Here is a 72089-nt window from a genome sequence, read left to right as displayed (position 1 = left end):
AGTTGGCATGCAGCTGGGCACACACTGGCGCTCGGTCCCCGCGGCGGGCTGTGTGCCTCAGAGCAGGGGTCGGAGGGAAATGTGTGCCTTCAGTATGTCTGCGTATGGACTCGGTCCTGTTGTTGCACCATTGGCAGCCCCGCTTGCATAATGATGATAATAGGGTGACTTGGAATCTGTTAATCTTCATCAGACACATACCTCCACCCTGCATGCTTCTAGCGGGCACCCACCGCAAGGAGGCCCGGGTGGCAGCGCCCAAAACCGCCGAGGCGACGCCCACAAAAGGTGACAATTTCATCACCTCCGACTTTCTCTCTACCAACCCATCATTAGTTCACAGGCCACCGCAGTGAGTGTGCTCTTTTTTTCCCCCCTTCCCGATTTCTAATTTTACTTGCCTGGGATCATTTTGCACCCGGCGAGTGTTTTTACTGCAGAGCGGTTTGGGACTGTAAAGTAATTCCTGGGAGGGGAAAGAGAGAAAGAGAAGAAGGTCCTCCTGCTGCAGGGAAATGAGGAGTATTAGGGACATGCGCTGAAAAAGTAAAGTAGGAAGAAAGTAACATCTTAAATTATGCAATAATAATGATGTATGGTTTTATAAAGTACAAACCCCAAAAGCAGGGAAGTTGGCACGTTGTGTAATTCGTAAATAAAAACAGAATACGATGATTTGCAAATCCTTTTCAACTTATATTCAATTGAATAGACTGCAAAGACAAGATACTTAATGCTCCAACTGGAAAACGTTGTCATTTTTTGCAAATATTAGCTCATTTGGAATTTGATGCTTGCGACATGTTTCAACAAAGCTGGCACAAGTGGCAAAAAAGACTGAGAAAGTCGAGGATTGCTCGTCAAACACTTATTTGGAACATCCCACAGGTGAACGGGCTAATTGGGAACAGGTGGGTGCCATGATTGGGTATAAAAAGCAGCTTCCGTGAAATGCTCAGTCATTCACAAGCAAGGATGGGGCGAGGGTCACCACTTTGTCAACAAATGCCTGAGCAAAATTGTCCAACAGTTTAAGAACAACATTTCTCAACCAGCTATTGCAAGGAATTTAGGGATGTCACCATCTACGCTCTGTAATATCATCAAAAGGTTCAGAGAATCTGTAGAAATCACGTCAAGTAAGCGATGATATTACAGACCGTGGATCCTTTAGGTGGTACTGCATCAAAAAGCGACTTCCGTGTGTAAAGGATATCACCACCTGGGCTCAGGAACACTTCAGAAAACCACTGTCAGTAACTACAGTTGGTCGCTACATCTGTAAGTGCAAGTTCAAACTCTACTATGCAAAGCGAAAGCCATTTATCAACAACACCCAGAAACGCCGTTGGCTTCGCTGGGCCCGAGCTCATCTAAGATGGACTGATGCAATGTGGAAAAGTGTTCTGTTGTCTGACGAGTCCACATTTAATTATTTGTTTGGAAACTGTGGACGTCGTGTCCTCCGGACCAAAGAGGAAAAGAACCATCCGGATTGTTATAGGCGCAAAGTTGAAAAGCCAGCATGTGTGATGGTATGGGGGTGTATTAGTGACCAAGGCACGGGTAACTTACACATCTGTCAAGGCACCATTAATGCTGAAAGGTACATGCAGGTTTTGGAGCAACATATGTTGCCCTCCAAGCAATCATGGACGCCCCTGCTTATTTCAGCAAGACAATGCTAAGCCACGTGTTACAACAGCGTGGCTTCGTAGTAAAAGAGTGCGGGTACTAGACTGGCCTGCCTGTAGTCCAGACCTGTCTCCCATTGAAAATGTGTGGCGCATTATGTAAAATAGTGCGCATTAAACATACAAGTATTATTATGGTGTGTGCATAAGGACCGCACAATGGCACCTATTAACAGACATATTACCTGGCGTTTTGTTTCGCAATATTATGCGAAAGCAACTTTTCTTACCTTCTGGTACCTGCTGATGTGAATTTCAGATCTGCATAGGTCCTGGAAAATGCGCGCTTCCGCCATTGTAGTCCGTGTCGACACCATGGTCATAAGCTTCTTCTTTTCCTCTATCTTCTTGTTATGGAACATTCATCCTCCGCTGTTGCCATTTCTAATATAAAGTAGTGTAAAGTTCTTACTTATATCTGTCAGTACACTCGCCATGAAAGCACTAAAACATACCGGGGTAGTGAGTTTACATCAGGGGTCAGCAACCTTTTTGAAAGCAAGAGCTACTTCTTGGGTAGTGATTAATGCGAAGGGCTACCAGTTTGATACACACTTCAATAAATTGCCAGAAATAGCCAATTTGCTCAATTTACCTTTAACTCTATGTTATTATTAATAATTAATGATATTTACACTTAATTGAACGGTTTAAAAGAGGAGAAAACACGAAAAAAATGACAATTACATTTTGAAACATAGTTTATCTTCAATTTCGACTCTTTAAAATTCAAAATTCAACCGAAAAAAAGAAGAGAAAAACTAGCTAATTCGAATCTTTTTGAAAAAATTAAAAAAAGAATTTATGGAACATCATTAGTAATTTTTCTTGATTAAGATTAATTTTAGAATTTTGATGACATGTTTTAAATAGGTTAAAATCCAATCTGCACTTTGTTAGAATATATAACAAATTGGACCAAGCTATATTTCTAATAAAGACAAATCATTATTTCTTCTAGATTTTCCAGAACAAAATTTTTAAAAGAAACTCAAAAGACTTTGAAATAAGATTTAAATTTGATTCTACTAATTTTCTAGATTTGCCAGAATAATTTTTTTGAATTTTAATCATAATAAGTTTTGAAGAAATATTTCACAAATATTCTTCGTAGAAAAAACAGAAGCTAAAATGAAGAATTAAATTAAAATGTATTTATTATTCTTTACAATAAAAAAAAAAAAAATTACTTGAACATTGATTTAAATTGTCAGGAAAGAAGAGGAAGGAATTTAAAAGGTAAAAAGGTATATGTGTTTAAAAATCCTAAAATCATTTTTAAGGTTGTATTTTTTCTCTAAAATTGTCTTTCTGAAAGTTATAAGAAGCAAAGTAAAAAAATTAATGAATTTATTTAAACAAGTGAAGACCAAGTCTTTAAAATATTTTCTTGGATTTTCAAATTCTATTTGAGTTTTGTCTCTCTTAGAATTAAAAATGTCGGGCAAAGCGAGACCAGCTTGCTAGTAAATAAATAACATTTAAAAAATAGAGGCAGCTCACTGGCAAGTGCTGCTATTTGAGCTATTTTTAGAACAGGCCGGCGGGCTACTCATCTGGTCCTTACGGGCTACCTGGTGCCCGCGGGCACCGCGTTGGTGACCCCTGCTTTACATTATTCACCCAAGGTACTTCAGTTATTAGAGAGTTCCGGTCGGACGTTTTTTCACGGGACACATTTCGGGCGTTGTTGTTGCACTAGTGAGCCACGGATGAGGAGATGCTGCTCTGTTATTGATTGAAGTCAAGTCTGAATGTCATTAAAACAGTTAGCGCCATCTTTTGACACGTTTTTTTTTGTCATAAAAAAATACAATCATGTGTGCTTACGGACTGTATCCCTTGCAGACTGTATTGATATATATTGATATATAATGTAGGAAGCAGAATATTAATAACAGAAAGAAACAACCCTTTTGTGTGAATGAGTGTAAATGGGGGAGGGAGGTTTTTTGGCTTGGTGCACTAATTGTAAGTGTATCTTGTGTTTTTTATGTGGATTTAATAAAAACTAAAAATATTGTTTTAATTTCTTGTGCGGCCGGGTACCAATCGATCCAGGCCGTAAGGGTTGGGGACCACTGATGTAGACCACAAGGAAGTCTTTTACATTTAGAAAAAAATCATAATGTGACCCCCTTTAGTGCCCCTTTTGTATAAAAATAGACCTGAATAGAGCCGCTCATCGGCAGTGCGCCTTATAATCCGGTGCGCCCTATGGGCCGGAAAATACGGTAGTAGTACGCTGAAATAAAGGTGTCCAATATTACAAGAATAAAGCTGCATAATTTGGAATTTGGAATAAGTTGGAATTCAACAAAAGCGTACATTTTATTTTTTTTTCAAAAAAAGATACAATTGTCGCCTGTTTCTCCTATTTATTTGTAAATGTGTTATGCATTTTTCTAAACTTAGGAGAAAAACTCCTCACACTGCAAAAAGTGAAATCTAAATAAGATGAAATATCTCAAATAAGGGTGATATTTGCTCATTTTCTGTCTGATAAGATCATTCTTCTCACTAGAGATGTCCGATAGTATCGGTCTGCCGATAGTATCGGTCTGCCGATAGTATCGGTCTGCCGATATCATCGGCCGATAAATGCGTTAAAATGTAATATCGGAAATTATCGGTATCGTTTTTTTTATTATCAGTATCTTTTTATTTATTTTTTATTTTTTATTTTTTATTATTTCCACATAAAAAACACAAGATACACTTACAATTAGTGCACCAACCCAAAAAACCTCCCTCCTCCATTTACACTCATTCACACAAAAGGGTTGTTTCTTTATGTTATTAATATTCTGCTTCCTACATTATATATCAATATATATCAATACAGTCTGCAAGGGATACAGTCCGTAAGCACACATGATTGTGCGTGCTGCTGCTCCACTAATAGTACTAAACTTTAACACTTCATTTTACTCATTTTCATTCATTACTAGTTTCTATGTAACTGTTTTTATATTGTTTTACTTTCTTTTTTATTCAAGAATATGTTTTTAATTTATTTATCTTATTTTATTTGATTAATTATTTTAAAAAGTACCTTATCTTCACCTTACCTGGTTGTCCAAATTAGGCATAATAATGTGTTAATTCCACGACTGTATATATCGGTTGATATCGGTATCGGTAATTAAAGAGTTGGACAATATCGGCATATCGGATATTGGCAAAAAGCCATTATCGGACATCCCTACTTCTCACTAAGCAGATTTTATGTTAGAGTGTTTTACTTGTTTTAAGTGTTTTGGTCCTAAATGATGTCAGTAAGATATTACAGCTTGTTGCTGAGATTTGATGAGCTATATTGAGTAAAACATGCTTGAAACTAGAACATCAACTGTTGTGTCATCAACACTCACAAGTAGAAAACTACTTTTGTAAAGTAATCATTTCTTATTTCAAGCATGAACAAAAAAAATCATGACTTTGACACAATTGTGTCTCATAATTAAAACAGATGACAGCCAAATGGACTTTGCTGTTTTATTTTCAATGAAACAATAGAAAATACGTACTCATATAGTAGTACACTTGTTATTAGTGAGAATATACTTATTTTAAGGTATTTTTGGGTTCATTAGCTAATTTGACTTGTTTTGGAAAGTCTTGACAAGCCCAATTTTCTTGTTCTATTGGCAGATAATTTTGCTTAGTTCAAATAAAATACCCCTCATTTTTGTATTTTTTTTTAACTTGTTTTTGAACACTGACTTTTTGCACTGCAATCACCAAATAACTTGGAGCCATTTTCACAAACGAACCTGGCCCAGCCGCCTGGATTTGAATCGATGATTAATAGCTACGCAAATGAGGAACTCGGTTCGAAATAACGAGAATTAAGGAGAGCCGGAGTGGAAGCCCGGAAAAATCCATTTCCCTGAATGATGAGGTGCTTCCACTAAACACAGGACAGTTACTAAAAAGGCAATCAGCTTCATCGCATTAAACACAGCAGGTGCGACTTGGCTTTCTAAACACTGCTCACGTTGCCTTAACATGACCCCCTTCCTGTGCGCACATACACTATATTGACAAAAGTATTTGGCCACCTGCATTGACTCTCATATGAACTTGAAGTGCCATCCCTTCCATACCCATAGGGTTCAATATGACGTCGGTCCACCTTTTGCAGCTATTACAGCTTCAACTCTTCTGGGAAGGCTGTCCACAAAGTTGCGGAGTGTGTTTATAGGAATTTTCTTATGGTTGGAGGGAGTTGACGGCACAGACACAAGGGGGCTGTATAGTTCTATGATTTATTATATATATAAACAATATATATATATACCGTATTTCCTTGAATTGGCGCCGGGAATATGGTATTCGCATGCCTAGAATTACAGCCGGGTCAAACTCGTTTCGCAAAATAATTAGCGCATGCTTGGCACTGCAAATTGTTGAACAGTTTAAGAAAAACCTTTCTCAACCAGCTATTGCAAGGAATTTAGGGATTTCACCATCTACGCTCCGTAATATCATCAAAGGGTTCAGAGAATGTGGAGAAATCACTGCACGTAAGCAGCTAAGCACATGAGCTTCCATCCCTCAGGCTGTACTGCATCAACAAGCGACATCAGTGTGTAAAGGATATCACCCCATGGGCTCAGGAACACTTCAGAAACCCACTGTCAGTAACTACAGTTGGTCACTACATCTGTAAGTGCAAGTTAAAACTCTCCTATGCAAGGCGAAAACCGTTTATCAACAACACCCAGAAATGCCGTCGGCTTCGCTGGGCCTGAGCTCATCTAAGATGGACTGATACAAAGTGGAAAAGTGTTCTGTGGTCTGACGAGTCCACATTTCAAATCGTTTTTTTGGAAACTGTGGACGTCGCCAAAGAGGAAAAGAACCATCTGGATTGTTGTAGGCCCAAAGTGTAAAAGCCAGCATGTGTGATGGTATGGGGGTGTATTAGTGCCCAAGACATGGGTAACTTAGACATCTGTGAAGGCACCATTAATGCTGAAAGGTACATACAGCTTTTGGAGCAACATATGTTGTTACCATGGACGCCCCTGCTTATTTCAGCAAGACAATGCCAAGCCACGTGTTACATCAACGTGGCTTCATAGTAAAAGAGTGCGGGTACTAGACTGGCCTGCCTGTAGTCCAGACATTGAAAATGTGTGGCACCTGCAATGTGAGAAGGGAGACCCCCGGACTGTTGAACAACTTAAGCTGTACATCAAGCAAGAATGGGAAAGAATTCCACTTCAAAAATGTGTCTCCTCACTTCCCAAACCAAAACTGAGTGTTGTTAAAAGGAAAGGCCATGTAACACAGTGGTGAACATGCCCTTTCCCAACTACTTTGACACGTGTTGCAGCCATGAAATTCTAAGTTAATGATTATTTGCAAAAAAAAAAATGTAAGTTTATGAGTTTGAACATGAAATATGTTGTCTTTGTAGCATATTCAACTGAATATGGCTTGAAAAGGATTTGCAAATCATTGTATTCCGTTTATATTTACATCTAACACCATTTACCAACTCATATGGAAACGGGGTTTGTATTTAGGAGCGAGGAAATTTCACGACTGGATTTGTTGCACAGGTGGCATCCTATGACAGTTCCACGCTGGAAATCACTGAAAGCGGCCCATTCTTTTATAAATGTTTGTAGAAACAGTCTCCACGTCTAAGTGCTTGATTTGATACACCGGGCCAAGTGATTAGGACACCTGATTCTCATCATTTGGATGGGTGGCCTAATACTTTTGGCAACACGGTGTATGCGCTCCGCAGCCCCCACAAACATGCGCCGTGCCACGTTCCTGCCGTCCGACCCGCCGCATTCTTGCCATAGCTGCGCAATTAAGAGCCTTTTACCTCGAAATATCCCAGCGCCGTGTGAACTAAGAGCAGAGAAAGCCCATTAAAATGGGGAGTGCGTGCCAGCTTCTTAATGGAAACACATGTAAGCCGTTAGGGCCACACTTTGAACATCTCGTCTCTTGTTAAGTAAAACAGGGAGAACGCGCGGCGGGGGACAGAATTCGGGATTTCTCTTATGCAAATGAAAAGTCATCAGAAAGAGAGCCGTGAAGACAAAAGACGGAATGTGGGGAGAAACTCGGGAGATACGGACCATTCCGCATTCTTCTTGCTCTTCCTCACATCCCGTCCCCGCACATACTTCACATGCTTGCTGCTTTGAATCGGGTCCCTATGGCGACAACCCGGCTGGCGGACAGAGCGCCGCTTCTTCCTGATGCTGTTTGGAAGGAGTGGCGGCGACCACAAGGAGGCCACTTCTGAGCACTGGCGCTCGGCGGGGGCTTCCCGGCTGCGTGTTGCGCTTCCACTCACTTAACTCCGCCCACGTCTTTGGATTTTTGGGGTTAAAAAAACTAATAATACAGGACGCATCGCTATGTGATTGTGATGGAGTGGCTGAGGTCGCCGAGTTCCACGTTGAGGTTTACACCTGACAACCTGGCATACACACTGCAAAAACTGAAATCTAAGTATGATGAAATATCTCAAATAAGGGTGATATTTGCTTATTTTATGTCTGATAAGATCATTCTTCTCACTAAGCAGATTTTATGTTAGAGTGTTTTACTTGTTTTAAGTGTTTTGCTCCTAAATGATGTCAGTAAGATACCATATTTCCTTGAATAGCCGCAGGGGCGCTAATTAATTTAAAACCTCCTGTCACTCCGGCGTTTACCGGAAGCCTGCGGGATGGCCGTGCATGCGCTAATTATTTTAAAACCTCTTCTCACTCCGTTTACCAAAAGGAATGCGGTAAATTTAGGCGTACGCTTTGAGTGTGATGTAAGCATACCATCATGAAAAGCACATTTAATTAAAAAAAACGTTATTATGGTCTTACCTGTACTTATAAATGGAGTCCATTTGCAGCTCCTTCTGACCAAAAGCATCGATAACTTGTTTATAGAAGTCTTCATTATTTTCTTTCTTCAGTTTTAAAAGTCTCTCTGTCTCGATGGAGATATTCCTTTAATTATTACCTCCTGCTTCCATTGAAAGTCCAGTTTAGAAAACTGTTTTATTTTAGATAGCGGTATGTAATCCTCCATGTTAAAAGTTCAGGCGAGAGAAAAAAAAAAGACGATCTGTTGCTGCGTGTTGTCACTTCTTCTGCAGTACCGGAAGTCGCAAGAAGGATCACTAGCGCCCTCTACCACCAGGAGGCGGGAGTCATTTAATGACTCATACAGTATTTGACACACGCAGCTACGGTATATTAATAAAACATAGCTGCTTACTGTTCTTTTTTGCATACTGTACCGGTATTCAATAGCTTGGACCTTAAATCCTACTGAATAACTCTTTATCTTTTTTCCTTTGTGCGATTGCAAACTACTGAAATCAGCTTCCTCCATTTTGAAAATGAGGACAGGTAAATCGTCACTCGTGACGTAATGAATTTGACCCGGCGGAAGTTCTAGACATATGCTAAATATTTTGCGAAACGAGTTTGACCCGGCGAAAATTATAGACATGCGATAATAAAATTAATATTTTGCGAAACAAATTTGATCCGGCGTTAATAATGAACCAGATAATAATGAGCCAAGCATGCGTTAATTATTTTGAGAAACAAGTTTGACCCGGCAGTAATTCTAGACGTGCGAATACTATATACCCTGCGCCAATTCAAGGAAATACGATATTACAGCTTGTTGCTGAGATTTGATGAGCTATATTGAGTAAAACATGCTTGAAACTAGAATATCAACTGTTGCAAAGCTGTGTCATCAACACTCACAAACTACTTTTTCAAAGTAATAATTTCTTATTTCAAGCATTGAAATTAAAAAAAATTGTGACTTTGACATAATTGTGTCTCATAATTAAAACAGATGACATGTGACATTTCAAACAATTTTGAACAGAGATAGTTCATGCACATTCAGATAAAGTCTTCAAAATTACAATAAAAAAAAAATTGGCCTGGGGCCGGGCTGTATATATATATATATACACTACCATTCAAAAGTTTGGGGTCACCCAAACAATTTAGTGGAATAGCCTTCATTTCTAAGAACAAGAATAGACTGTCGAGTTTCAGATGAAAGTTCTCTTTTTCTGGCCATTTTGAGCGTTTAATTGACCCCACAAATGTGATGCTCCAGAAACTCAATCTGCTCAAAGGAAGGTCAGTTTTGTAGCTTCTGTAACGAGCTAAAGTGTTTTCAGATGTGTGAACATGATTGCACAAGGGTTTTCTAATCATCAATTAGCCTTCTGAGCCAATGAGCAAACACATTGTACCATTAGAACACTGGAGTGATAGTTTCTAGAAATGGGCCTCTATACACCTATGTAGATATTGCACCAAAAAGCAGACATTTGCAGCTAGAATAGTCATTTAGCACATTAGCAATGTATAGAGTGTATTTCTTTCAAGTTAAGACTAGTTTAAAGTTATCTTCATTGAAAAGTACAGTGCTTTTCCTTCAAAAATAAGGACATTTACATGTGACCCCAAACTTTTGAACGCTAGTGTATATATATATATATATATATATATATATATATATATATATATATATATATATATATATATATATATATATATATATATATATATATATATATATATATATATAAAAGTAAAAAGAAAAAAATAATAATTAAATTGTTATATGTATCCAGTGATAATACTAAAGTTATTTTCCATTTAACTTCACCAGTTTTAGATTATTTTTATTTTTATTTTCACATTTGCCGTTCAAATACTGAGAAGAGACGGTGCGGTGATCAGCAGCCAGTTGAGGCACGTCACTGCATTGTGCCTCACCACGGATTGTGCACAATGACTCGGCTAACTGCTGGCCTGCTGTGCAGTGAGAGCGTATTGCTATATAATTATATTATACATGTCCATAGTTGAGTTAGCTGAGGTATATAAAGTACAGTGTATACAGTCAACATCTGTATGTGTGTCACGTATTTCTTGTGCTGAGCGATCATAAAACTGGAGGCTCGTCTCATAACCCCGCCTCCTGGTGCCGAGCACCTCCGCCGCAGAATGCACCCCCGACGGGAGCGCCGCGGCCACACCAACCAAAGCCCACACCCAAACCCTCCACGTGCAAGACCGAATCCACCCAAAAAAAGTCACTTGACAAGAAGCCAAAAAGTGCAAAAACAACAATGCTCGCGCTGCAGGAGCCGCGAACGACCGCAGGGACACAACATTAGGTACACCTGCTCTGCAGGTTCATATGTTTGTAACTCTGACTGTGATGAAGTCAGTGCCTCACCTGACATGAACCTCACCGCACGCCACTGACATATATATATATATATATACATATATATTCCTTGTGCACTAATTGACTGAAAGAGCACGCACTTGGCGCGATGATGTCATGTTATCGATGGAGAAATGCATTTTTAGACAATATGATTTGCCTGAGCGGCTAGGAGACCCCGAGAGTAACAAGCGGTTGCCTTGTTGCTAGGGATTTATCGGACGATAATATCGGCAGGCCGATATTATCGGCCGATAAATGCGTTAAAATGTAATATCGGAAATTATCTGTATCATTTTTTTCATTATCTGTATCGTTTTGTTTTTGTTTTTTTTTTTTGTTTTTTTTATTAAATCCACATAAAAAACACAAGATACACCAACCCAAAAAACCTCCCTCCCCCCATTTCTTTCTGTTATTAATATTCTGCTTCCTACATTATATATCAATATATATCAATACAGTCTGCAAGGGATACAGTCCGTAAGCACACATGATTGTGCGTGTGTCATGTCTGTGTTCATGTTTTTGTTTGGCCATGTGCTGTTTTGTTTTTTGGACACTTCCTTAGTTCCTGGTTTCACTTCCTGGTTTTGTTTGTCACCATAGCAACCATTAGTTTCACCTGTTCCACGTTTGGACTCACACACACCTGTCTCACGTTTTCACAGTCATGTCATGCACCTGTTCACAGTTAGTCACGCACCTGTTTTCACTTTTCATGTCACTATATAGGCTTTTCTGTTTCTGTTGTTCGTCCTGGCGACATCACCCATTCATGCCATGTCCACAGTTCCTTGTCACGTTAGTTCTTGTTTCATCTCTTGTCACGTAAGTTTTTGTTTGTTTAATGTTCATAGTTCTCCGCCATTGTGCGCGCCTTTTGTTTTCTAGTCAAGTTTTTTACCTCCGCTGTGAGCGCCTTTTGTTTGTACCTTTTGTTTGAGTTTATAGTAATAATTAAATATGTCTTTACCTGCACGCCACGTCCGTTCCAATTCTTTTGCACCACGGGAGAGCAAACCACGCCAAAGACCAAGTCTTGACAGCGTGCTGCTGCTCCACTAATAGTACTAACCTTTAACACTTCATTTTACTCATTTTCATTAATTACTAGTTTCTATGTAACTGTTTTTATATTGTTTTACTTTTTTTATTCAAGAAAATGTTTTTAATTTATTTATCTTATTTTACTAATTTTTTTTAAAAAGTACCTTATCTTCACCATACCTGGTTGTCCAAATTAGGCATAATAATGTGTTAATTCCACGACTGTATATATCGGTTGATATCGGTATCGGTTGATATCGGTATCGGTAATTAAAGAGTTGGACAATATCGGAATATCGGATATCGGCAAAAAGCCATTATCGGACATCCCTACTTGTTGCCTTTCCATTAAGAACAATAAATGAGTTTTTAGTATAAGTTTGCTGGTTTCAAGAAATGTAATGCCGAGCGCATATCATTATGTCAAGATAATGGCACTAGCATTTACTTCATTTAAGAATGTTTTTCAACATATTGAGAAAAAAGGTCTCATATTAGTTTTTTCTACCAAGAAAAGTGCACTTGTTATTAGTGAGAATATACTTATTTTAAGCTGTTTTGGGGTTCATTGAGGTTAGTTAATTTGACTTGTTTTGGAAAGTCTTGACAAGCCAAACTTTCTCGTTCTATTGGCAGATAATTTTGCTTAGTTCAAGTAAAATACCCCTCATTTTTGTATTTTTTTCCCTTCTTTTCGAACACTGACTTTTTGCAGTGCAGTCGTGGTCAAAAGTTTACATACACTTGTACTGCAAAAAGTCAGTGTTCAAAAAGAAGAAGAATACAAAAATGAGGGGTATTTTACTTGAACTAAGCAAAATTATCTGCCAATAGAACAAGAAAATTCGGCTTGTCAAGACTTTCCAAAACAAGTCAAATTAGCTAACCTCAATGAACCCAAAAATACCTTCAAATAAATATATTCTCACTAATAACAAGTGCACTTTTCTGCACCTTTTTGCTCAATATGTTAAAAAATATTCTTAAATGAAGTAAATGCTAGTGCCATTATTTTGACATAATGATATGCGCTCGGCATTACATTTCTTGAAACCAGCAAACTTATACTAAAAACTAATTTATTGTTCTTAATGGAAAGGCAACAAGGCAAGCGCTTGTTACTCTCGGGGTCTCCTAGCCGCTCAGGCAAATCATATTGTCTAAAAATGCATTTTTCCATGGATAACATGACATCATCGCGTCAAGTGCGTGCTCTTTCAGTCAATTAGTGCGCATATAAACAGCCCGGCCCCCGGACAAAACATTTTTAATTGTAATTTTGAAGAATTCATCTAAATTTGCATGAACTATTTCTGTTCAAAATTGTTAGTTAATATTTAAACATTTAACATGTGAAATTTCTGTCAGTTTACTGTACTGTGCCAACTGTACTACTATATGAGTACGTATTTTCTATTGTTTCATTGAAAATAAAACAGCAAAGTCCATTTGGCTGTCATCTGTTTTAATTATGACACACAATTGTGTCAAAGTCATGATTTTTTTTTCATGCTTGAAGTAAGAAATGATGACTTTAAAAAAGTAGTTTTCTACTTGTGAGTGTTGATGACACAACAGTTGATATTCTAGTTTCAAGCATGTTTTACTCAATATAGCTCATCAAATCTCAGCAACAAGCTGTAATATCTTACTGACATCATTTAGGAGCAAAACACTTAAAAGAAGTAAAACACTCTAACATAAAATCTACTTAGTGAGAATATGTATCTTATCAGACAGAAAATAGAGAATATTGAGATATTTCATCTTACTTACATTTCAGTTTTTGCAGTGTGTGTGGAGGTTGCCCTCCAGGGGGTTCTTTGGACCACCAATCAATGCCATGAGAGCCCGGTTAAAGGTCACAATACAGTTTTATCGGCTTCTTTTCACAGGTTGCTTTTCAGCAATTGTCTTTTCTGCCCGTCTTTGTCACTCTCTCGCTCTCACTCCAGCTTCCTTCCAGCTCCAACACCTCTCTAGTCCCGGCTGATGCCTTTTAACAGAGCGGCAGGTGATTAGATAACCAGGCCCAGTTGGGCCATCTACGCACCTGTCGCTGATCTCGAAGCTGGTCCTGGCACACCCTGCTTCGCTGCAGGTCCACAGGCCACGCCCTCCTCCACAACTTGTAAAGAACATGTCATGGCTGTCTTGAGTTTCCAATACTTTCTACAACTCTTATTTTTTTGTGATGTAGTGATTGGAACAAATACTTGTTTGTCACAAAAAACATTCATGAAGTTTGGTTCTTTTATGAATTTATTATGGGTCTACTGAAAATGTGACTATATCTGCTAAGTACAGCAATGTTAATATTTGCTTACATGTCCCTTGGCAAGTTGACCTGCAATAAGACGCTTTTGGTAGCCACCCACAAGCTTCTGCTTGACCACTTGACCACTCCTCTTGACAAAATTGGTGCAGTTCAGCTAAATGTGTTGGTTTTCTGACATGGACTTGTTTCTTCAGCATTGTCCACACGTTTAAGTCAGGACTTTGGGAAGGCCATTCTAAAACCTTAATTCTAGCCTGATTTAGCCATTCCTTTACCACTTTTGACGTGTGTTTGGGGTCATTGTCCTGTTGGAACACCCAACTGCGCCCAAGACCCAACCTCCGGTCTGATGATTTTAGCTTGTCCTGAAGAATTTGTCCCATTTACTCTCTGTAAAGCACCAGTTCCATTGGCAGTTGACCACAGAACTTTCCTCCAGAAGGTCTTATTTTTGTCCACGTGATGTCAGATGAAACAAAAATTGAGCTGTATGGCCACAATACCCAGCAATTGGTTTGGAGGAGAAAATCCCAGGAACACCAACCCTACCGTCAAGCATGTTGGTGGTAGTATTATGCTCTGGGCCTGTTTTGCTGCCAATGGAACTGGTGCTTTACAGAGAGTAAATGGGACAATGAAAAAGGAGGATTACAAAAATAACAGTCCAGTGCAACACAAAAGTAAAGATAGGAAAAGACAAAGCAAGATCAACAACAATAAAGAGCCTAAATGGATTAATCTGCTTTGGAACTTTATTAGACGTCTTGGATTGTTTGTTACCTGTCTGCCTGTGCGTGTAGTTAGTATGTTCCAATAGCAGCAGAAGTGCACTTTTTGGAGAGCTGTATCATTTTCAGTTTTGTGCCCATAAACACAAGACATTACAAAACTATCAGTAAGTGCTGAGATATACGGATGAAAGGAAGGATTACCGTATTTTCCGGACTATAGGGCGCACCGGATTATAAAGCGCACTGCAGATGAATGGTCTATTTTTTATCTGTTTTCATATATAAGGCGCACCGGATTATAAGGCGCATTAAGGGAGTCATATTATTATTATTATTTTGTAAATTGAAAACACTTCCTTGAGGTCTACATAACATGTGATGGTGGTTCTGGCAATTGTTCAGGACTTATGCAGATCCCAAATACAGATCAGCAGGTACCAGAAGGTAAGAACAGTTAAAAGTATGTTTTAGTGCTTTCATGCGACCGGATCTCTAATAAGTAAAGTTCCTTGGGTGAATAATGTGAATAATAATACCGGTATGTTTTAGCACTTTCATGGCGAGTTTACTGACAGATATAAGTAACAACTTTACACTACTTTATATCAGAAATGGCAACAGCGGAGGATGAATGTCCCATAACAAGAAGATAGAGAAAAATAAGAAGACTACAAAGGCGGATGCGCGCAAATTTTCAGGACTTATGCAGATCCCAAATACGGATCAGCAGGTACCAGAAGGTAAGAAAAGTTGCTTTTGCATAAAATTGCGAAACAAAACACCAGATAATATGTCTTACCTTATACACACACCATAATAATACTCCTATGTTGAAGCACAGTACAATCCATCAAGCGGTGCGGCTTCATAGCTTACCAAATTCGTACTAAAACATTTTGATAGATTTTTGAGCGCCGTGTGTAATGTTCCATATTTTTAACATAAAATGTTGGTGTTGTTTACTTGAGTCATATTGCAGTCTGCACCTATCTCTTATGTATGACTGCCATCTACTGGTCACACTTATCATTACACCACGTGCCACATAAAATAGCTTCCAGGTCGGTAGGCAAAACCAGAGTTATTCCGCACATCAGGCGCACCGGGTTATAAGGCGCACTGTCGAGTTTTGAGAAAGAAAAAGTAGATTTGAAGTGCGCCTTATAGTCCGGAAAATACGGTAATACGTTCTGCTTCTACCCCTTCCTTTTCGGACACGAATGGTATGAGTGGGATCATGTGATGTCCTTCAATGTAACTTGTTCGGCTTGTCCCAAAAACTAAAAGAGTGACTATGAAACAACCTAATAAACTTAGGTTGGGAGTGTCTTCTAGAAGGGCTTGTGTTTGAGGTTCTACATCACATCCAATTGACCTAAAACGCTCCAAAAAGGTCAACTTTGAGATAAAGGGCGAGAAGGACCCGTTGAAGGGTTTTCAGTGTCCCCTAGACGTGTTTGACATACTGTGGAGGCACAAGAACACACTTTTTTTATGGCTTCTCTCCAAAGTCTTCCTGCATGCTTCTTCTCTTCATCTGTCCCTCTGCCTTCCTTTTTTCCTTGCTTTTGTTGTTTTGGTGCCACTGATGTTTTTTTTGTGTTTGTTTTATTATATATATATATATATATATATTTCCTCAGTCTTTCTTATTGTCAAATCCCTCACGCGCTGGCTTTGAACGTGCGGACGCGCTCATTTTCATGAGCTCACCCCCCCAGCGCTCCTTTCCATTTGGACTCTCTCATGTGTCCCTCACATTCCTCTGTCCCTCCTCTTTGTACGCTCACCTTCCCAATTCTTTGTCATGCTGCCTTTATTCTCTCTTTGTCTTTCTCGCCGTCCATTACTAGTAAACCAGTACTTGCCCGTCTCATTAAAACTTACACTTCTTCAGACAGGGGAGGGGGTCGTACGTATACAAACTAGAGACGTCCGATAATATCGGCCTGCCGATATAATCGGCCGATAAATGCTTTAAAATGTAATATCGGAAAATATCGGTATCGTTTTTTTATTATTGGTATCGCTTTTTTTTAAAAAAAATTATTTTTTTTTTATTTATTAAATCAACATAAAAAAACACAAGATACACTTACAATTAGTGCGTCGTACGTATACAAACTAGAGATGTCTGATAATATCGGCCTGCCGATATAATCGGCCGATAAATACTTTAAAATGTAATATCGGAAATTATCGGTATCGTTTTTTTATTATTGGTATCGCTTTTTTAAAAAAAAAATTATTTATTTTTTATTTATTAAATCAACATAAAAAAACACAAGATACACTTACAATTAGTGCGTCGTACGTATACAAACTAGAGACGTCCGATAATATCGGCCTGCCGATATAATCGGCCGATAAATGCTTTAAAATGTAATATCGGAAATTATCGGTATCGGTTTTTTATTATTGGTATCGCTTTTTTTTTCTTTCTTTTTTTATTTATTTTGTATTTATTAAATCAACATAAAAAACACAAGATACACTTACAATTAGTGCGTCGTACGTATACAAACTAGAGATGTCTGATAATATCGGCCTGCCGATATAATCGGCCGATAAATGCTTTAAAATGTAATATCGGAAATAATCGGTATCGTTTTTTTATTATTGGTATCGCTTTTTTTTTTTTTTTTTTTTTATTTTTAATTTATTAAATCAACATAAAAACACAAGATACACTTACAATTAGTGCGTCGTACGTATACAAACTAGAGATGTCCGATAATATCGGCCTGCCGATATAATCGGCCGATAAATGCTTTAAAATGTAATATCGGAAAATATCGGTATCGTTTTTTTATTATTGGTATCGCTTTTTTTAAAAAATGTTTATTTCTTTTTTATTTATTAAATCAACATAAAAAACACAAGATACACTTACAATTAGTGCGTCATACGCATACAAACTAGAGATGTCCGATAATATCGGCCTGCCGATATAATCGGCCGATAAATGCTTTAAATGTAATATCGAAAATTATCGGTATCGTTTTTTTATTATTGGTATCGCTTTTTTTTTCTTTTTTTAATTTATTTTTAATGTATTAAATCAACATAAAAAACACAAGATACACTTACATTTAGTGCGTCGTACGTATACTAACTAGAGACGTCCGATAAATGCTTTAAAATGTAATATCGGAAAATATCGGTATCGTTTTTTTATTATTGGTATCGCTTTTTTTTTCTTTTTTTTATTTATTTTTAATTTATTAAATCAACATAAAAACACAAGATACACTTACAATTAGTGCGTCGTACGTATACAAACTAGAGATGTCCGATAATATCGGCCTGCCGATATAATCGGCCGAATACTGCTTTAAAATGTAATATCGGAAATTATCGGTATCGGTTTTTTATTATTGGAATCGCTTTTTTTTTCTTTTTTTAATTTATTTTTAATTTATTAAATGAACATAAAAAACACAAGATACACTTACAATTAGTGCGTCGTACGTATACAAACTAGAGACGTCCGATAATATCGGCCTGCCGATATAATCGGCCGATAAATGCTTTAAAATGTAATATCGGAAAATATCGGTATCGTTTTTTTATTATTGGTATCGCTTTTTTTTAAAAAAAATTATTTATTTTTTATTTATTAAATCAACACAAAAAAACACAAGATACACTTACAATTAGTGCGTCGTACGTATACAAACTAGAGATGTCTGATAATATCGGCCTGCCGATATAATCGGCCGATAAATACTTTAAAATGTAATATCGGAAATTATCGGTATCGTTTTTTATTATTGGTATCGCTTTTTAAAAAAAAAAATTATTTATTTTTTATTTATTAAATCAACATAAAAAAACACAAGATACACTTACAATTAGTGCGTCGTACGTATACAAACTAGAGACGTCCGATAATATCGGCCTGCCGATATAATCGGCCGATAAATGCTTTAAAATGTAATATCGGAAATTATCGGTATCGGTTTTTTATTATTGGTATCGCTTTTTTTTTCTTTCTTTTTTTATTTATTTTGTATTTATTAAATCAACATAAAAAACACAAGATACACTTACAATTAGTGCGTCGTACGTATACAAACTAGAGATGTCTGATAATATCGGCCTGCCGATATAATCGGCCGATAAATGCTTTAAAATGTAATATCGGAAATAATCGGTATCGTTTTTTTATTATTGGTATCGCTTTTTTTTTTTTTTTTAATTTATTTTTAATTTATTAAATCAACATAAAAACACAAGATACACTTACAATTAGTGCGTCGTACGTATACAAACTAGAGATGTCCGATAATATCGGCCTGCCGATATAATCGGCCGATAAATGCTTTAAAATGTAATATCGGAAAATATCGGTATCGTTTTTTTATTATTGGTATCGCTTTTTTAAAAAAATGTTTATTTCTTTTTTATTTATTAAATCAACATAAAAAACACAAGATACACTTACAATTAGTGCGTCATACGCATACAAACTAGAGATGTCCGATAATATCGGCCTGCCGATATAATCGGCCGATAAATGCTTTAAATGTAATATCGAAAATTATCGGTATCGTTTTTTTATTATTGGTATCGCTTTTTTTTTCTTTTTTTAATTTATTTTTAATGTATTAAATCAACATAAAAAACACAAGATACACTTACATTTAGTGCGTCGTACGTATACTAACTAGAGACGTCCGATAAATGCTTTAAAATGTAATATCGGAAAATATCGGTATCGTTTTTTTATTATTGGTATCGCTTTTTTTTTCTTTTTTTTATTTATTTTTAATTTATTAAATCAACATAAAAACACAAGATACACTTACAATTAGTGCGTCGTACGTATACAAACTAGAGATGTCCGATAATATCGGCCTGCCGATATAATCGGCCGAATACTGCTTTAAAATGTAATATCGGAAATTATCGGTATCGGTTTTTTATTATTGGAATCGCTTTTTTTTTCTTTTTTTAATTTATTTTTAATTTATTAAATGAACATAAAAAACACAAGATACACTTACAATTAGTGCGTCGTACGTATACAAACTAGAGACGTCCGATAATATCGGCCTGCCGATATAATCGGCCGATAAATGCTTTAAAATGTAATATCGGAAATTATCGGTATCAGTTTGTTATTATTGGTATCGCTTTTTTTTTCTTTTTTTAATTTATTTTTAATTTATTAAATCAACATAAAAAACACAAGATACACTTACAATTAGTGCGTCGTACGTATACAAACTAGAGATGTCCGATAATTTCGGCCTGCCGATATAATCGGCCGATAAATGCTTTAAAATGTAATATCGGAAAATATCGGTATCGTTTTTTTTATTATTGGTATCGCTTTTTTTTTTTTTAATTGTATTTATTTTTTATTTATTAAATCAACATAAAAACACAAGATACACTTACAATTAGTGCGTCGTACGTATACAAACTAGAGATGTCCGATAATATCGGCCTGCCGATATAATCGGCCGATAAATGCTTTAAAATGTAATATCGGAAATTATCGGTATCGGTTTTTTATTATTGGTATCACTTTTTTTTTCTTTTTTTTATTTTTTTTTTATTTATTAAATCAACATAAAAAACACAAGATACACTTACAATTAGTGCGTCGTACGTATACAAACTAGAGATGTCCGATAATATCGGCCTGCCGATATAATCGGCCGATAAATGCTTTAAAATGTAATATAGAAATATCGTTTTTTTATTATTGGTATCGCCTTTTTTTTCTTTTTTTTCTTTCTTTTTTATTTATTAAATCAACATAAAAAACACAAGATACACTTACAATTAGTGTGTCGTACGTATAGAAACTAGAGATGTCCGATAATATCGGCCTGCCGATATAATCGGCCGATAAATGCTTTAAAATGTAATATAGAAATATCGTTTTTTTATTATTGGTATCGCCTTTTTTTCTTTCTTTTTTATTTATTAAATCAACATAAAAAACACAAGATACACTTACAATTAGTGCGTTGTACGTATACAAACTAGAGATGTCCGATAATATCGGCCTGCCGATATAATCGGCCGATAAATGCTTTAAAATGTAATATCGGAAATTATCGGTATCGTTTTTTTATTATTGGTATCACTTTTTTTTCCTTTTTTAAATTTATTTTTAATTTATTAAATCAACTTAAAAAACACAAGATACACTTACAATTAGTGCGTCGTACGTATACAAACTAGAGACGTCCGATAATATCGGCCTGCCGAAATAATCGGCCGATAAATGCTTTAAAATGTAATATCGGAAATTATCGGTATCGTTTTTTTATTATTGGTATCGCTTTTTTTTCTTTTTTTTTTAATTTATTTTTTATTTATTAAATCAACATAAAAACACAAGATACACTTACAATTAGTGCGTCGTACGTATACAAACTAGAGACGTCCGATAATATCAGCCTGCTGATATAATCGGCCGATAAATGCTTTAAAATGTAATATCGGAAATTATCGGTATCGGTTTTTTATTATTGGTATCGCTTTTTTTTTCTTGCTTTTTTTCTTTATTTTTTATTTATTAAATCAACATAAAAAACACAAGATACACTTACAATTAGTGCGTCGTATGTATACAAACTAGAGATGTCCGATAATATCGGCCTGCCGATATAATCGGCCGATAAATGCTTTAAAATGTAATATCGGAAATTATCGGTATCGTTTTTTTATTATTGGTATCGTGTTTTTTTTTCTTTCTTTTTTTATTCATTTTTTATTTATTAAATCCACATAAAAAACCCAAGATACACTTACAATTAGTGCACCAACCCAAAAAACCTCCCTCCCCCATTTACACTCATTCACACAAAAGGGTTGTTTCTTTCTGTTATTAATATTCTGCTTCCTACATTATATATCAATATATATCAATACAGTCTGCAAGGGATACAGTCCGTAAGCACACATGATTGTGCGTGCTGCTGCTCCACTAATAGTACTAACCTTTAACAGTTTTTTTTACTCATTTTCATTAAATACTAGTTTCTATGTAACTGTTTTTATATTGTTTTACTTTCTTTTCTAATCAAGAATTTTTTTTTAATTTATTTATCTTATTTTATCTAATTTTTTTTTTTTTTTAAAGTACCTTATCTTCACCATACCTGGTTGTCCAAATTAGGCATAATAATGTGTTAATTCCACGACTGTATATATCGGTTGATATCGGTATCGGTTGATATCGGTATCGGTAGTTAAAGAGTTGGACAATATCGGAATATCGGATATCGGCAAAAAGCCATTATCGGACATCCCTAATACAAACGTATAAGTCCGGTCATGTCGCACTGAACCGAGTGATGGCGATGTAATACTTCAATGCAAATTCCAAAAATGTCCCTAAAAAGCTCGTAAGATGTCAGCTCAGGACGCACAAGGTTAGTTTTTGTTCAATTACTTTCGTCGCAATTCCGCATTGCAGCGAAAGTTGTAATAATTAGGGGTGTGGGAAAAAATCGATTCGAATTCGAATCGCGATTCTCACGTTGTGCGATTCAGAATCGGTTCTCATTTTTTAAAAATTGTATTTTATTTTTTTTTAATTTATAAAAAATGTGTATTTTAATTTTTTCAATTTTTTTTTAATTAATCAATCCAACAAAACAATACACAGCAATACCATAACAATGCAATCCAATTCCAAAACCAAACCCGAGCCAGCAACACTCAGAAGTGCAATAAACAGAGCAATTGAGAGGAGACACAAACACCACACAGAACAAAACAAAAGTAGTGAAACAAAAATGAATATTATCAACAACAGTATCAATATTAGTTACAATTTCAACATAGCAGTGATTAAAAATCCCTCATTGACATTATCATTAGACATTTATAAAAAAATTAACAATAGTGTGACAGTGGCTTACACTTGCATCGCATCTCATAAGCTTGACAACACACTGTGTCCAATATTTTCACACAGATAAAATAAGTCATATTTTTGGTTCATTTAATGGTTAAAACAAATTTACATTATTGCAATCAGTTGATAAAACATTGTCCTTACAATTATAAAAGCTTTTTAGAAAAATCTACTACTCGGCTTGCATGTCAGCAGACTGAAGTGAAGTGAAGTGAAGTGAATTACATTTATATAGCGCTTTTTTCTTAAGTGACTCAAAGCGCTTTACATAGTGAAACCCAATATCTAAGTTACATTTAAACCAGTGTGGGTGGCACTGGGAGCAGGTGGGTAAAGTGTCTTGCCCAAGGACACAACGGCAGTGACTAGGATGGCGGAAGCGGGGATCGAACCTGCAACCCTCAAGTTGCTGGCACGGCCGCTCTACCAACCGAGCTATACCGTCGACTGGGGTAGATCCTGCTGAAATCTATGTATTCCATGAATACTATGTAAAAAAAAATTCTGTGAAAAAACGGACATCTACTGGCAGCTACGGCTGCCAAACGAAAACCATAAAATGAAAGTAAAAAATGGTAAACCAAATAATGATCAAAAACATTATATTTACAGAAATTTTCATGAAACGTTTTGCGGAAAAATATCGTAATTTTACAGATTTTTACTAAATGATTACGATCAAACACCTTTAATGAAGTGACATTGCTGGCAGTTCCACAGAAAAATATCATAATTTTACAGATTTTTTCTGAATTGTTAAGATCACCCACTTTAATAAAGTGACGATGCAAACAGTTCTGCAGAAAAATACCTTGATTCTACAGTTTGTTAGTATGGACATAGACTTTTATATAGCAAGCTACATATTTAATGAAAGATAATTACTGTAACTGTACATGAATTTGAAAGTAATTTAAGAAAACAGAAAATGCTATGTATAATGAATTTGGTATTTTTCTGTAAAAGAAATAGAAATATACATAGTTTGTCATTACTGGCACATTACTTAAAATAACAGGTGGATTGTTTATTTACAGATAATGTCTTCAATTCTATAGTTTTATAAACTATTAAAAAAAAATTGAAAAATGACAGTAGAAATTTAGAGTAAATTAACCATAAAAATAGGATTTTTTTTTACAGTGTAGAGAATCGTTTTGAATCGGGAAAAAAATCATTTTTGAATCGAGAATCGTGTTGAATTGGAAAAAAAATTGATTTTGAAGCGAATCGTGACCCCAAGAATCGATATTGAATGGAATCGTGGGACACCCAAAGATTCACAGCCCAAGTAATAATAATAATAATAGATTTTATTTGTGAAAAGCACCTTACATTGAGTAAACAACCTCAAAGTGCTACAGTGTATTCAAAAAATTAAAATAAAAAGATAATAAAAATAAATAAAAATAAAAACTAGAACAGCCTAATAGCTAGAACAGTGGTTCTTAACCTTGTTGGAGGTACCGAACCCACCAGTTTCATATGCGCATTCACCCAACCCTTCTTTAGTGAAAAATAAAATGTTATTTTTTTCAAATCCAAGACAAAGTTACAGTATATGTGTGGAGGGGGGCGTGGTCGGCGCGCTTGCTGCAGGAGCTGGGTGTGCCAGGGCCAACTTTGGAACACAGCTAGTTGTCTAATCACCTGTTATTCTTATCAGTAGCGGCCGGGAGCAGGAGGAAGAGGAGGGCTTGGAGAGACGGAAGCACGCGGAACACGGAGGAGTGGACTGAAAAGTGGAATGTCGTGCTAGATCTTTAATGAGAAATAAAACTTTGTTAAACCCGGAACGGCGGTTTCCAGCTCACGTGTGTGATCAGCAAGAACCCACTGGGAGGCAACCTCCACAATATGTTTTTTGTCTGGTGCACTTGGTGAAGCGTGCATGAACATCACCTTGTTCAAACAACAAAACCAACACAGTGCATGAACTCTCAACAAATGACACACCTGCAAATCAGATGGAAAATTAGAGGGAACATCCTTTGGGGGGTATTCATAATACGCCGATAGGGAGAAGTTTTTATATACACGATGAGTCGGGTGCGTCTTGACCTCCGTAGCGGAGGCTCCGCCCCGCCGAACCCCTGAGGCCGACTCACAGAACCCCTAGGGTTCAATCGAACCCAGGTTAAGAACCACTGAGCTAGAACTAGTATGCATATATCTAAAAAAAAAAAGGCTTTTTTTTAAAAGAAGGGTTTTTAAGCCTTTTTTAAAAGCATCCACAGTCTGTGGTGCCCTCAGGTGGTCAGGGAGACTTTTCTTACCTTGTAGTACCTGCTGATGTGTATTTTGGATCTGCATAAGTCCTGAACATTTCCGCCAGTCCGCCACTGTAGTCCGTGCCGACACCGTAGTCAACAAGCGTCTTCTTTTTCTTTTCTTTCTTTTCTTCCACTGTTGCCATTTCTAATATGACATGACGTGAATTTTAATACTGGTTTTTACTAGCTTTTTATCGTATGTTGTATTTTTCCATTGTATAATGTCTGGTAATGCATGTATTCTTTGTATTTAAATTTTGTATGCTCCTATATGGACCCCAGGAAGACTAGCAGTCGCCTTGGCGTCAGCTAATGGGGATCCATTCAATAAACAATAAACAATATAAAGTAGCGTAAAGTTCTAACTTATATTTCGCTATGGAAGCGCTGAAAATTATCGGTCTAATGAGTTTACATAATTCACCCACGGAAATGTAGTTATTAGAGAGTTCCGGTCGGAAGGTTTTTCAGTCTTTACTACAACCAACAATATTAACAATCATATTTCATAGAATATTTATTAACTGCAAAAAGACCTAAAAAAAAGACCACTGGGTGAAAGTAGACTTTACTTTGTTTGAGTTGCATTTCGCTGTATTGTTTTGGCTTGACCTTGGCTTTGCACCTGTAGGTCGACGATACACGTGACGTGCACCAGGACAGGTTAAACAGGTTTTCACGACGTTCACGTTGGAGTCTGGAAATGGTTAAAATTCCTCTTTCATTATTTCTTACGGAATTAGGACGACTTTGAAGTCGACCGGCAACTTAGAACAGACTGTGCGGCACTTTGGACGTCACATGGAAATAAATCAAGCACAGATTCGTCACCTCGCCGCCACGTTTCTAATCATGTGGCTACCACTCTTCCTTCCCGGGTCCTGTTATTATCCTGACCAAGCCACACTGTTCCCCCAAAGCCCGAAATCCCTTTTCTTTTGGTGTCTTCCCGTCAACTCAACCAGGGAATCCTACCACCGTGGTCGCTGTCATGACACATTCATTGGGGAGAAAAAAAAGGAATCACCAGCCACAAACATGACAAAACATAGAAGCTGCACTCCATCATTTTGATCATATGATGTATCTTATTTAGCCACACGACTACTTCCAATGGAACTGCAAAGCACAATGATAGCATACAAACTGACTTTATTCATACATATTTTGGCTTGGAATCATACACATTTAATAATGTGTATGATTATGTGTGATGCATTTACTCAAATCTTTCTTTCCTTAGTTTATTTCGAACATGAACACACGTACAGTGTAATACATCACACAGTTTCGTGTCATTTCACTTTACATCATGTCCGAAAAGGAGTAGGAAGAAGCAAAACTTATTTAAAGGCTTACTGAAATGACATTTTTTTATTTAAACGGGGATAGCGGATCCATTCTATGTGCCATACTTGATCATTTCGCGATATTGCCATATTTTTGCTGAAAGGATTTAGTAGAGAAAATCGACGATAAAGTTCGCAACTTTTGGTCGCTGATAAAAAAAAAAGCCTTGCCTGTAGCGGAAGTAGCGTGACGTCACAGGAGCTAGTATTCCTCACAATTCCCCGTTGTTTACAATGGAGCGAGAGAGATTCGGACGATTACCCCATTAATTTGAGCGAGGATGAAAGATTCGTGGATGAGGAACGTTAGAGTGAAGAACTAGAGAGGCAGTGCAGGGTGTATCTTTTTTCGCTCTGACCGTAACTTAGCTACAAGGGCTCATTGGATTCCACACACTCTCCTTTTTCTATTGTGGATCACGGATTTGTATTTTAAACCACCTGGGATACTATATCCTCTTGAAAATGAGAGTCGAGAACGCGAAATGGACATTCACAGTGACTTTTATCTCCACGACAATACATCAGCGAAGCTCTTTACCTACTGAGCTAACGTGATAGCTCCTGGCTCCAATGCAGATAGAAACAAAATAAATAAACCCCTGACTGGAAGGATAGACAGAAGATCAACAATACTATTAAACCATGGACATGTAACTACACGGTTAATAATTCTCAGCCTGGCAAAGCTTAACAATGCTGTTGCTAACGACGCCGAAGCTAACTTAGCAACTTAGCAACCGGACCTCACAGAGCTATGATAAAAACATTAGCGCTCCACCTACGCCAGCCAGCCCTCATCTGCTCATCAACACCCGTGCTCACCTGCGTTCCAGCGATCGACGGCGCGACGAAGGACTTCACCCGATCACAGATGCGTTGGCGGCTAGCGTCGGATAGCGCGTCTGCTATCCAAGTAAGTAGTCCTTGTTGTGTTGCTACAGCCAGCCGCTAATACACCGATCCCACCTACAACTTTCTTCTTTGCAGCCTCCATTGTTCATTAAACAAATTACAAAAGATTCACCAACACAGATGTCCAGAATACTGTGGAATTTTGAGATGAAAACAGACCTTTTTGTATTGGATTCAATGGGGTCCGAATTCTTCCGTTTCAACGATTGACGTCACGCACATACGTCATCATACATAGACGTTTTCAAGCGGAAGTTTAGCGGGAAGTTTAAAATGTCACTTTATAAGTTAACCCGGCCGTATTGGCATGTGTTGCAATGTTAAGATGTCATCATTGATATATAAACTATCAGACTGCGTGGTCGCTAGTAGTGGCTTTCAGTAGGCCTTTAATTCTACTTCTTTCCAACTTCAGAGCATTTACAAATATATAGAATCATTTACTGACCTTTTTATAGTAAAATAACATCTGTGAATTAGTATACACAACAGTTTCGTAATATATAATTAATTAATTCAGTCATTATTAATATACTGAGATGAAGAATATCTTATTTTCAATAAGGTTGAAAGTATTTCTCACAATTCTTCTTCTTTGTACTTTGTAAGCACTATTATTTTGAACAACCTCTTAAACTGGATCATATGAGTACAATGTTTAAAGGCCTACTGAAATGCAATTTTTTTATTTAAACAGGGATAGCAGATCTGTTCTATGTGTCATACTTGATCATTTTGCAATATTGCCATATTTTTGCTGAAAGGATTTAGTATAGAACAACGACGATGAAGATCGCAACTTTTGGTATCTGATAAAAAAAAGGCTTGCCCCTACCGGAAGTAGCGTGACGTAGTCAGTTGAACATATACGCAAAGTTCCCTATTGTTTACAATGATGACCGCCAGAAGTGAGAGCGATTCGGACCAAGAAAGCGACGATTTCTCCATTAATTTGAGCGAGGATGAAGAAAGATTTGTGGATGAGGAAAATGCAAGTGAAGGACTAGTGGGGAGTTGAAGCGATTCAGATAGGGAAGATGCTGTGAGAGGCGGGTGGGACCTGATATTCAGCTGGGAATGACTACAACAGTAAATAAACACAAGACATATATATACTCTAGTTATAGCTCGAGCGGGTTATATGGACGGGATCCCGTATATATAACCAGCCAATACAATTCAAACACCTGCACAACACACACACTCACTCAGCCCAAAGAACCGTTCACCTAACCCAAGGTTTATAAATCTTATATATTTAACCAAAGTTACATACGTGACACGCACGTACGGGCAAGCAATCAAATGTTTGGAAGCGCAGCTGCGTACTCACGGTGTCGCATCTACGTCTGTGTATCCAAATACAAGTAATCCTGGTAAGAGTCTGTGTTGTCCCAGTTCTCTACAGGCGTCTGTGTATCCAAATACAAGTAATCCTGGTAAGAGTGTGTCGTCCCAGTTCTCTACAGGCGTCTGTGTATCCAAATCAAAATCCTCCTGGTAAGAGTCTCTGTTGTCCGAGTTTCGATCTTGACTGCATCTTTCGGGAATGTAAACAATGAAACACCGACTGTGTTGTGTTGCTGACTTCCCTCGCAAAATACTCCGCTTCGCACCGACAACTTTCTTCTTTGCTTGCTCAGCTTCTTTCTCCATAATGCAATGAACAAATTGCAACAGATTCACCAACACAGATGTCCACAATACTGTGGAATAATGATGAAAACAGCTATTTCGTATTGGCTTCAATAGGGAGCCGTACCTCTGTTTCACTGGCTACGTCACGCGCATACGTTATCCTCCAAAGGCGTTTTCAACCGGAAGTTCAGCGGGAAATTTAAAATGTCACTTTATAAGTTAACCCGGCCGTATTGGCATGTGTTGCAATGTTAAGATTTCATCATTGATATATAAACTATCAGACTGCGTGGTCGCTAGTAGTGGCTTTCAGTAGGCCTTTAACTTCATTACTTAATCCATTCCATAATCAAATCAATACAATGTACCGTATATTTCTAACTAAAATCCTTTCATTTTCTCAAAAATAAACAGTGTATGAAATATAGGTCTAAGTGAAACCTACATAGAGGGTTTTGTTTCATGTCTCTACGACATCCCTACTGGGAGTTAGAGGCAGTTTTGTCTGTGTTTTCTTCCTAGGGGGCGCTAGAGCGCAATTTTGAGTTTCAGGGTTGTTGTTTTTTTTATTAGATCGCAATTTTCGCCAATCCTGATGTGTGTGTCCAATTTGGTGAGTTTTGAAACATGTTAAGGGGGTCAAATTCCAGCTCAAAGAGGCGGCGGTATAATAATAAAACGCTAGAAATACAATAAGGTCCTCTGTCCCAAAGGGACGTCGGTCCCTAATTACCGTATTTTCCGGACTATAAGGGGCACTTAAAATCTTTTTTTTTTCTTCTCAAAACTCGACAGTGCGCCTTATACCGCCTAATGTATGGAATAATTCTGGTTGTGCTTACCGACCTCGAAGCAATTTTATTTGGTACATGGTGTAATGGTAAGTGTGACCAGTAGATGGCAGTTACACGTAAGAGATACGTGTCGACTGCAATATGACTCAAGTAAACAACGCCAACATTGTATATGTTGCATTGAAAATATAGAACATTACAAACGGCGCTCCAAAATGGATCAAAAATGTTTTGGTTCGACTTTGGTAAGCTATGAAGCCTCACCGCTTGATGGATTGTACTGTGCTTCAACGTAAGAGTATTATTATGGTGTGTGTATAAGGTAAGACATATTACCTGGCGTTTTGTTTCGCAATATTATGCAAAAGCAGCTTTTCTTACCTTCTGATACCTGCTGATCCGTATTTGGGATCTGCATAAATCCTGAAAATCTGCGCATATCCGCCTTTGTAGTCTTCTTCTTTTTCTATATCTTCTTGTTATGGGACATTCATCCTCCGCTGTTTGCCATTTCTAATGTAAAATAGTGTAAAGTTCTTACTTATATCCGTCAGTAAACTCACCATGAAAGCGTTAAAACATACTTTTAACTTTTTCTACCTTCTGCTACCTGCTGATCTGTATTTGGGATCTGCATAAGTCCTGAAAAATTGCCAGAACCCCCAAGGAAGTGTTGTCAATTAAAAAAAATAAAAATAATAATATGACTCCTTTAATGTGCCTTGTAATCCGGAGCGCTTTATATATGAAAACAACTCAAAAATAGACCATTCATCTGCAGTGCGCCTTATAATCCAGTGCGCCCTATGGTCTGAAAAATACGATAATCCTTCCTTTTATCCGTATACCTCAGCACTCACTGATAGTTTTGTAATGTCTTGTGTTTAAATGTTACTATCTTTAAAGTAGAAAGAATGTGTAAAAATAGACACAAGTCCAAGTGCATAATAACTTATAGAAAATACTGTATTTGTATTTGTTTTAGTTTTGTTCACACCGTTAACCTTTTTTCAACCAAATTTTACTCCGAATTTTAGGTTTAATATCTAATTGTTAACTGACATATTCTAGTTGTTTGGGTCATTCAAAATCAACAGGGCTGAGGCTCTGGGTAAAAAAATCAAAAAAATCCTTGTTTGATGAGCATTTCTCAACTTTCTCCGTCTTTTTTGCCACTTGTGCCAGCTTTTTTAAAAACTTGTTGCAGGCATCAAGTTTAGTTGAATATTAATTGAATTGAATATAGGTGGAAGTTATATTCTGTTATTTGTTTTTTTTAACCATTTACACAACGTGACAACTTCACAGGTTTTGGGATTTTGTATTTTTAAACAAAGAAAATAATCTGAAGTTGTCTTTATTTTTAAGTTATCGTGCCGGGATTTTACCAGTCCGGCCCATTTGAGAGTACATTTTTCTCTATATGACCTATATTGAGTAAAACATGCTTGAAACTAGAATATCAAGTGTTGCAAAGCTGTGTCATCAACACTCACAAACTACGTTTTTAAAGTAATCATTTCTTATTTCAAGCATGAAAAAAAAAAATCATGATTTTGACGCAATTGTGTCTCATAATTAAAACAGATGACAGCCAAATGGACTTTGCTGTTTTATTTTCAATGAAACAATAGAAAATAGGTACTCATATAGTAGTACAGTTGGCACAGTACAGTAAACTGACAGTTAATATTTAAACATTTGACATTTCTACCAATTTTGAACGGAAATAGTTCATGCACATTCAGATAAATTCCTCAAAATTACAATTAAAACCATTTTTGCCGGGGGCCGGGCTGTATATATGCGCACTAATTGACTGAAAGAGCACGCACTTGGCGCTATGATGTCATGTTATCCATGGAAAAATGCATTTTAGACCATATGAGCAGCTAGGAGACCCCGAGAGTAACAAGCGGTTGCCTTGTTGCCTTTCCATTGAGAACAATAAATTCGTTTTTAGTATAAGTTTGCTGGTTTCAAGAAATGTAACGCCGAGCGCATATCATTATGTCAAGATAATGGCACTAGCATTTACTTCATTTAAGAATATTTTTCAACATATTGAGCAAAAAGGTCTCTTTTTTTCCTACCAAGAAAAGTGCACTTGTTATTAGTGAGAATATACTTATTTTAAGCTATGTTTTTGGTTCATTGAGGTTAGCTAATTTTACTTGTTTTGGAAAGTCTTGACAAGCCAAAATTTTCTTGTTCTATTGGCAGATAAATTTGCTTCGTTCAAATAAAATACCCCTCATTTTTGTATTTTTAGGGACCGAGTCCCTTTGGGACAGAGGACCCTATTGTATTTCTAGCGTTTTATTATTATTATTCCGCCGCCTCTTTGAGCTGTAATTTGACCCCCTTAGCATGCTTCAAAACTCACCAAATTGGACACACACATCAGGACTGGTGAAAATTGCGATCTAATCAAATAACCAAACCCCAAAACTCAAAATTGCGCTCTAGCGCCACCTAGGAAGAAAACACAGACAAAAATGCCTGTAACTCCCAGTAGTAATGTCGTAGAGACATGAAACAAAAACCTCTATGTAGGTCTCACTTAGATATACTTGCCAACCCTCCCGTTTTTAGCGGGAGAATCCCGGTATTCAGCGCCTCTCCCGACAACCTCCCGGCAGAGATTTTCTCCCGACAAACTCCCGGTATTCAGCCGGAGCTGGAGGCCACGCCCCCTCCAGCTCAATGCGGACCTGAGACTGAGTGGGGACAGCCTGTTCTCACGTCCGCTTTCCCACAATATAAACAGCTTGCCTGCCCAATGACGTCATAACATCTAGGGCTTTTAGAGAGTAGAGTGCACAACTGCGCACACAACAAGGAGACGTTCGAAGGGGAAGGTGTATGTTGCCTGTAAATATGTAGAACCGACTTCTCCATTGAACACGGTGGTCGAAATGATATACTCATGAACGGAGAAGTTAAACAGGACAATACTGCCATCTAATGGATAGCCAGTGGAACACAGAAATTCAAGTATTTCTTTTATGTAAATAAAATATATATATATATATATATATATATATATATATATATATATATATATATATATATATATATATATATATATATATATATATATATATATAATATATATATATAAAAAATATATATATATATATAAAAATATATATATATATATACATATATATATATATTTATATATATAAAAATATATATATATATATATATATATATATATATATATATATATATATATATATATATATATATATATATATATATATATATATATATATATATATATATATATATATATATATATATATATATGAAATACTCGAGTTGGTGAATTGTAGCTGTAAATAACCACGCCCCCCGCCCCCAACCATCCCCCCACCACCTCCCGATATTGGAGGTCTCAAGGTTGGCAAGTATGCACTTAGACCTAGATTTCATTCACTCACAACCCCCAGCAAAAATCAACAGGAAGTTTGCAATTCCCCCTTCAAAACAAAAGTTGAGTAAAAACAGTCACCTTTTTTCAAACATTATCTCCTCTGAGCGCGTTTGTCGTGTCGGCTTCAAATTAGCACAGGAGAGAGATTGAACCCTCCTCATTAAAAGTTGATGAAAGAGTTTTAATTTCTGCTCCGGTTTAGATTTTATGAGCCGTCAAAGTCGGTCCCGTCCATCGCTGCTTGTAGCTTAAATTGTTTCTTGTGTTTGAACACTGACTTTTTGCAGTGTAGAAGGTGGGGATCGAACCAGGAACCCTCAAGTTGCTGGCACAGCCACTCTCCCAACCGCGCCACGCCCTCCCTAGAAAATAAATTGTTGAAAAATAATCATTTTCATTTTGCAGGATTGTCCAGGATTTTCCCGTATATATATTCAAGTTGTTGAGTGACATGAACAGCCTGACATGATATACCATATATATTTTTTTTTTATTACTAGGTTTTTTTCCCCCCCAAAGCTCACACCGGATTTAATTGATCTTTCTGCGCCACCTGAAATAATGGCGGCATAGTTTAAAATAAATGAGGCCTCCGTCTCAGCTGGCTGCAGTTGCATGTTAATGTCTCGTTTGATTGACAGCAGCTGGCAGACTGACGGCGTCACCCCGTGCAGAGAGTAAAAAAAATAAAAAATAAATAAAAAGAATGCTGCTTCGGCTAAAAGTCACAAGCATGCGCTATGTCACCTCCTCCAGATCAAACCGGCATCTAACGGGAGAGCGAAATTTGCAGGTAGCTCGCCGCCGCCGTTTGACGCGCCTAAGCAGCTTATTAGCGAGCCAGCCTGGAAGCGTGTCAGCGGCGTGCTTGATCCCCCAGCTGAATGTTTATTTGATGGCTCTTTTTTTTCCCTGCAGCGCGCCTCACTCCTTTCAGTTAAGATAAAACCCGAGCGTGCTTCTCGGCCGTGTTGTTGTCGAAGTGAGATGTAGTCGAAGGTCAGCCGGCCAAAACGTGACGCAAGGAACGCAATTTAGAGATGAAAACAATAATAATAACAATAAGCAGGAAACTAAATGAAGTGTTCACTGTACAAACCAGGGATTTTTCACCTTTTTGACCTCAAGGCCCAACTTTTCCACTCCAGAGGGGACCAAAGCCCACTCAAATATTAACACTGAATTACCGTATTTTCCAGACTATAAGGCGCACTTAAAATCGTTCTTTTTTTCTCAAGTGCGCCTTATAACCCGGTGCGCCTAATGTACGGAATAATTCTGGTTTTACTTACTGACCTCGAAGCTATTTTATTTGGTACATGGTGTAATGACAAGTGTGACCAGTAGATGGCAGTCGAACATAAGAGATATGTGTAGATGGCTATGATGGCTATGATGGCAATATGACTCAAGTAAACAACACCAACATTTTATATGTTCCATTGAAAATATAGAACATTACTAGGGCTGCAAATAACGATTAATTTGATAATCGATTAATCTGTCGATTATTACTTCGATTGCTCGATTAATAATCAGATAAAAGAGACAAACTACATTTCTATCCTTTCCAGTATTTTATTGGAAAAAAACAACAGCATACTGGCACCATACTTATTTGATTATTGTTTTCAGCTGTTTGTACATGTTGCAGTTTATAAATAAAGGTTTATAAAAATAGATAAAAAATTAAAATAAAAAAATTAATTACAAAAAATTGCCTCTGCGCATGTGCATAGCATAGATCCAACGAATCGATGGCTAAATTAATCGCCAACTATTTTTATAATCGATTTTAATCGATTTAATCGATTAGTTGTTGCAGCCCTGAACATTACACACGGCACTCAAAAATCTATCAAAATGTTTTAATACGACTTTGGTAAGCTATGAAGCCGCACCGCTTGATAGAGAAAAAGAAGAAGCTTATCGACTACGCGGCCGGCACAGACTACAAGGGCGGACGCGCACAATTTTTCTGGATTTATGCAGATCCCAAATACAGATCAGCAGCTACCAGAAGGTTAGAAAAGTTGCTTTTGCATAATAATGCGAAACAAAACGCCAGATAATATGTTTTACCTTATACACACACCATAATAATACTCGTTTATGCTTATCGACCTCGAAGCAATTTGATTTGGTACATGGTGTAGTGATGAGTGTGACCAGTAGATGGCAGTCGAACATAAGAGATATGTGCAGATCGCTATGATGGCAATATGACTCAAGTACACAACACCAACATTTGATGTGTTCCATTGAAAATATAGAACATTACACACGGCACTCAAAAATGTACCAAAATGTTTTAGTGCGACTTTGGTAAGCTATGAAGCCACACCGCTTGAAGGAGTGTCGGCGCATTAAACATACGATTTTTGAGCGCCTTATTTAATGTTCTACATTCCCAATGGAACATTTAACGTTTTGGTGTTGTTTTGGTGTTGTTTATTGCAGTCTACACGTATCTCTTATGCATGACTGCCATCTACTGGTCACACTTATCATCACACCATATATCAAATAAAATTGCTTCAAGGTCGATAAGCATAAACGAGCATTATTATGGTGTGTGTATAAGGTAAGACATATTATCTGGCGTTTTGTTTCGCATTATTATGCAAAAGCAACTTTTCTTACCTTCTGGTACCTGCTGATCTGTATTTGGGATCTGCATAAATCCAGAAAAATTGCGTGCATCCGCCCTTGTAGTCCGTGCCGACCGAGTAGTCGATAAGCTTCTTCTTTTTCTCTATCTTCTTGTTATGGGACATTCATCCTCCGCTGTTGCCATTTCTAATATAAAGTTACTTATATCTGTCAGTAAATGAAAGCGCTAAAACATACCGGTGTAGTGAGTTTACATTATTCACCCAAGGAACTATAGTTATTAAAGAGTTCCGGTCGGACGGTTTTTCACGGAACACATTTCCGGCGTTGTTGTTGTCTCCGGATGAGGAGATGCTGCTCCGTTATTGATTGAAGTAAAGTCTGAATGTCATTAAAACAGTTAGCGCCATCTTTTGACACTTCTTCCACTCCCGTCCTTGCACGCTACACCGCTACAACAAAGATGACGGGGAGAAGACGCTGCCGAAGGTGAGCCACGTAAATAAGACCCGCCCACAAAACGGCGCATCCTGAAGCGACTGTCAGAAAGCGACTTGAAGATGATGTGTAAAACATCATCTATGCAACATTTTGAGCAAAGAACCACCATCACATGTTATGTAGACCACAAGGAAGTGTTTTACATTTAGAAAAAAATATTAATAATATGACTCCTTTAATGCGCCTTATAATCCGGTTCGCCTTATATATGAAAAAAGCCCGAAAAAAGCCCAATCATCGGCAGTGCGCCTTATAATCCCTATGGTCCGGAAAATACGGTACTAACCAAATATACTGTATAAGAAGGGACTCATGAACAACTGACAAAAATAATTTAACATACAATTATGTTAGGCTAAAATAAACACAATTGATAATGAATATGTGTTTTTTAAGTGCACATGAAAATACAGCTTCACCACTTTAGTCAGAATTTTTGCGCTTGAGAAACTTCTCTATGACTTTAGCTCCAGACTTCTTCTGTTGGTTTGATGTTGTCATTACTGCCACGAGTGGTGGAAGAGTGTATTACAACTGAGTACCGCTTCGGCCAATACGGACCACAGCTGAGAAACAGCCCAACACTGCACTGCAAAAAGTGAAATCTAAGAAAGATTAAACATCTCAAATAAGGGTGATGTTTGCTTATTTTCTGTCTGATAAGATCATTCTTCTCATTAAGCAGATTTTATGTTAGAGTGTTTTACTTGTTTTAAGTGTTTTAGTCCTAAATGATCTCAGTAAGATATTACAGCTTGTTGCTGAGATTTGATGAGCTATATTGAGTAAAACATGCTTGAAACTAGAATATCAACTGTTGTGTCATCAACACTCACAAGTATAAAACTACTTTTTTTAAGTAATCATTTCTTATTTCAAGCATGTAAAAAAAAAAAATCATGACTTTGACACAATTGTGTGTCATAATTAAAACAGATGACAGCCAAATAGACTTTGCTGTTTTATTTTCAATGAAACAATAGAACATACGTAATCATAAAGTAGTACAGTTGGCACAGTACAGTAAACGGACAGTTGATATTTAAACATTTAACATGTGACATTTCAAACAATTTTGAACAAAAATAGTTCATGCACAATCAGATAAATTCTTCAAAATTACAATTAAAAAAAATTGGGCCGGGGGCCGGGCTGTATATATGCGCACTAATTGACTGAAAGAGCACGCACTTGATGCGATGATGTCATGTTATCCATGGAAAAATGCATTTTTAGACAATATGATTTGCCTGAGCGGCTAGGAGACCCCGAGAGTAACAAGCGCTTGCCTTGTTGCCTTTCCATTAAGAACAATTAACAAATTTTTGGTATACATTTGCTGGTTTCAAGAAATGAAAGAACTTATATAGTATAAGTTTCAAGAAATGTAACGCCGAGCGCATATCATTATGTCAAGATAATGGCACTAGCATATATTTTTCAACATATTGAGCAAAAAGGTCTCTTTTTTTTCTACCAAGAAAAGTGCACTTGTTATTAGTGAGAATATACTTATTTGAAGGTATTTTTGGGTTTATTGAGGTTAGCTAATTTGACTTGTTTTGGAAAGTCTTGACAAGCCGAATTTTCTTGTTCTATTGGCAGATAATTTTGCTTAGTTCACATAAAATACCCCTCATTTTTGTGATTTTTTTTCTTGTTTTTGAACACTGACTTTTTGCAGTGTGGTATAGACCGTTATAACATTTCTGAAGCTACGGTCTTCATTTTAAGATGTGTAGCAAAGCCTGTTTTTTTTGGGGGGGGGGGGTTTCCAAAGAAACTCTCGCCGTGCTAACATTACACTCACATTTCCGAAATCCTGCTCGGTTTGCTAATTCGCTGAAAAAAATGTTCAAACTTACACGACTGTAGCTCAGTGACCCATGCTTTTTTTCAAGACATGTAGCGAAGCCTGTTTTTTTTTTTTTTTTTTTTTTACAAAGCTGTCCCCCGGGAAGTGGCGGGGTATACAAGGGATGAGAACTTCTAGCTAGAATGACCTCAAAGGCGGTATAAAGTCCATAAGGAAGGTGTTTTTTCCTTCATGACGTCATGAAAACTTGTGACCTGAAAACCTCCAAACTTCAACAGCGCCTCTTCCCTCAAAAGGGGAGCAAACAAAGTATTTTTTTTCTTCACATTTACTGCTGAAAAACAGGCTCTGGGGACGCAAATTACTTTTATATAATGACAGTAAAAAGTCACTTTTGACCAATAGGGGCCCCGTTACATACTTGTACATTTCTGTGTTGGTGACGTACAGGAAGTATTGTAATCTCTTTGCCCTCAATTAACTCCAAAAAAAACAAAACACTGGACGACTGACGAAAAAGAGAAAATTGAAAAGGGAAACTGCAGTCTATTTTAGTGCTTGTGGCTTTGGTTGCCATGACAACCAGGCCCCAATATTTCCCCCCTGTATCGCAGTACTCTGTTTAGAATGTGCAATCTGTTGTTTTTTTTTATGCAATTGCAACATAATATTATTCTGCCTAATATGACACTAGCACAGCGTAGTAGAAGCTCAGAACATTTCTAGTAAAAATTGTCCTATTGCATTATGTATAATAAATACCTTATTGATTTCCCTTCACAGCAAACACAACGTAGTATTCTACCTTTATTTGTGCCTGTTTATACTTTCTGAATAAATGATGTGATAATGTTCATCAGTCAACGCATTAGTGTTGATTTTCAATCTATCGAGATAAAAAAACGAATAAAAATCAAACTACAGGATGTTATTTATGTAGTTTGCTTACATCATGTGGTTTATTTTCTTTTTTTGTACATATGTAGCATAATCTACAAATATATAAAGAATTGCTATAGTGACATCTAGTGGACACATTTAGAACAGCAGTTTCTTTCATTCAAAAACATTTTGGCTCATTTTTATTAGGGATGTCCGATAATATCGGCAGGCCGATATTATCGGCCGATATATGCGTTAAAATGTAATATCGGAAATTATCGGTATCGTTTTTTTTATTATCGGTATTTTTTTTTTTTGTTGTTGTTTTTTTTTGTTTTTTTTATTAAATCCACATAAAAAACACAAGATACACTTACAATTAGTGCACCAACCCAAAAAACCTCCCTCCCCCATTTACACTCATTCACACAAAAGGGTTGTTTCTTTCTGTTATTAATATTCTGCTTCCTACATTATATATCAATATATATCAATACAGTCTGCAAGGGATACAGTCCGTAAGCACACATGATTGTGTGTGCTGCTGCTCCACTAATAGTACTAACCTTTAACAGTTAATTTTACTCATTTTCATTCATTACTAGTTTCTATGTAACTGTTTTTATACTGTTGTACTTTTCTTTTTTATTCAAGAAAATGTTTTTAATTTATTTATCTTATTTTACTAATTTTTTAAAAAAGTACCTTATCTTCACCATACCTGGTTGTCCAAATTAGGCATAATAATGTGTTAATTCCACGACTGCATATATCGGTTGATATCGGTATCGGTTGATATCGGTATCGGTAATTAAAAAGTTGGACAAAATCGGAATATCGGATACCGGCAAAAAGCCATTATCGGACATCCCTAATTTTTATACTTGCCGTACGTTTGACACACCTGCTCTAAGGTGTATGGCTGGAGAATTAGCGGGAAAAAAGTGTACAAATAGCTAAAAAAGTTAGCACTTTAATGTTAGCGTGCTAATGTTTGCATGCTAACAGTTTACAAGTGTTATTAATTAAATAATCATAATTTCAAAGCAATAATAATAATATCATAATTTGTATTATTTTATATCAAAATAAATACCATCTAATCGTAATTTAAAAAAGGCATTTTCTTTGAGTGTTTTTCAACCTTTTCTGAGCCAAGGCACATTTTTTTCATTGAAAAAATCTCGAGGCACAATACCAGCAGAAAACATTTTAAAAAATTAAACCCAGCAGCCGATATTGACAGTAAAAAGTCATTGTCGCAATTGTTGGATATGAATTCAAAGTCTCAAAGTAGGTGTTAACTTATTTTGAGTTTTTTGCTGTTTTCCCGTGTGTAGTGTTTTAATTATTGTCTTGCGCTCCTATTTGGTTGTTGATTGTCATGTCATGTACGGATGTACTTTGTGGACGCCGTCTGCTGCTCCACCCGCTGTAAGTCTTTGCTGTCGTCCAGCGTTCTGTTTTTGTTTACTTTGCAGCCAGTTCAGTTTTAGCTTCGTTCTGCATAGCCTTCCCTAAGCTTCAATGCCTTTTCTTAGTGGCACTCACCTTTTGTTTAGTTTTGGTTTAAGCATTAGATACATTTTTACCTGCACACTGCCTCCCGCATATTGTTATCACGACAAACCATGTTCCCGACATCTACAAAGCAATTAGCTACTGTTGGAATAATTATGTGTAAGTTATCACACAACTCTTATGCTTAAAGGCCGTTGCTATAGTTAATATCAATTGTGCTGAAGTTGTACTTTTCTATCTGTGCAAAGCGAGTCGTCTCGTATCAGTGTTTGTTTCCAGAACCGGCCTGCTGACTGCCAAGGGCGAACATCGAGTGCCGTGACGCAGACAGAGCAGAGACTGTACATATATTATGTATATATTCGTATATATGTTAGATTTTTTATCGCTATATTAGTCTATTTATACCTGCATTGTCCTTTCCATCCTTACACTTTCCATCATTGTAACTGAGCTACTGTGTTGAACAATTTCCCTTGTGGATCATTAAAGTTTGTCTAAGTCTAAGTCTAAGTCTAACCCATTTACCATATACCATTTGTCAGTGATGTAACCAGGGACCTCCCAAATAAAAATAGAGGATTTTAGAGCGTAGGTTGGTTCTGTAACTAGAGTAAAGCCCCAAAACGTCTGTCCTCATTGAGCCAAATTGAACTCTGTTTCTGCATGATTCCTTGCTTCTTGTCTGTTTAGTGTTTGAACCTGACACTACCTGCTGCCACCTACTGATATGGAAGAGTATTACACGGTTACGCTGCTGATAAATGCTTTAAAATGTAATATCGGAAATTATCTTTATCGTTTTTTTTATTATCGGTATCGTTTTTTTATCGGTATCGTTTTTTTTTGTTTTTTTGGGGTTTTTTGTTTGTTTGTTTTTTATGAAATCAACATAAAAAACACAAGATACACTTACAATTAGTGCACCAAGCCAAAAAACCTCCCTCCCCCACAAATGCACCACACAAACAAAAACAGAACGCTGGACGACAGCAAAGACTTACAGCGGGTGGAGCAGCAGACGGCGTCCACAAAGTACATCCGTACATGACATGACAATCAACAATCAAATAGGAGCGCAAGACAATAATTAAAACACTACACACGGGAAAACAGCAAAAAACTCAAAATAAGTTAACACCTACTTTGAGACTTTGAATTCATATCCAACAATTGCGACAATGACTTTTTACTGTCAATATCGGCTGCTGGGTTTCATTTTTTAAAATGTTTTCTGCTGGTATTGTGCCTCGAGATTTTTTCAATGAAAAAAATGTGCCTTGGCTCAGAAAAGGTTGAAAAACACTCAAAGAAAATGCCTTTTTTAAATTACGATTAGATGGTATTTATTTTGATATAAAATAATACAAATTATGATATTATTATTATTGCTTTGAAATTATGATTCACACAAAAGGGTTGTTTCTTTCTGTTATTAATATTCTGGTTCCTACATTATATATCAATATATATCAATACAGTCTGCAAGGGATACAGTCCGTAAGCACACATGATTGTGCGTGCTGCTGCTCCACTAATAGTACTAACCTTTAACACTTCATTTTACTCATTTTCATTCATTACTAGTTTCTATGTAACTGTTTTTATATTGTTGTACTTTCTTTTTTATTCAAGAAAATGTTTTTAATTTATTTATCTTATTGTATTAATTAAAAAAAAAAAGGACCTTATCTTCACCTTACCTGGTTGTCCAAATTAGGCATAATAATGCGTTAATTCCACGACTGTATATATCGGTATCGGTTGATATCGGTATCGGTAATTAAGAGTTGGACATCGGATATGGGCAAAAAGCCATTATCGGACATCCCTAGTTTTTTTCATTCTTTATTATGCATTTTCGGCCGGTGCGATTTATACTCCGGAGCGATTTATAGTCCGAAAAATACGGTATGTGAAATTCCATAATCTCCCACGGCACACCACACAGTATCTAAGTCAGGGGTGTCCACTGAGGACCGCACACTGAAAAATCAAAGCAAGCGGGGGCCATTTTGGTATTTTTTATTTTAAAAACCAATACAATATATGTATAAAAAAAGATACATTTAGGCCTCCACTCAGACTTGATCCCGGGGACCCCAAAAGGTTTTGGTCAAAAAAATATTACAAATGTGTCATTATTTAGTATTATTATTATTATTATTATTCAAGGTTTAAATATATACACTACCGTTCAAAAGTTTGGGGTCACATGTAAATGTCCTTATTTTGGAAGGAAAAGCACTGTACTTTTCAATGAAGATAACTTTAAACTAGTCTTAACTTTACAGAAATACACTCTATACATTGCTAATGTGGTAAATGACTATTCTAGCTGCAAATGTCTGCTTTTTGGTGCAATATCTACATAGGTGTATAGAGGCCCATTTCCAGCAACTATCACTCCAGTGTTCTAATGGTACAATGTCGTTGGCTCAGAAGGCTAATTGATGATTAGAAAACCCTTGTGCAATCATGTTCACACATCTGAAAACACTTTAGCTCGTTACAGAAGCTACAAAACTGACCTTCCTTTGAGCAGATTGACTTTCTGGAGCATCACATTTGTGGGCTCAATTAAACGCTCAAAATGGCCAGAAAAAGAGAACTTTCATCTGAAACTCCACAGTCTATTCTTGTTCTTAGAAATGAAGGCTATTCCACTAAATTGTTTGGGTGACCCCAAACTTTTGAACGGTAGTGTAGATCAACATTAGGTCTATCTGTCAATAAAACGCTTTTAAAGATTTAAGTTGTATGCCATTTTTGTCAAGAAAAATTGTGTTTTTTTTATGGAAAAAAACACCAAATATGCAATATTTTCCCCCAATAAAATTTTAAAGTGGAATATTTGAGATTATATAATAATTGGAGTCTTAAAAAGGTCAATAACTCATAACAACATTAAATTAAATCCTTATTTTTTTTTGAGCAATGACACTAAAAATTTTTAAAAAAGTCCCACTAAAATTATTGGGTACCCAAAAGGGTCCTGCTCAGTAAAGTTTAAATAAATAAATCCAACATTTTTTTTTAACTTTTACCACAATAGTCTCAAGATCAACTTCAGATCTATCCTTCAATTATAAGTTTTATTGTTGTTTATGTTTTTTGTTTGTTCTTTTTAGGCCCTTCTTTAAAAAACTTTGTTTCTTAAATGGCAGACACTTGTGATTTAGGGCTATCTAAATAAACATTGATTGATTGATTGATTGATTGAACCAAAAAATATGCAACATTTTCTCCCCAAAATATCTCAAAGTGGAATATTTCATGTGAAGTAAATGGAGCCTTGAATAGGTCAATAATTGATAATGACATTGATTCAAGAACTCCTTCATTCCGTACTCCATCCAGCTGTATAATCACTCGCCATACAGCAATAGATGACATCTGTCTATTATCTGACACCTGACATGTTAGCTACTTCTCTTTGTTTATAATGTCTATTTTCTATTTCCTGCTGGACCTACTCTCTATTTTATGCTGCTGCTGTTATATATACTGTATATACTGTAATATTGTACATGGTCATTGGTTTATATTGTATATATGTTATAGACATAATATAATATATCTGTATATACATTACTCTGTACACATATTATGTATATATTTGTATATATGTTAGATTTTTTTTTTTTTATAGCTATATTAGTCTATTTATACCTGCATTGTCCTTTCCATCATTGTAACTGAGCTACTGTGTTGAACAATTTCCCTTGTGGATCATTAAAGTTTGTCTAAGTCTAAGTCTAATTTTGATTCATTATTATTTTTTAAAGAAAGAAACAGCCTGCATGGCAGCTTTTTGTCATTAGAGTAAATAATGCAACATTTTCTTGTTACATTTCACCTGTTTGCTCTTTTATACCACTTTTTATGTTGTTGTTTTTTTTTTCTTTGTATTTTTAGAATGTGCCGTGGGGCTGTTAAAAAATTACCTGCGGGCCGCAAATGGCCCCCGGGCCGCAGTTTGGACACCCCTGATCTAAGTACACTAGTGTGCCGCGGCACGGTGGTTGAAAAACACTGCACGATGCTGACTTTCTAACCAACGGCCAATCAGATGTCATCGCGTCTGAAGGCACTTCCAAACTTTCGGTAAGTGGAATTCCTGCGCCGTAAAACACGCTGGCCTGCGGTTTCTGTGGGCTCCTTTTTTTTGTGTGCGAGCGCGCCAGGTCAGGTGGAGCGCGGGGCGGGGGTCACCGGCGGAGGAGGACGTGGTCTGCCGAGATGAAGAGACAAAAAAGTTGGGCGATGAGACGAGACAAAAGAGGAAGCAGATGTTAACTGCCCAATGACAGCACAAGGGTAATTGCACAGTGACTGGATTCTTCTGGAGTCTGCAGTGTGTGCGTGTGTGTGTGCACGTATATATATATATATATATGTGTGTGTGTGTAGACGTGCACGGCGGCCGCAGGCAGACACATGGGAGCCTGAGGAGTGGTGGATATTACAGAGGAGTGGACCACAGAGGGCCCCGGCCCATCGCCAACAGACAGGCCCCGCTCATAAATCCTCTCCACACTGACGCCTTTCTCCTCCATCTTTGTCTTCACTCCCCTTCGACAGCTGTGTGTGTGTGCGAGTGTGTGTGTGTGCGTGTGTGTGTGTGTGTTGTGTCATTTTCTTTGTCTTTGTCTCCTTGGCAGGAAAAAGAGTCTTGCGGTATAAAAGCGATCCATCTGTAATATGAACAACTTGCAATAGGCACGAGCTCTTCAAGTTAATTAGGCAGCTTTTCTATAAACGTTCAGTGTTTAGGGTGTAACTGCACATGCGTAGTTGTCTCAAATACCAATATTTTGGTATTCGAGACAACCTGAGGGTTCCGGGTTCGATTCCCGCTTGCGCCATCCGAATCCCTGCTGTCGTGTCCTTGGGCAAGACACTATGCCCACCTGCTCCCAGTGCCACCCACATTGGTTTAAATGTAACTTAGGTATTGGGTTTCACTATGTAAAAGCGCTTTGAGTCACTAGAGAAAAGCGCTATATAAACATAATTCACTTCACAAAAAATGGCTAACCAAAATAAAACTAAATCTTACTGTAATATTTCCACTCTTGCCGGAATGTCGACCGACTGCACGCTCGCATGATTGCGTTTAGACGAAGAATCAGTCACAATCCTCACGGAAGAAAACAAATGTTTAATTGTACCGTAAGATTTGTTGTCAAAATAAAGACAATAATGCCATTTTTTTGTGGTCCCCTTTATTTTGAAAAGTATCGAAAAGTATCGAAATACATTTTGGAACCGGTACCGGTACAAAAATATTGGTATCGGGACAACCCTATTCAGAACCTTATATTTTTGAGCCCGAACATAAAGAGGATGAGTATTAAGTTTTAGAAGAGCCAACTGCTACCCGGATGCAGCTTTATTGTGACACTAGCATTCACAGCATTGCTAGGGACTAAACATACAAACGAACCATAATAAACCAAAATCTTACTGTAATATTTCCACTCTTGCCGGAATGTCGAGCGACTGCACGCTCGCATGATTGCGTTTAGAAGAAGAATCAGTCACAATCCTCACAGAAGAAACAAATGTTTAATTGTACCGTAAGATTTGTTGTTAAAATAAAGACAATAAGGCCATTTATTTGTGGTCCTCTTTATTTAGAAAAGTATCCAAAAGTATCAGAATACATTTTGGTACCGGTAAAGGTGCCAACATATTGGTATCGGGACAACCCTATTCAGAACCTTATATTTTTGAGCCTGAAGAAAAATCAATCACAATTCTCACAAAATAAACATATGTTAAATTGTACTGTAAGATTTATTTTGTTAAAATAAAGACAATAATGCCATTTTTTGTGGTCCCCTTTATTTAGAAAAGTATCGAAAAGTATGGAAATACATTTTGGAACCAGTACCGGTACCAAAATATTGGTATCGGGACAACCCTATTCAGAACCTTATATTTTTGAGCCTGAACATAAAGAGGATAAGTAATAAGTTTTAGAAGAGCCAACTGCTACCCGGATGCAGCTTTATTGTGACACTAGCATTCGCAGCATTGCTAGGGGCTAAACATACAAACGAACCATAATAAAACAAAATAAAACAAAATCTTACTGTAATATTTCCACTCTTGCCGGAATGTCGACCGACGGCACACTCACATGATTGCGTTTAGACGAAGAATCAGTCACAATCCTCACGGAAGAAAACAAATGTTTAATTGTACCGTAAGATTTGTTGTTAAAATAAAGACAATAATGCCCTTTTTTTGTGGTCCTCTTTATTTAGAAAAGTATCCAAAAGTATTAAAATACATTTTTGTACCGGTAAGGGTGCCAACATATTGGTATCGGGACAACCCTACTCAGAACCTTATATTTTTGAGCCTGAGCACAAAGAGGATGAGTAATACGTTTTAGAAGAGCCAACTGCTACCCGGATGCAGCTTTATTGTGACACTAGCATTCACAGCATTGCTAGGAGCTAAACATACAAACTAACCATAATAAAACAAAATCTTACTGTGATACTTCCACTCTTGCCGGAATGTCGACCGACGGCACGCTCGCATGATTGCGTTTAGAAGAAGAATCAGTCACAATCCTCACGAAAGAAAACAAATGTTTAATTGTACCGTAAGATTTGCTGTTAAAATAAAGACAATAATGCCATTTTTTTGTGGTCCCCTTTATTTAGAAAAGTATCCAAAAATATAAAAATACATTTTGGTACCGGTAAGGGTACCAACAAATTGGTATCGGGACAACCCTATTCAGAACCTTATATTTTTGAGCCTGAGCACAAAGAGGATGAGTAATACGTTTTAGAAGAGCCAACTGCTACCCGGATGCAGCTTTATTGTGACACTAGCATTCGCAGCATTGCTAGGGGCTAAACATACAAACTAACCATAATAAACCAAAATCTTACTGTAATACTTCCACTCTTGCCGGAATGTCGAGCGACGGCACGCTCACATGATTGCGTTTAGAAGAAGAATCAATCACAATCCTCACGAAAGAAACAAATGTTTAATTGTACCGTAAGATTTGTTGTTAAAATAAAGACAATAATGGCATTTTTTTGTGGTCCCCTTTATTTTGAAAAGTATCGAAAAGTATCGAAATACATTTTGGAACCGGTACCGGTACAAAAATATTGGTATCGGGACAACCCTATTCAGAACCTTATATTTTTGAGCCTGAACATAAAGAGGATGAGTAATAAGTTTTAGAAGAGCCAACTGCTACCCGGATGCAGCTTTATTGTGACACTAGCATCCGCAGCATTGCTAGGGGCTAAACATACAGATTAACTATGATAAAACAAAATCTTACTGTAATATTTCCACTCTTGCCGGAATGTCGACCGACGGCACGCTCACATGATTGCGTTTAGAAGAAGAATCAATCACAATCCTCACGAAAGAAAACAAATGTTTAATTGTACCGTAAGATTTGCTGTTAAAATAAAGACAATAATGCCATTTTTTTGTGGTGCCCTTTATTTAGAAAAGTATCCAAAAGTATCAAAATACATTTTGGTACCGGTAAAGGTGCCAACATATTGGTATCGGGACAACCCTATTCAGAACCTTACATTTTTGAGCCTGAAGAAAAATCAATCACAATTCTCACAAAATAAACATATGTTAAATTGTACTGTAAGATTTATTTTGTTAAAATAAAGACAATAAGGCCATTTATTTGTGGTCCTCTTTATTTAGAAAAGTATCGAAAAGTATGGAAATACATTTTGGAACCAGTACCGGTACCAAAATATTGGTATCGGGACAACCCTATTCAGAACCTTACATTTTTGAGCCTGAACATAAAGAGGATAAGTAATATGTTTTAGAAGAGCCAACTGCTACCCGGATGCAGCTTTATTGTGACACTAGCATTCGCAGCATTGCTAGGGGCTAAACATACAAACTAACCATAATAAAACTAAATAAAACTAAATCTTACTGTAATATTTCCACTCTTGCCGGAATGTCGACCGACGGCACGCCCGCATGATTGCGTTTAGAAGAAGAATCAGTCACAATCCTCACGGAAGAAAACAAATGTTTAATTGTAGCATAAGATTTGTTGTGAAAATAAAGACAATAATGGCATTTTTTTGTTGTCCTCTTTATTTCGAAAAGTATCCAAAAGTATCAAAATACATTTTTGTACCGGTAAGGGTGCCAACATATTGGTATCGGGACAACCCTATTCAGAACCTTATATTTTTGAGCCAGAACACAAAGAGGATGAGTAATACGTTTTAGAAGAGCCAACTGCTACCCGGATGCAGCTTTATTGTGACACTAGCATTCACAGCATTGCTAGGGGCTAAAACATACAAACTAACCATAATAAAACAAAATCTTACTGTAATATTTCCACTCTTGCCGGAATGTCGACCGACTGCACGCTCACATGATTGCGTTTAGAAGAAGAATCAGTCACAATCCTCACGGAAGAAAACACATGTTTAATTGTACCGTAAGATTTGTAGTTAAAATAAAGACAATAATGGCATTTTTGTGGTCCCCTTTATTTTGAAAAGTATCGAAAAGTATCGAAATACATTTTGGAACCGGTACCGGTACCAAAATATTGGTATCGGGACAACCCTATTCAGAACCTTATATTTTTGAGCCTGAACACAAAGAGGATGAGTAATAAGTTTCAGAATCATTTCAATCAATCAAGAATCAGTCACGGAATAAACATATGTTATTACGGTACAATTAAACATGTTTCTTCCGTGAGGATTGTGACTGATTCTTCTTCTAAACGGCATCATGTGAGCGTGCCGTCGGTCGACATTCCGGCAAGAGTGGAAATATTACAGTAAGATTTTGTTTTATCATGGTTAGTTTGTATGTTTAGCTCCTAGCAATGCTGCGAATGCTAGTGTCACAATAAAGCTGCATCCGGGTAGCAGTTGGCTCTTCTAAAACGTATTACTCATCCTCTTTGTGTTCAGGCTCAAAAATGTAAGGTTCTGAATAGGGTTGTCCCGATACCAATATTCTGGTACCGGTACTGGTTCCAAAATGTATTTCGATACTTTTGGATACTTTTCTAAATAAAGAGGACCACAAAAAATGGCATTATTGTCTTTATTTTAACAAAAAATCTTACGGTACAATTAGACATGTTTCTTTCGTGAGGATTGTGACTGATTCTTCTTCTAAACGCAATCATGCGAGCGTGCAGTCGTTCGACATTCCGGCAAGAGTGGAAATATTACAGTAAGATTTTGTTTTATTATTGTTAGTTTGTATGTTTAGCCCCTAGCAATGCTGCGAATGCTAGTGTCACAATAAAGCTGCATCCGGGTAGCAGTTGGCTCTTCTAAAACGTATTACTCATCCTCTTTGTGTTCAGGCTCAAAAATGTGAGGTTCTGAATAGGGTTGTCCGGATACCAATTTTTGGTACCGGCACCGGTTCCAAAATGTATTTCAATGCTTTTCTAAATAAAGGGGACCACAAAAAAATGGTATTATTGGCTTTATTTGAACAAAAAGCATTACGGTACATTAAACATATGTTTCTTATTGCAATCGAAAAGCAATTTTGTCCTTAAATAAAATAGTGAACATAGTAGACAACTTGTCTTTTATTAGTAAGTAAACAAACAAAGGCTCCTAATTAGTCTGCTGACATATGCAGTAACATATTGTGTCATTTTCCATTCTATTATTTTGTCAAAATTATAAAGGACAAGCTGTAAAAATTGATTATTAATCTACCTGTTCATTTACTGCTAATATCTGGTTGTTTTCCCTTTTAACATGTTCTATCTACACTTCTGTTCAAATGTAATAATCACTTATTCTTCTGTTGTTCGATACTTTACATTAGTTTTGGATTATACCAAAAATGTAAGTATCGATCCGATACCAAGTAGTTACAGGATCATACATTGGTCATAATTGAAGTTCTCATGTGTCCAGTGACGTATTTTCTGAGTTTTTTTTTTGTTTTTTTTAATAATTTCAAACAACGTTAAAAAAAGACACAAGATACACTTACCATTAGTGCATCAACCCAAGAAAACCCTCCCTCCCCCATTCACACTCATTTACACTCATTTACACAAAAGGAGCTGTCTCTTTCTGTTATTAAAAAAACAACAACTTCTGGTTCCTACAGTATAGAACAATACAGTCTGCAAGGGATACAGTCTTTAGAGCACACATGATTGTGTGTGGTGCTGGTCCACTAACATTTTCACTAATCACTATTTTTTATGTAATTGTTTTTAAATTGCTTTACTTTCAAACAAAACAAACAAAGGACCTTAACTTCACCAGACCGGGTTGTCAATGAAATCAGATTGTTCAAAAGGGTTCTTAAAACCAGGTCCAGTTCAGATTACGTCCAGATCGGGCTCAGCAACACACACCTTCACCCATGTACACCAAAAAGCAGGGAACACAACAGGTTGCATACAATCCACAAACAAAACTACATTTTCAAATGAAGCACCCATGTACAGTCCACATCACATCCAAGTCGACATACCTTCATTTATGTACACTTCAAATAGGGAATACAACAACAGATTGCATATCATATATAAACAAAATTACATTTTCAAAATAAGCCTTTGAGGACTTCCCATCTTTTTTTATGTTTTTTGGCATCATTATCGTTTTCAACCATATAATTTTCTAAAGTTAAAAAATACTGAATAAATGTTTTAAAGAAAGAAATACTAAGTGAATATCTGTTTTTTGCCTTAAAAATAAACCTTTTACCGAGTACTATAATTAAATGGACTAAATCATGATTGTCAATGAACTCTCTTAAAATAACAGAAACCACATCAAGCTTCATAAACAAACCAATCTTTAAACACATTTTTTCAACTTCCACCCAAAATGAAGACACAATATGACAATACCAAAACAAATATAAAACAAATACGTATTTTCCGAGTTTATATAATATGAATAAATAAAATGTAAAAAATGTTTGTGACAATAAAGAATATTGATGTAATCATAGTAGTATCGACTAGATACGCTCTTGTACTTGGTATCATTACAGTGGATGTCCACCCATGGCATTTGTTTACATTGTGACGCCGGTGAGCTATTGTATCCTCCTACGGTGTGTTTGAACGGTAAATATCTTGTCTTTGCAGTCTTTTCAATTGAATATAAGTTGAAAGGGTTTTGCAAATCATTGTATTCTGTTTTTATTTACCATTCACACAACGTGCCAACTTCACTGCTTTTGGGTTTTTTTAAATGCATTCCTACATTTGGTGTTTTTGATGATGATGATGAGTTGTTCAGTTGAAATGAGATCTGGTGACTGAGACCAGACTGACGCATGTGATTCACATTATTTTCCTCTCCGCTCTGAATGGAAGCATCTGCAGTTTTTGCGATTCGGCGCTCATTAGGGCAGCTTTTTACTTCTCCTTTGTCAGCCATCTGTACGTCTTCCTAGAAATGACACTGAAATTGTCTGCAGAAGACACGTGGACTTTTAATGCACGGGACTTTTCCACGTCTTTGCAAGTCAGACCAGGTAATCCCAATTCAATGCGTATCTGGGTTCTAAGGCCACGACTCATTTTTGGTACAGTAAGCGGACAAAATGCCAAACAACTTCCTTGGCTTTTGTTTCAACAGTTTTAATGATTTTTTTTAATGAAATTAAAAACTGCTTACTTTATTTTACCATAAATAAAATTCTCAAATAAAAACTAATAAATACGAAGTATTATGTAATAGTGTCTGTAGAGATTGCCCTCTAGTGGGTTCCTCGGACCACCACACTGCCAGGAGAGCCCGGATTTCAGGGTACAACACTGTTTTATTTGCATGAATAGTGCCAGGCTTTTGCTTTCCAGAAAAATGTATTTTCTGAGTCCGTCTCTCTCTCTCTCTCTCTCTGGCTCCCACTCCAACTCCACCTGCGTGTCTCATACCGGCTGCTGCTAATAAAGGCAACAGGTGATGAGAAAACCAGGCCCACCTGGGCCATCCACTCACCTGTCGCTGTCTTCGAGGCCGGTTCTGGCACACCCTGTTCCGCGGCAGGCCCGCAGGCCACGCCCCCCTCCACAGCGTCTCCCCTACTTTTTCACTTTGATACTGTATATTGATTCAATATGATATTAGATCAAAAAGACAACAATGATAGTCATGAAAATCACCAACTTATCTATTATTAGCTGTCTAGAATGGACTTATGCTGTCTTTAAGTTGAAGCATTTAAGTACCATCTTAAAACTCATTTGTATACTCTAGCCTTTAAATAGACCCCCTTTTTAGACCAGTTGATCTGCCGTTTCTGTGCCCCCCCTCCACAAGGGAGAGGGGGGGCACAGGTCCGGTAGCCATGGATGAAGTGCTGACTGTCCAGAGTCGGGACCAGGGGGGGACCGCTCGCCTGTGCATCGGTTGGGGACATCTCTGCGCTGCTGACCCGACTCCGCTCGGGATGGTCTCCTGCTGGCCCCACTATGGACTGGACTCTCACACTATTATGTTAGATCCACTACGGACTGGACTCTCACTATTATGTTAGATCCACTATGGACTGGACTCTCACTGTTATGTTAGATCCACTATGGACTGGATTTTCACAATATTATGCTAGACCCACTCAACGTCCATTGTATCCGGTCTCCCCTAGAGTGGGGGGTCACCCACATCTGCAGTCTTTTCCAAGGTTTCTCATAGTAATTCATATTGACATCCCACTGGGTTGTGAGTTTTTCCTTGCTCTTATGTGGGATCTGAACCGAGGATGCCGTTGTGGCTTGTGCAGCCCTTTGAGACACTTATGATTTAGGGCTATATAAATAAACATTGATTGATTGATTGATTGATTGATTGATTGATTGATTGATTGATTGATTGATTGATTGATTGATTGATTGATTGATTGAAGTGGAGTGGTATTTGTTTTTCTGGCCACAATAATTAATTAAGTTAAACTCATGACGCAATAAGTTAAATAACGTGGACACGTTTGTTACTGGATACTTGGAGACTTTGTACGTGTAGGTAAAAAGAAAATATTTGTTTATATTGCCAAATGAGGTGTTTTAGACTGCAAGTAATGGTCAATGAAGGACACTCATTAAGTTTGTCTGGCTTGTTTTGCTATTGTGTGCTTAGCTGTTGTGTAGCTGCCAGCTCCCAGCGGCCTACAGCCTACCTTTTGTAAATGACTTCACTAAAATACAAGAAAAGGCCAACATTGTATGTTTAATGTGTCATAGGTATTTCTGTTTTATTTTGAAAAGTATCGAAACGTATCAAGATACATTTTGGTACCGGTACCAAAATATTCGTATCGGGACACAATTTGTGTAGCAGTATTTACTAGTTTACTAGTGTAAACAGCTGGCTAAATAGGTGAGTTGCAAGATGTCTTGTTTACAGTCAAGCATTGTGGTGGTCTGGGGCTGCATGGGTGCTGCTGGTCTTTTGAAAATAGGAGCTGCTTTATTTAAAAATAAATTTAAAAAATGAGACCAATTGGGAAATCCGATACTTAGCAACATTAGTAATGGACGGATTTTGATGACATTTTCAGAAAACATCCGAAATAGGTCCTGTAACAAGTGCCTTTGTAGTTATTGTTATTATTATTATTTATATAGGAGCTTGTCAAAATACTTCAATCGATCGCAACTGGACTGCTTGGTTTTTCTTAGACCACAAACTCAAGGCCCGGGGGCCAGGTGTGGCCCGTCCCTTCATTTTATTTGGCCCGCGAAAGCCCGGAAATAACATGTGTCAATAAAGTACTGTAACTTTTCTTACTAAATGTATTCTATCTTTCTATTTTGGGAGAAAAATATATATATTTACTCCAGATCATGTTGACTTAAATGTTGTTATTATGCAAAAATATATTATCAAACATTCAAACCATTTTTGAAATAGAAATAAATAGTAATAATAATGATTTCAAAGCAAGTTATTCGTCACATTGCGCCATGTAAAAGTAGCAATAGATTCCATGGTAAAATTGTGAAATTTACTGTGGTTTTTACAGCATTTTTCTATAAATAGAAAAAAAAACAGCACTTTTTTTTTTTACTGTAATAAACTGTGGTGTCTTTTTGGCATTTACAGTAATACTCCCAAAAATCTACACTTGTTGATTTGCGGTAGAAAAAATAAAAAAATAATAATAAATACATTTTTAAAAAAGGGCAGCTCAGGTGCCAAAATTGTACTGTAAAATGGCCCTTTTTTTATTTACAGTAAAAAAACAAATGTATATTTTACAGTAAAATTCTGGCAACTGAGCTGCCTTTTTATTTTTTTACCATAAAAACAGCAGTACTTTTTTTTACATTATAGTAATATACACTAAATTTCGAGGTGAAATTATTGGAATTTACCATATTTTTTTTACATTTTAGTTTTAAAAAATCTACTGATAAAAATTGTGTAACAATAGTATTCACTGCTAGAAGCGACCCCCCGGGGCCAAACGTAACTGAGATGCAGTGTTGGGTTAGTTACTGAAAACCAGTAACTAGTTACAATTACTAGTTACTTAATTTCAAAAGTAACTCAGTTACTAACTCAGTTACTTACATCAAAAAGTAATGCGTTACTGTGAAAAGTAACTATTTAGTTACTTCTTTTTTTCTTCTTTTTTTTTTAAAGCTCCCATTAATGGCCTTTTAGCCTTCATATCAGTACTGTTATTGCACTGGAGAATAATACAATCTGTTGACCAACTTGACATGCATTTTTATTTTCCTTTTAACATAATTAATGAAAAACAGTGCAACATAAAAAGGCCAATATGGACCAATGACCATTAATAAAAAAACAACTGAAAGAGCAACATAAGAAGACACATCATCTTCCTTGAAACATAGATAGTGAAATAAAGCCTGACATCTGGAATGATGCTGCTGTCTTCCACACTTGGAGCCATGGATTGTACAATCCTTGTTTTCAGTGGCAGGATCATTGACACAGATGGTGAAGTTTCAGTGCTCAGTGGAGATGTAACACTTTTGAGGGGTTTAAGCACCTGGAGGACCTCCTCTGCCACTCTCACATCATCAGACAGGTTGATGATGTCTTTGACATTTGTCTGCAGGGTGTTGTGGGTCAATGCAGAGTATAAAGATCTGGCTAAATCGTATCGCTGAAGTGGGTGCGCGACTGGATATCGTAACGTGGCTCAAGCACGTTCAGCATGTGTTTAAAAGCCTCGTTTTGCACAACCGAGTCTGCACCTATAAACACACCGATTAAAGGGCGCGGGGCGTTCAAGCTCCTCCGCTCGCCCTGACCACGCTGTGTGTGGACTGAACGTGCGGACACCTTTTTTTTTTTGTTTCATATATCAAACCGCGGATCACATGTGTGCCGAACCGAAGACACGCCCTCCCCCCACCGTCCTCCCCAGACACACACACACATGTGTACGCCTCTTTTTTTCTCTCCGGCGTGTGACACAGGAAGATTCAGAAGAAAGACACCGCAGCGCTTCTGTTTCCAGCCGATACTACATAAAAAATAACGTAAAATAACGCATTAACGCATCATGTAGTAACGGAAACTGAGTTACTGAATATGAAAAAATAACGCGTTAGATTACTAGTTACCGCCGAAACTAACGGCGTTACAGTAACTTTGTAACGCGTTAGTCCCAACACTGCTGAGATGTGGCCCTCGGTGAAAACGACTTTGACACCCCTGTCTTAGAAGATGTTTCGCCTCTCATCCAAGTAGGCTTCATTTTTTATTTTGTTTTATTTATCTCCTTCATTGATGTGCATCTTTGATCGATAGGCAATTATACCTCAGCAACTAAACACACATTTACACACCAATCAATGCCTGAGAAGGAGCAGGATGAAGAAAAATCTTATATTTTCCTGCCCCCTTCAACATAATACGTAGTCTTACTTAAAGGCCTACTGAAAGCCACTACTACCGACCACGCAGTCTGATAGTTTATATATCAATGATGAAATCTTAACATTATAACACATGCCAATACGGCCGGGTTAACTTATAAAGTGACATTTTAAATTTTCCGCTAAACTTCCGGTTCGAAACGCCTCTGAGGATGACGTATGCGCGTGACGTAGACCGGGGAACACGGGTATGCCTTCCACATTGAAGCCAATACGAAAAAGCTCTGTTTTCATTTCATAATTCCACAGTATTCTGGACATCTGTGTTCGTGAATCTGTTGCAATCATGTTCATAGCATTATGGAGAAGGAAGCTGAGCAAGCAAAGAAGAAAGTTGTCGGTGCGAAATGGACGTATTTTTCGAACGTAGTCAGCAACAACAGTACACAGCCGGCGCTTCTTTGTTTACATTCCCGAAAGATGCAGTCAAGATGGAAGAACTCGGATAACAGAGACTCTAACCAGGAGGACTTTTGACTTCGATACACAGATGCCTGTAGAGAACTGGGACAACACAGACTCTTACCAGGATTACTTTGATTTGGACGACAAAGACGCAGACGTGCTACTGTGAGTATGCAGCTTTGGCTTCTAAACATTTGATCGCTTGACCGTATGTGCGCAACTTTTTTTTGCGTATGTACGTAACTTTTTAAAAATATATAAGCTTTATGAACCTTGGGTTAGGTGAACGGTCTTTTGGGCTGAGTGATTGTGTGTGTTGATCAGGTGTTTGAATTGTATTGGCGTGTTCTATGGAGCTAGGAGCTAGCAGAGGAGCTAGGAGCTAGCATAACAAACACGCAGGTGTTTTTATGCAGGATTAATTTGTGGCATATTAAATATAAGCCTGGTTGTGTTGTGGCTAATAGAGTATATATATGTCTTGTGTTTATTTACTGTTGTAGTCATTCCCAGCTGAATATCAGGTCACCCCCGCCTCTCACAGCATCTTCCCTATCTGAATAGCTTCAACTCCCCACTAGTCCTTCACTTGCACTTTCCTCATCCACAAATCTTTCATCCACACTCAAATTAATGGGGAAATTGTCGCTTTCTCGGTCCGAATCTCTCTCACTTCATGCGGCCATCATTGTAAACAATAGGGAACTTTGCGTATATGTTCAACTGACTACGTCACGCTACTTCCGGTAGGTGCAAGCCTTTTTTTATCAGATACCAAAAGTTGCAATCTTTATCGTCGTTGTTCTATACTAAATCCTTTCAGCAAAAATATGGCAATATCGCGAAATGATCAAGTATGACACATAGAATAGATCTGCTATCCCCGTTTAAATAAAAAAAATTCATTTCAGTAGGCCTTTAATGGATATCATACAAACCAAACAAATACATCCAAATATAATGAAAACAAACACAAAAAAGTACAAAACTCTATGAAATACAAACCGAACAAAAAAAGTAATATACACCTCACGGGATGATACAAAACACATACAAAACCAGACCAAAAAAATAAGTAAAATAATAAATATAAAGCAAAATATAAACACTTATGGCTGTCCATATGATCTTATTGTTCTGTCTTTATATATTTTTTTCAATTGGAATATATTTTTACAGTCTTTTATCTCATTGTAAAGAGAATTCCATAGTTTATTCATCAGTTCATGCTTATGGAATTAGATTGGTCAGATCTAGTCTAGTCTAGTCTAGCGGCTGGTGCCAAAACCCCAAGTAATTCAACTCCCAGCACCAGGAGGGTGTGCCTGGGCAAGGATGAGAACATCCATAGACACTTTTATCGTTGTCATTTATTCTGTCACCATATAGCAGCTTTTCATTGGCCCGACGAACATCACCCAAATAGGCTCAATGAAACCATTAAAACTAGGGTTGATCGTGTATGCAGTACTCCCGCCACCCCACAGGGGGCAACAGCGAGGCGTGTGTGTCACAGTGACGCAGCAGTGGGTGAGTAGAAGAAGACTACTCACTCAAACCTGGAAAAAAAAATCTTAATAAATTGCAAAAATCTGACTTTTAAACAAGGACTGGACATCAAAGTATTAATGTTGTACCCTGAGCGAGTCTTTGTTTCCTGGAGGACCTTTTAAGCAACGGACACATTGATCCCGACAAGCAGCAACAATGGTATAAATGTAAACTTCATCGCAAAAATTGGTCAAACATTTGTAGGTAGATATCATTTGTGCATAAAGATATTTAGTTTGTTTTGTTTTGAAATTGCTGACTTTGTGATGTATTTTTCATTCGTGGTCGTGTTGTATTTTTGTCTGAGAGTAACGATCAAATATTGTGTTATTAGGGACCGAATGTCCCTTTGGGACAGAGGACCCTATTGTATTTGTAAGGTGGTATTACTATTATACCGTCTTTGAGCTGTAATTTGACCCCCTTAACATGCTTCAAAACTCACCATATTTGACACACACATCAGGACTGGCGAAAATTGCAATCTAATCAAAAAACCTAGCCCCAAAACTCAAAATTGCGCTCTAGCGCCCCCTAGGAAGAAAACACAGACAAAACTGCCTGTAACTTCCAGTAGGAACGTCGTAGAGACATGAAACAAAAACCTCTATGTTGGTCTCACTTAGACCTAGATTTCAAAAATCAAAAGGAAGTTTGCAATTCCCCCTTCAAAACAAAAATTGTGTATAAACAGTCACCTTTGCCTCTTTGAGCTATAATTTGACCCCCTTAACATGCTTCAAAACTCACCAAACTGGACACACTGGCAAAAATTGCGATCTAATAAAAAAACCCAACCCCAAAACTCAAAATTGTGCTCTAGCACCCCCTAGGAAGAAAACACAGACAAAACTGCTCCTATGAAGAAAACAGACAAATCTGCCTGTAACCTCCGGTAGGAATGTCGTAGAGACATGAAACGAAAACCTCTATGTAGGTCTCACTTAGACCTAGAATTCATTCACTGACAACCCCCAGCAAAAATCAACAGGAAGTTTGCAATTCCCCCTTCAAAACAAAAGTTTTGTAAAAACCGGTCACCTTCTTTCAAACATTATCTCCTCTGAGCGCGTTTGTCGTGTCGGCTTCAAACTAGCACAGGAGAGAGATTGAACCCTTCTGATTAAAAGTTGATGAAAGAGTTTTAATTACTGCTCCGGTTTGGATTTTATGTGCCGTCAAAGTCGGTCCCGTCCTTCGCTGCTTGTAGCTTTAATTTCTATATGTAGTTTATTGTGTGAATATATCAACACTAAACCTTCTATTTTATTTATGCAAAATACACAATGGACATTATGCTTTTGTAATGTTTACTCTATGTTTATACTGTCAGTCTTACAAAGCTAAATTAAGGAATAAGTGTAAAAAAAAATAAAACTAAAGAAGGAACATCAATTTGTTTTCTTCATGCTGTTAACTAGCTGCACGCGCCGTAAACGAGTAGAGATGGCAGGATAATGAATTTATTCACAGTGCAGTGTGAAAGCCAATGTGTTTGCTTTGCAATAAAGTACTCTGTGATTGTGCGCTGCCGAACATGCTCCTCTGCTCGTAAAACCAGCAATGTCATGACGAGGCGCTGTCGGCCCGTTAAAAAAAAAAATATGGGGAACCGGTACTTTTCAAACTGAGTATAGTACCGTTTTTGATTAATTAGTACCACAATACTATACTAGTACCGGTATACCATACAACCCTAGTTCTGGATCATTATTTTTCCCAAAGTAATCGTTGTTGGCTCTCACAAAGTCTGCCTGATTAGCATTGTTGTTGATGGGGAAGGGATCTGTGGTTCCTAGTGTGACGTCACGCGATCACGTGACTGGCTTCCTCGTTATCTTTCAAAATTGCTCAGGAGTCTCCGTCAGATTGATACTATTTTGATCATATCTACAAAACCCAAAACCAGTGAAGTTGGCACGTTGTGTAAATGGTAAATAAAAACTGAACATCCCACAGGTGAACAGGCTAATTGGGAACAGGTGGGTGCCATGATTGGGTATAAAAGCAGCTTCCATGAAAAGCTCAGTCATTCACGAGGGTCACCACTTTGTCAACAAATGCGTGAGCAAATTGTCCAACAGTTTAAGAACAACATTTCTCAACCAGCTATTGCAAGGAATTGAGGGATTTCACCATCTACAGTCCGTAATATCATCACAAGGTTCAGAGAATCTGGAGAAAGGCTGAAAACCAACATTGAATGCCCGTGACCTTGGATCCCTCAGGCGGTACTGCATCAAAGAGCGACATCAGTGTGTAAAGGATATCACCACATGGGCTCAGGAACACTTCAGAAAACCACTGTCAGTAACTACAGTTGGTCGCTACATCTGTAAGTGCAAGTTAAAACTCGACTTTGCAAAGCCAAAGCCATTTATCAACAACACCCAGAAACGCCGCCGGCTTCGCTGGGCCCGAGCTCATCTAAGATGGACTGATGCAAAGTGGAAAAATGTTCTGTGGTCTGACGAGTCCACAATTCAAATTATTTTTGGAAACTGTGGACGTTGTGTCCTCCGGTCCAAAGAGGAAAAGAACCATCTGGATTGTTCTAGGCGCAAAGTTCAAAAGCCAGCATCTGTGATGGTATGGGGGTGTATTAGTGTCCAAGGCATGGGTAACTTACACATCTGTGAAGGCACCATTAATGCTGAAATATGTTGCCATCCAAGCAACGTTATCATGGACGCCCCTGCTTATTTCAGCAAGGCAATGCCAAGCTACGTGTTACAACAGCGTGGCTTCATGGTAAAAGAGTGCGGGTACTAGACTGGCCTGCCTGTAGTCCAGACCTGTCTCCCATTGAAAATGTGTGGCGCATTATGAAGCGTAAAATAGCACAACAGAGACAGTAGCGTCACTTTTGTGCGATACAATAACTCAATATACTCTAGCCTTTAAAATAGACCCCCTTTTTAGACCAGTTGATCTGCCGTTTCTTTTCTCTTTTCCTCTGCCCCCCTCTCCCTTGTGGAAGGGGGGGCGGGGGGGGAACAGGTTCGGTGGCCATGGATGAAGTGCTGGCTGTCCAGAGTCGGGACCCGGGGTGGACCGCTCGCCTGTGCATCGGTTGGGGACATCTCTGTGCTGCTGACCCGTCTCCGCTCGGGATGGTCTCCTGCTGGCCCCACTATGGACTGGACTCTCACTATTATGTTAGATCCACTATGGACTGAACTCTCACACTATTATGTTAGATCCACTATGGACTGGACTCTCACTATTATGTTAGATCCACTATGGACCGGACTCTCACTATTATGTTAGATCCACTATGGACTGGACTCTCACTATTATGTTAGATCCACTATGGACTGGACTCTCACTATTATGTTAGATCCACTATGGACTGGACTTTCGCAATATTATGCTAGACCCACTATGGACTGGACTCTCACTATTATGTTAGATCCACTATGGACTGGACTCTCACTATTATGTTGGATCCACTATGGACTGGACTTTCACAATATTATGCTAGACCCACTATGGACTGGACTCTCACTATTATGTTAGATCCACTATGGACTGGACTCTCACTATTATGTTAGATCCACTATGGACTGAACTCTCACTATTATGTTAGATCCACTATGGACTGGACTCTCACTGTTATGTTAGATCCACTATGGACTGGACTCTCACTATTATGTTAGATCCACTATGGACTGGACTCTCACTATTATGTTAGATCCACTATGGACTGGACTCTCACTATTATGTTAGATCCACTATGGACTGGACTCTCACTGTTATGTTAGATCCACTATGGACTGGACTCTCACTATTATGTTGGATCCACTATGGACTGGACTTTCACAATATTATGCTAGACCCACTATGGACTGAACTCTCACTATTATGTTAGATCCACTATGGACTGGACTTTCACAATATTCTGCTATACCCACTATGGACTGGACTCTCACTGTTATGTTAGATCCACTATGGACTGGACTCTCACTATTATGTTAGATCCACTATGGACTGGACTTTCACAATATTATGCTAGACCCACTATGGACTGGACTCTCACTATTATGTTAGATCCACTATGGACTGGACTCTCACTATTATGTTAGATCCACTATGGACTGAACTCTCACTATTGTGTTAGATCCACTATGGACTGGACTCTCACTATTATGTTAGATCCACTATGGACTGGACTCTCACTATTATGTTAGATCCACTATGGACTGGACTCTCACTATTATGTTAGATCCACTATGGACTGGACTTTCACAATATTATGCTAGACCCACTATGGACTGGACTCTCACTATTATGTTAGATCCACTATGGACTGGACTTTCACAATATTATGCTAGACCCACTATGGACTGGACTCTCACTATTATGTTAGATCCACTATGGACTGGACTTTCACAATATTATGCTAGACCCACTATGGACTGGACTCTCACTATTATGTTAGATCCACTATGGACTGGACTCTCACTATTATGTTAGATCCACTATGGACTGAACTCTCACTATTGTGTTAGATCCACTATGGACTGGACTCTCACTATTATGTTAGATCCACTATGGACTGGACTCTCACTATTATGTTAGATCCACTATGGACTGGACTCTCACAATATTATGCTAGACCCACTCGACGTCCATTGCATTCGGTCTCCCCTAGAGGGGGGAGGGGTCACCCACATCTGCGGTCCTCTGCAAGGTTTCTCATAGTCATTCACATTGACATCCCACTGGTTTGTGAGTTTTTCCTTGCCCTTATGTGGGCTCTGAACCGAGGATGTCGTTGTGGCTTGTGCAGCCCTTTGAGACACTTGTGATTTAGGGCTATATAAATAAACATTGATTGATTGAACGGTACTAAATATGTAAAATGACAGCAGATACTCTGTGTTGTATCCACAGACTGTGATGATTATAGTAGTCTGCTTATGGCAACTTTGAGTACCATTGACCACTTGGGTGACGCAAACAAACATTGTCCGGCTCTTCTTGTGCCACTTCAGACAAGTCTGTGAAGAATTCCGTACATGTTTCCTTTGTTCGCGGAAGAATCACATGCTCTGAGGACTTGGCTCGAGCACCAAAGGGTGGCTTCAAATTCTGGACTTGGTTAGGAGAGAGTACAATGTGAATATCCTCTCAGCAGGGATAAGAAAAATCCTCTTCTTCTTCTAAATTTACAATCCATTTAAAGTCAACTCTCATCAGTTGATATCATGTGTGGAAAGTACCAGAGCCTCCTCCATTAGATGAAAATGAATCTGAAAGTGAGTCTAAACCAATCCACGTTGCGCTGAGGAGTCGGCGAGGCTTTGATTGATTGATTGAGACTTTTATTAGTAGATTGCACAGTACAGTACATATCCCGTACTAAATGGTAACACCCAAATAAGTTGTTCAATGTGGTCCACGTTAATAAATTCATGGTAAGCATGTCAAATCTTCAGTCTTTGATAGTGACCGTTCATTTGTCACACGAATCACATAAAACTGGTCTTCTGCTGGCTTCCACGTCGCGACATCTGGACCATCACCGTAAATATTAACCGGGTTTAACACACACGCACACACACAAAAAATCAGCCTGTTGATGCGCGGGGCGGTCGCATGTGTTGGCTTTCTTTGGCAGGGAGAAGAAAGTCCCAGAAAACACATGTGGTAGGGAGCGGAGAGAGAAATGAAAGTCAGGGTGTCCAGATGAAGAGAGAAAGTAGTGCCGCTAGGGGTGGAAGGATACGTTTTTGGGATCTGGTCAACTTTCAGTACAGCACAGACATTGATATAGTCTTACTCGGTGAACAAGTACAGTGCTGCCCGGCCTTTGGAAGGCATGCCCAGAGCTTGGTAGTAACATCCATCCATCCATTTCCTACCGCTTGTCCCTTTCGGGGTTGCAGGGGGTTCTGGAGCCTATCTCAGCTGCATTCGGGCGGGAGGCGGAGTACACCCTGGACAAGTCGCCACCTCATCACGGGGCCAACACAGATAGACAGACAACATTCACACACTAAGGCCAATTTAGTGTTGCCAATCAACCTATCCCCAGGTGCATATCTTTGGAGGTGGGAGGGGCCTATCCCCAGGTGCATATCTTTGGAGGTGGGAGGGGCCTATCCCCAGATGCATGTCTTTGGAGGTGGGAGGGGCCTATCCCCAGATGCATGTCTTTGGAGGTGGGAGGGGCCTATCCCCAGATGCATGTCTTTGGGAGATGGGAGGAAGCCGGAGTACCCGGAGGGAACCCACGCAGTCACGGGGAGAACATGCAAACTCCACACAGAAAGATCCCGAGCCTGGGATTGAACTCAGGACTACTCAGGACCTTCGTATTGTGAGGCACATGCACTAAACCCTGTAACATACTACATTATTTACTTCAGTAACTTTTTGGATCAATTCTACAAAACCCCAAACCAGTGAAGTTGGCACGTTGTGTAAATGGTAAATAAAAACAGAATACAAGGATTTGCAAATCCTTTTCAATTGAATAGACTGCAAAGACAAGATTTACCAACTGGTAAACTTTAAACAGATTAATCACACTCTAAATCTGTGATGATGTTTCTGGGTGTTGTTGATAAATGGCTTTCGCTTTGCATAGCAGTTTTAACTTGCACTTACTACCACTTAAAGGTTGGTAGTAACATACTACATTATTTACTTAAGTACCTTATTGGATCAATTCTACAAAACCCCAAACCAGTGAAGTTGGCACGTTGTGTAAATGGTAAATAAAAAAGAATACAATGATTTGCTAATCCTTTTCAACTTATATTCAATTGAATAGACTGCAAAGACAAGATATTTCATGTTCAAACTGGTAAACTTTGTTGTTTTTAGCAAATATTAGCTCATTTGGAATTTGATGCCTGCAACATGTATATATTTAAATACTTAAAGGCCTACTGAAATGAATTTTTTTTATTTAAACGGGGATAGCAGATCCATTCTATGTGTCATACTTGATCATTTCGCGATATTGCCATATTTTTGCTGAAAGGATTTAGTAGAGAACATCGACGATAAAGTTCGCAACTTTTGGTCGCTGATAAAAAAAGCCTTGCCTGTACCGGAAGTAGCGTGACGTCACAGGTTGAAAGGCTCCTTACATTTCCCCATTGTTTACACCAGCAGCGAGAGAGATTCGGACCGAGAAAGCGACGATTACCCCATTCATTTGAGCCAGGATGAAAGATTTGTGGATGAGGAACGTAAGAGTGAAGGACTAGAGTGCAGTGCAGGACGTATCTTTTTTCGCTCTGACCGTAACTTAGGTACAAGCTGGCTCATTGGATTCCACACTTTCTCCTTTTTCTATTGTGGATCACGGATTTGTATTTTAAACCACCTGGGATACTATATCCTCTTGAAAATGAGAGTCGAGAACGTGAAACGGACATTCACAGTGACTTTTATCTCCACAACAATACATCGGTGAAGCACTTTAGCTACGGAGCTACCGTGATAGCATCGTGCTTAAATGCAGATAGAAAAAAAAGAAATAAGCCCCTGCCTGGAAGGATAGACAGAAGATCAACAGTACTACTATCAGGAGACACCCAACCAAACCATGGACATGTAACTACACGGTTAATGCTGTGCCGCCTGTCGAAGCCTATCAATGCTGTTGCTAATGACGCCATTGAAGCTAACTTAGCTACGGGACCTTGTCAGAGCTATGATAAAAACATTAGCGCTCCACCTACGCCAGCCCTCATCTGCTCATCAACACCCGTGCTCACCTGCGTTCCAGCGATCGACGGCGCGACGAAGGACTTCACCCGATCATCGATGTGGTCGGCAGCTAGCGTCGGTTAGCGCGTCTGCTATCCAACTCAAAGTCCTCCTGGTTGTGTTGCTGCAGCCAGCCGCTAATACACCGATCCCACCTACAACTTTCTTCTTTGCAGTCTTCATTGTTCATTAAACAAATTGCAAAAGATTCACCAACACAGATGTCCAGAATACTGTGGAATTTTGAGATGAAAACAGAGCTTTTTGTATTGGGACACAATGGTGTACCAATAGTTCCGCTTCAACCATTGACGTCACGCGCATACGTCATCATACATAGACGTTTTCAACCGGAAGTTTCCCGGGAAATTTAAAATGTCACTTTATAAGTTAACCCGGCCGTATTGGCATGTGTTGCAATGTTAAGATTTCATCATTGATATATAAACTATCAGACTGCGTGGTCGCTAGTAGTGGCTTAGTAGTAGGTAGTAGGCCTTTAATGCTGGAACTGAGAAACATATATATATATTTTTTTCAAATAATCATTAACATAGGATTTAATGGCAGCAACACATTGCATAAAAGTCAGACCACAGAACACTTTTCCACTTTGCATCAGTCCATCTTAGATGAGCTCGGGCCCAGCGAAGCTGGCGGCGTTCCTGGGTGTTGTTGATAAATGTCTTTCGCTTTGCATAGTAGAGTTTTAACTTGCACTTACAGATGTAGCGACCGACTGTAGTTACTGACAGTGGTTTTCTGAAGTGTTCCTGAGCCCATGTGGTGATATCCTTTACACACTGACGTCGCTTTTTGATGCCTGAGTGATCGAAGGTCCGTAATATCATGGCTTACGTGCAGTGATCTCCAGATTCTCTGAAAACCTTTTGATGATATTACGGAGCGTAGATGGTGAAATCCCTAAATTCCTTGCAATAGCTGGTTGGGAAATGTTGTTCTTAAACTGTTGGACAATTTGCTCAGGCATTTGTTCAAAAAATGGTGACCCTCGCCCCGTCCTTGTTTGTGAATGACTGAGCATTTCACGGAAGCTGCTTTTATACCCAATCATGGCACCCACCTGTTCCCAATTACCCTGTTCACCTGTGGGATGTTCCAAATAAGTGTTTGATGAGCATTCCTCAACTTTCTCAGTCTTTTTTGCCACTTGTGCCAGCTTTTTTGAAACATGTTGCCGGCATCAAATTCCAAATGAGCTAATATTTGCAAAAAACAACGATGTTTACCAGTTCGAACGTTAAGTATCTTGTCTTTGCAGTCTATTCAATTGAATATAAGTTCTTTTTTTTTCTTTTTTTTTCCTCTTTTTTCTTTTTTTTTTTCTTCTTTTTTTGTCCTGCCCAGCTTCTCAGGCATATCATATAGTAGATGTAGATGCCCATATCGGCTGTTCGCATTTACTTTACAAAAGAGAGGTGTAGGATACTTCTCTTGTTGCCTTATTTGTATTTGACTTTATTAAATTGAATTCAATTGAATATAAGTTGAGAAAGGATTTACAAATCATTGCATTCTGTTTTTATTTACCATTTACACAATGTGACAACTTCACTGCTTTTGGGGTTTGTACTACATCATTTACTTAAGTAATTTTTTTGGATCAATTCTACTTGCCAGAGTGATTTTTTTTTGGGGGGGGGGGGGGACAGGGACAACAACTCCTCCTATACTCTGTTCATTCTGATCGTTACATTTATTTAAATCATAATCTTTTTCTATTAATAATCTTTTGATTACTGCTTGCAAATCCATACTTTTGGCCTATCAGTGGGAAATGTATTTTATTTGATGGCTTTTCACCTAAATATGCTGGTCTAATCTTTCAGCAACGACCTTTATGACATAACATCCTAGGAAACAATACGGTACTATAGAAACAAAACTTGGATATACAGTCGTGCTCATAAGTTGACATACCCTGGGAGAATTGATGATTTCTTGGCCATTCTTCAGAGAATATGAATGATAACACAAAAACCTTTCTTCCACTCGTGCTTAATGGTTGTGTGAAGCTATTTATTGGCAAACAACTGTGTTTACTCTTTTTAAATCAAAATGACAAAAGAAAGTACCCAAATGACCCTGATCAAAAGTTGACATACCCCAGTGACTTTGATGTGATAACATGCACAAAGGTTGACACAAACAGGTTTGAATGGCTAATCAAGGTTCCAATCCTCACCTGTGACATGTTTGTTTGTAATGAATGTGTGTGTATAAAAGGTCAGTGACTTTCTGGGCTTCTGACAGACCATTGCATCTTTCATCCAGTGCTGCACACATGGTTCTGGATTCTGAGTCATGGGGAAGGCAAAATAATTGTCGAAGGATCTACGAGAAAAGGTAATTGAACTGCATAAAACAGGAAAGGGGTATAAAAAGATATCCAAGGAATTGGGAATGCCAATCAGCAGTGTTCAAACGCTGATTTAGAAGTGGAAAATGAGGGATTCCGGTAGACCAGCAAAGATTTCAGCCACAACTGCCAGGAAAATTGTTCGAGATGAAAAGAAAAATCCACAAATAACTTCAGCTGAAACACAGGACTCTATGAACAATTGTGGTGTGGCTGTTTCAAGATGCACAATAAGGAGGCACTTGAAGAAAAATGGGCTGCATGGTCGAGTCGCCAGAAGAAAGCCATCACTCCAATTTACTTTGTTCCAGAAGTTTTGAGGCTTGTCTCCGTGCTGTTTGGCGTAATTTAAGCGGGGTACTTTGTGACATTTGCACAGAAATGGCTTTCTTCTGGCGACTCCACCATGCAGCCCATTTTTTTGATTTAACAAGAGTAAACAGTTGTTTGCCAATAAATAGCTTCACACAACCATTAAGCATGAGTGGAAGAAAGGTGTTTGTGTTATCATTCATATTCTCTGAAGAATGGCCAAGAAATCATCAATTCTCCCAGGGTATGTCAACTTATGAGCACGACTGCACTTTAGAGTAGCCAGTGTACAGCTTGTGGAGGGGTTGTGAATCATAGGGCACCACACGACGTGATTTAATATGATTCTTGGGGTTAACGATTCAATTCAGAATACTTTTTTTTTATTTGACAGGGACATTGATTGATTGATTGAAACTTGTATTAGTAGATTGCACAGTACAGTACATATTCCGTACAATTGACCACTAAATGGTAACACCCGAATAAGTTTTTCAACTTGTTTAAGTCGGGGTCCACGTTAATCAACTCATGGTGAAGTACAATTAAACATTGCTACCAATAACTAACCGATGCCAAAGTACATAAGATTTTTATCCACAGGCTAATTTGCAACCCTCGTCCCTGGTTAGGCTTTTAAATTTAATTAAAATTAATAATTAATTAATTAAATTAAATAATAATAATAATAATAATCACATCACGGGAATAATAATAATAAATTAAATAATTAATAATTAATACAAAATTAAATTAAGTTACATTTAGATTTTTATCCACAGGCTAATTTGCAACCCTCATCCCTGGTTAGGCTTTTAAATTTAATTAAAATTAATAATTAATTAATTAAATTAAATAATAATAAATAAATAATAATAATAATCACATCACGGGAATAATAATAATAAATTAAATAATTAATAATTAATAAAAAATTAAATTAAATTAAATTTAGATTTTTATCCACAGACTAATTTGCAACCCTCGTCCCTGGTTAGGCTTTTAAATTTAATTAAAATTAATATTTAATTAATTAAATTAAATAATAATAATAAATAATAATAATAATCACATCACGGGAATAATAATAATAAATTAAATAATTAATCATTAATAAAAAATTAAATTAAATTAAATTTAGATTTTTATCCACAGGCTAATTTGCAACCCTCGTCCCTGGTTAGGCTTTTAAATGTAATTAAAATTAATAATTAATTAATTAAATTAAATAATAATAATAAATAATAATAATAATCACATCACGGGAATAATAATAATAAATTAAGTAATTAATAATTAATACAAAATTAAATTAAATTAAATTAAATTTAGATTTTTATCCACAGGCTAATTTGCAACCCTCATCCCTGGTTAGGCTTTTAAAGAAAAGTTGAGAAAAGTGAAAAACACACACAAAAAGATTAAGACAAGTACGAAATAAAAATACTATAAAAAATAATTGGCCGCATATGTCCATACTACACCCAGTTCTAGTGCTCACATTTCTGATTTTCCTTAAGCCACTTTTTCAAGTTTGTGGAGAAAAGTTTAATGTCCGACTGTGACTTTAACTCCAGTGGCAAAGAGTTCCACAGATGTGAGGTCTTCACTGAGAACGCAGAGTCATCCGGCACTTTTTCACTCGACAGCTCCCACCGACTGCGGATTCTCGATTCAAATCGATTCTCGATTAAAAATCTAAACTTTTTTTTATTAACATTAAGTGACTTCCTTAGTACTATTTACCATCCACTTAATATAAATAGCTGACTATATAAGTGAGTTGCAAGATCGTCTACAACAGGGGTGTCCAAAGTGCGGCCTGGGGGCCATTTGCGGCCCGCAGCTAATTGTTTACCGGCCCGCCACACATTCTGGAAATGCTATTGCAAAAATAAAAGAAAACATAAAAAAAAAGTGGAATGAGGTGAAATCTGACTAGAAAAAGTTGCAATGTTGACACAAAGCTACCATGCAGGCTGTTTTGTTTTTCTTTTGTCTATCTTTATTTTTCTTTGCCGTTGCTCAAAAAAACCCCAAAAAAAGTCAATGTTATAATGAATTATTGACCTATTCAAGGCTCTAATTATTTCAAAAATGTCACTTTAAAATGTTTTATGTGGAAAATATTGCATATTTTGTGTGGTTGCCATACAAAAACATCAACGTTTTCTTTGACAAAAGAGCATAAAACAACCAAAATTATAGTTTAAACGTAAAATTGACAGATATATCTGAAGTTGATCTCGTAACTTAAGTGTTGAAAGTAAAAAAAAACTAATACAAATGTATCACTTTATGAGTGGGGCACCTTTTGGATCCTAAATATATTTAATGGGATTTTATTTATCTTTTGACTGTGATTACTCAAAGATAACAATGAATTAATATCAATGGTGTCCTGCATTATTGATGTTTTTAAGGCTGTAATTACTTCACATCAAACATTGCTTTCTGAAGGTTTTGGGCAGTTTTATTATAAAAAACAAAGTTGTCTTGACAGAAAAGGCATACAATCTTTTTTATTTTTTTTATTTTATATCAACCTGAAGTTGATATACTGTAGAGATTTACTGTAAGCGTTAACTTAAAAAAATAAAAAAATAATTTGACTTGTTTTTAACATTTTAATGACTTATGGTCCCCGGGAGCCCTAAAAGTAAAAAAAAAAAAAAAAATCCATATATTTTGTTATGATTTGAAAATGAAAACTATCAAAATGGCCCCCGCAGGCTTTAATTTTTCCGTGTGCGGCCCTCAGTGGAAAAAGTTTGGACACCCCTGGTCTACAATCAAGCAGGAGGACTCAACTCAGTTTCACCAATCCATGGTGAGTATTAGTGACGTTTGACTCCATTTCACCAATCAAACGGAGTCCGGCAGTCACATGATCCCACAAAAAACTACACACTACAAAATGACAACAGACGAGGCAACACAACTCTTCGATGTTCACTTACAATCTAGGAAAAATAAAATGTTTATCATGTGTCGGTAGAAATGTTAACATGCATATAATCACGTTCCATCAAACATATATTAACGTTGTTGCCCTAGGGGAAACTGGGTAACACATGGCACACTGACAAAGCTTAACCTATTTTTCTATAACAATCTACAAGGTTAATACAGTTTACTTCTCCTTCTTCCCCTCCATTTATCTGCTTTATTT

This window comes from Entelurus aequoreus, linkage group LG11, assembly GCF_033978785.1.
Source record: "Entelurus aequoreus isolate RoL-2023_Sb linkage group LG11, RoL_Eaeq_v1.1, whole genome shotgun sequence".
NCBI classification, from domain to species: domain Eukaryota; kingdom Metazoa; phylum Chordata; class Actinopteri; order Syngnathiformes; family Syngnathidae; genus Entelurus; species Entelurus aequoreus.
This window is presented reverse-complemented; position numbering follows the sequence as displayed.